This window comes from Arachis hypogaea, chromosome 20, assembly GCF_003086295.3.
Source record: "Arachis hypogaea cultivar Tifrunner chromosome 20, arahy.Tifrunner.gnm2.J5K5, whole genome shotgun sequence".
NCBI classification, from domain to species: domain Eukaryota; kingdom Viridiplantae; phylum Streptophyta; class Magnoliopsida; order Fabales; family Fabaceae; genus Arachis; species Arachis hypogaea.
The window spans coordinates 12,490,177-12,562,265 of record NC_092055.1 but is presented as its reverse complement, the minus strand read 5'-3'; the positions used below and the strand labels follow the sequence as shown (position 1 = coordinate 12,562,265).

The following is a 72,089-nucleotide window of genomic DNA, read 5'->3' as shown; positions in this document are numbered from 1 at the left end:
GAAATTCGAGCCTATATTAGTCCAACACTTCTTTATGAAGTTCATGTTGTAACCGTCACATCCTGGAGCCTTGGACGATTCACAATCCCACACTGTGTCTTTAACCTCCTTGGGTGATGGTAGCAACTCTAAAGCAAGAGAATCTTCCTCGCTGATCCTTTCCACCAGACCATCTCTAAAGCCCACCTCAAGAGACCTTTCTTGATGATATAAGTCTTTATAAAACTCCCTGATGGCAATTTTAATCCTAGCTTGATTCCTTACCAATCTTCCATTAATAACTAAAGTATCAATCCTATTATTTCTCCGTCTCGCAGAAGCTAAGTTGTGGAAGTATCTCGTATTTTTATCCATGTCCCTCGCATGCCTCGACCTTGACATCTGCTTCCAATGTAATTCTTTCCTCACATACCATTTCCTGCAACAAGTAACTAGCGCCTTTCTTCTTGCTTCCACTGTCCCATCATAACTCCCATTACTGACAATGTCATCAATCTTCTGAATCTCTTCCTCAAACTTCAAAATTTTCTTGTCCATATCACAAAAGTTGTCTCTATTCCATTTTTCCAAAGGAACCGTCAACGCCTTCAGTTTATCAGTGAATTGTACCTCTCCCAGCTCTTTCCATTCCTCCTTAACCATCCTTAAGAATCCTTCATGAGTAAACCACGAATCCAGACTTCGGAACGGCTTCGGTCCGTTTCTTAGCCTTTTCTCTTCCACTATGATAGGGCAGTGATCCGACAAACCCCGTGAACCGCTTCCCAAACGAGTCTCCGGAAATGCCTCCAGCCATTCCAAACTAACCAAAGCTCTGTCAATACAGCTGCATGACTGTCCTCTGAACCATGTAAACTTACAGTCAGAAATTGGCAGGTCTAGCAAACCCATGTCGTGTATCCAATTCTTATATTCTTGTGCCGACAAAGGTAAGCTTTCTAAGCCTCGCCTTTCTTCCACTTATCCAATCTCGTTAAAGTCCCCCAGAAAACAACATGCATCTGGACATAAACCAGCTATGTAACTCAGCTCCTCCCACACAACACGTTTTTCATCTCTAGTGTGAGCACCATAAACCAAGAAAAAAGCACAATTAATAGAGTTCTCTGCCAGTATCCCTTCAACACATAGCCATCGCTCACCTTTATAGCAATTTCCCATTTTAAAGAAACCATCATCCCACATTAATAACAACCCACCAGATGCACCATCAGACTCCACATACTCCCACCCCGCACAACCGTTCCCCCAAATTTTCAAAACATCAAACCTTGTCACTAACTGTCTTTTAGTCTCTACCAAAACTAACATATCCAACCTATGTTTCCTCTTAAGTTCTTTCACCATTCTCAACTTCCCATCACCCCTTAACCCCCTAATATTCCATGATCTAATAATCATTTTAAATTATTATTATTATTGCACACCTTTTTGGTATTTTTGGGTCTGCTCCATCTTGCTTTAGCCTTCTGTTTTGCCAATATTCTTTTTTGAGAAATCTCTTTGTTCTGTTCTTGAAGGATAGTCATAATGTCATCTTCTTCATTAAGCAGCATTGCTCCGGATTCTTTCGCTAGCTCCCATGTCTTTCGGTTTTCCAGCAGTTGTTCATCCAAAGTTACATACTCATTACTGTTGTCCTCATCATCGTTGGCGTGTCCTTGTTCCCCTTTATGGTTGTCTCTGTCAAAGTATTCCTCCTCCACATTTTGAACCGACAGATTTCTGTCTCTAACCGAGTTAATTCCCACACTTGCCTTCGCTAAATTTGCATTACCACCACCAATTGTTTGATGATAGGCGTCATTACTGTGTCCGTCCTCTTCATCGGCCCCTTGAATCTCCTCCAAAAGTGTCACTGTCCCCTCCACCCTGTCAGCCCAGTTTTCCATCCCAGATCTTTTGCCACGATCGATTTAGCTCCTGTTACAGATTTCCTCTCCCCAGCGATGCCGGCCATACTCGGCGTACAACCAGCAAGCAACGGGGTGCCATCAACCTCGGTCAGCCTCCGCCTCAAGCTTATTCCACCGACGGACGCAGCGCAACCTTCTTCTTCATCGCGCATGGAACCGTCGCACTGCTCCAAGTCGTCCTCCTCCAACCTGCACACGTGACTGCGTGCTTCATCACCTGCAGCATCCAAGACGCGGCCAGCTCTACCTTCTCCCTTTTCGCGATGGCGTCCATGGAGCTCGACCACGCTAGCTCTCCCTAACGGCGCAGATGGATCGCCAGGCGCAGATCCCATCCCTTGGAGCAACCTGACCCGACCCACAGCAGCATGGTCCAGCCCATGATTGCATGAACCGGTGCCCATCATGCTATCTGTTGGTGACTTTGGGCCTCATTGGCCCAACACACTATTTTTGTGTTGAATGGCATTGTGGTCTACTCTACACCAGTCCACCCTGTCTACAACGTGCACGGTTCGGCTACAATCGTGCTCCACAACTTTCCTTGCAGGTCCATGATTCTTCCATAGCAGCATTGGAGACGTGCCAGATCCGGTCCTTATCACCGGATCCCTATCCACCCGACCCGGCCGGCCTTGGACCAGCCCAGAACAAGTCATCACACCTCCCTCCTGTCCATGCGCTACAAGACTTGGGCCCCCTTAGCCCAAACAACAATTGATATGAACCGCACTATTTTTGGCCCAATTGTCTTCCCTCACCTCTTTATTAGTTTTTATCCCTCTCACCAGCCGATTAAGCTTACACTTATAATTCCATGGTATGGTTAGCTCGGAATCTGCCTCATAACTCTCTTCATATCCCCCAAAATCTGCTATTCCTTCAATACCCACATTAATTGGCTGATGCATTACCAAATTTGTTTGATTGAGCCTTAAATTATCATAACTCCATTCGTTCAAAATAGCTTCAGAATTTACCATTCTATCCTCATCTTCAACCTCCTTTCTTCGCCCCTCTGTCACCACTACCGCTGCCTGATCTCCATCATCTAAAAATTTTGTTAATATTGGCGATGTTACAGCTACATCATCAGAGACCGTAGATCTTCCGTTATCTCGGTGATCGCCACTTTCAACTTCCTGCACCACATTTTCCGAGCAACATTGCAAGCTATAAACTTCCTTCCCCACCTCCCTTACCAATACGTCAAATCCACTGGTACCTAAAGTGATATGGATCCATTCGTTGATCATATCCATAACACAAGTATCAATCAGAATACGTCCAACACTAAATGAGGTACACGATTCTGTGACCTTATCACACGCAACCACCTCCCCCCATTGTCCTCCTATCATCTTAAATGTATCCACTGACCAAATATGTAGCGAAATCCCATAACATTCTAGCCATACTCTTCGAGACTCACTTCTCTCGAATTCGTCCCACCTCCATACATTATGAAATATCTGAAGTAGGCTATTCATTTTGAACGTGTAGGTCTCTTCAACATTCAATAGACTGTCAAAAATTAATAGCACTTTATAAGCTCCCATTTTGCGCACTTGCGTAACTTGCGGTAGGTTTTTCGCCACCATTTACTTTAAGGCCTTGAAGTCAATAGCCGTCGTCGTACCGCCTATTAGGCTTTTCTGTAGCCAGTCCAGGTTTTCTTTCGCCACAATTCCTTCCATCTTCTTCGTCCACTCGTTCCCATGTGGGTCCTGGACCTTTTTATCCATCGTCACATCTTTAGAGCCTCTAGCTGGGGGTAACTGCGCAATCTCACGATCACGTTCCGACTGGCGAGGATTCTCATTTTGCATGTCACTCCGTTCCTGTACATTTCTCGTGGCCTTAACATCCGACACTCTTCTGTATTTTGCTTCTCCAACAAACACAACCTTACCTCTCAACCTCATACGATTCATCTTTGTTATGGCCTTCAAAGCCCCTCCCTTTGTAGTGTATCGTATGAATGCAAAGATGTATATACTACCACTTTTTTGCTTTCGTGATAAGTATATGTCATTTATGCGTCTAGTCCAACAGAATAACTGAAAAAGTTCCCTCTTCAAGACGTCCTCCAGGAGATTATCTACAAAGATCGAGAACGACTCATTCTCTAGTCGACGATACTCTTCTCGGTTCCAAGCTCTAGGGTCCTTGATCTGATTTCTAATACTCCCCCTCTCAGTGTTTTCCACCCACACACTCTTTCTCTCTCTCTCTCTCATCTCTCTCTAAAAGTTAAAAATATCCTTATCGAGAATGAGACTGTCCAAGGAGAAGTCGAAGAAAAATTTTGAATTCAAGAAGTTGGGTGCAAATAGTTTTTTTAGCAAAATTTGGTGAGTAAATGACGTGTCATGGAGTGATTGAGCTGAATAGTCTATAAATTGACGGACTATATATAAAGGAATCAAGGTTGGAAATTCTATCTAGAAGTACACTCTCACAAACTCTTACATCTCAATAATTCTTTTAGACATTTGTTTTAAGTTAGTTTTGGTAGGATTTCTTCTATTTCCTTCAACTTTACCAATTTTGTATTCACGTTCATGTAATTTAGTTTCTTTGCAAAGCTGATTTTGTTTTTCTTAACTTTAAATTCTTTATTTTTATCTTTGATACTTTCGAATTTCTGTAAAGATTCTTTATTTTAACTTTTGTAATATTTTAAAATTCTGTGAAGTATTTTTTATGTTAAATTTACTTTTTTCAAGTAAAGATATCTCATTTCTTGCAAAAGATTCTTTTTTTTATCATTCACAACGTAACAACTTTGATGCACATAAGACTGGTATCTTCAGAGAGAAATAGGTTTTGCTTTTAAATATTAAATTTCGAACCATTGGATTATTTACAATCATCAAAGTTATTTTGGCATTTAAATTTATTAATAATCCACGTAACAAAGATAAAAATGGATAAATAGGGAAACATATTATATAATTTAATTTTTCCATTATTTTAAAATACAAGTTCTGATCTGTAAGGTTTCAATTTTCAATAAACTGAATTTTTTGCATATTTTGCAAATTATTCTGCAAAACTCAGAACCACGACTCATCATGATTTAGTGAGGCGGGTCCAGATGAAAAACAAAAATAAATGGTAAAATGGGTAATAAATGAGTCAAATTTGATTTTACAAGGTTAATAAATTTTTCTAGTCAAATTTGACTAATTAGTAGAGACATGTTCACACTTATTTTCAGTATGTTTTTTTTTTCATTAGAGACTTTTTGAGCCGAAATTTGCTTTTTAGCGATAATTTTGTGCGCACAAAAAAATCAGCTTCTTGAAGACCGTAGAATCAGTAATAAATATTTCAGCCACTCATTCTTGATTTATTCTTTTAAGAATAAGTCTTAGTCGTTCATTATTTTACTACACGATAAAATTTAATTCGAGATGAACCTCAACAGAGTATTCCACAAATACCTCCTAGAGACTCGAAATTCTCTTTCTTTTCTCCCAAGCAACACGGTCCACTCTCCTTCTAGAGTGATTGAGTTTTCTCTCTCTTTTTATCCTACCCATTGTATTTTTAACTCCGAATAATTAAATGTGGTTAATTGCAAAAAAAATATCACATAATGAGTCATGACTTGGCTCTTTGATTTCACGTCATTCCACCCTTGATTCTTTAACCTTGACAACGAAATTTTCAGCATCTTTTATCACCATAATTGCATGTTTATTTTAGCCTTTTATTTAAGTAAGCTTACAGTAAAAAATTTGACAAGTTGAGCGAGAATTGAGAGAAAAAGAGTCGAGTTTTAGAGAGAGAAAAAGAGAGCCTTTTAGTCATATTCATATATTTTTCAATAATTATTCATTGTTCTTCCATAGTTTTTGGTGGGTTCTTCAAGGATTCAAGTCTTTCAAGTCCATTTTCTTATTCTTTTTTTATTCTCTTGTTTTTCTATACAAAGTCCAGCAAAGGTAACCATCATTCTTCACCCTTTCTTTTTCAATTTTGAATCTGAAACTAAGAAGGTATGTAAGTATGTTGCTCTCTTCCATGTTTAAAAATCACTCTTGAAAGTGTTAAGGAGACATGTCTAAAGCACTCAAAATTTAAGCTCAAAGTGGATGAAAATTTATCATTTTTCTGACACCCAATTTGGCCAAGAAGACTTAAAATCCAATATTAATTGTCCTCTTACTTTTGTTTAGGTGATTCTTGGTGTTTAAAGACTGATTTGCACAAGAGATAAGGGTTATGTTAGTTAGAATATCTTCATGCTTGATTTGGTGTTCATATGAGTCATTTTATGATGATTTTGTGCATAAAAAATTATTCTAAAAATTGTATGATGCGCAGCTATTTTTGGCTTGATATATGTGAAATATGAATCTTTGATGCCTATGTTTTTGTATTAAAGGGCCAAAAAGTTACAACACTTGGAGTTTAAATTTCAAGCATTAAAAGTCACTAAAAAATAGAGAAAAACATGAAAATATATGTCCCTGAAAATTCATCCATGAATTTGTCTAAAAAGCGTCGAATAAAAACGTTGACTAGAAATTAAGTTTTAGTCTTACGAAATTAATTAGTATGATACAACACAAGTGATAATTTGACCATTAAAGAGTAGTAGAGGGCTAAAAATATAATTAAAATAATTTAGACGTAAAATTTTTATCTTAGTAGTCTTATGGGTAAAATTATAATTATATAAAAGAGTTGGATCAAAATTATAATTAAAATAAAAATTACGGGCCTAAATAAAAGTTTAACAAGAGTTAGCGTTAAAAGTGGAAGTGTGGTAATTAAATAAGTAAGAAAAGTAATCTAAAGGCGAAGTAGACCTTTTGTGTTGTTAAGAGTAAAATTGATATTAATTAAAAATGTTAGGGATAAATTAGTAAAAGTAGAATCATAAGGTCAACTGGGTAATTTTAGCACTAAATAAGACTAATAAGTATTTACTTAAAACACTTAGGAGCATAATAGTAATTATGGGATAAAGTAAGACATAAAAATGGGGGCAAATGACCAAAATAAATCAATTGGGATTCATTTTTACCGAATTACAACTTTTGGAGATTGCATACGCAAATGCATCTTTTATATTACTATAGAAATCGCGACAGAGGTCCCACAGATTAGGCATGCACCGCTACAAATATGTTAATGAAGAAACCGCTACATCTTTCCAGCGATTTCTTCAATGTTAGGCAATTACAACGCGACAACGGTGTAGCGGTTTATGCTTGAGTATAAATACGCTGCACCCAAATTCTTAGGGTGTATTTGGCAAACACGTTGGAGATGATAAAAATGTGTTTATGTTCTTTGAACGATGATTTTTAATGTTTGGTAATTTTTTTCCTCTAAACGCAGATGTGATTTTGCTCCTAAAAGCACATTCACTTGAACCAAGAAATTGTAGCTTCTGCATTCACTTAACGTGATTTACATTTGTTGTTGTTGGTCATTATTGGTTTTAGTAGTTTTTTCCATAAGAATTTCAGATCTGTTTCAAGTCTCTTTAAATATTTTAAGTTTTTATTAGTTTTAGTATTTTCTTTCGTATTTTGATTTTTTATTTTTTATTAAATTTTTATTATAATTTTGTTATAATATGAATTATTAATCTTGTTTAAAAGGACAAAGTTAATAAAAAACTGATCATACATAACAATAAAGTCATAAGTAATAAAATTTTACCGTCTAAAATAATACTAAATAAAAGAATACTTAGAGTACTAAAACAATTATAAAATGTTTTTTGCTTGACATTGGAAAAAATTAGAACCTAAAACAATAATAAAAATAACATTATTGAAAATACTTAAAAAAATTATTAAAATATATCATTTTATATGTTATTTTTAATTTAATAAATAAATATTAATTTTTATTATAAAAAGAGTATTTTTACAAAATTGTTAATTTTATGTTATTTTTAATTTAATAAATAAATATTCATTTTTATTATAATAGTAAAAAATTATAACATACTAAAATAGAGTACTATAAAAAATACTATCTAAAAAAAATTAAATATACTTAAAAAAATAATATTATAATTTAATATTATATTTTTTTAGTAATTAACTAATTATCTATTTAAAAGTGATTTTAACTAATATTATCCAGACAATATTTATTTTATCAAAATCAATTTCAGTACAGAATTGCCAAACATAAATTATGTTGGTATAGACTCAATTTTACCCAAATCAATTCTACAAAATCACATTCATTCAATCTCCAGTTTGACAAACGTAAATCCAACCACACACTTAGTAATTCCAAATGTCCAAATTCTTTCTAAGCCTTGAGAAACTTTCCCTCTCAATCCACAATTTCCTCTCTCTCTAAAACGTTTAACTACTCAAGCATAAACCACTACACTCCTATAGCGGTTTATGCCTTTTTTTTATATTCGTGAAGAAATCGCTGGAGGGGTGTCACGGTTTCTTCTTTATTGTGTTTGAACGTAAACCACTATACCCCTCTAGCAGTTTACGTGTATACTAAATCCGTTGATCTCCTGTCGCGGTTTCCATAATAATGTAAAAGTTGCATTTGCGTGTGTAATCTTTAAATGTTGTATTCTAGTAAAATTGCATGGCAAATGATTTATTTTGGTAACTTGCTCTAAAAATGGTTAATTAACTTACAAAAGGATAGAAATGTCTTTTTAAAAAATATGAGGGTATAATAGTAAATTAATAACCGTAGGGGTAAAAACGTCACCATAAAACCTAAGGAGAAAAGCTAAAGAGAAAGTTAGCGTAGAAATGATGAAATGAAAAATTTATAAAGTATTAAGAACAAAGTGATAATTTTGTGACAAAAGACTTAAGAGATTCAGAGAAATAGACCGAGCATAAGATTTAAAAGACTAAGAAAAGAGAAGTACCTTAAAAAGAGAATTTATTAGCGTTTGGATGATATGTGGAACCTGCAACTGGAGGCGTGGTGTTTTGGGACACTCCGTGTACTTGTACATACTACCTTTCAGACCGCCCATTCTCTCATTCCTTGCTCAACCTTGACATAGTGTATGACATGCTACTATCCGAGCTCCACCCTGATTGAGGCACTACAAGAAAACAAGTTTTTTGCTACGCTTTTAAAGTGTGGCGAAAAGTAAAAAAAAGCGTAGCGATAGCTCTTTGCCACGCTTTTTGAACTATCGACTGCAAAGGTGCCAGTTGCTCTATCGTCACGCTCTTGGTGACCTATCGCCACGCATTATTTTTGCCACGGCTTTTAAAAGGTGCCAATAGCGAGACATATGGCTAGCTTTTAAAACGTGCCACTATTGTAAGATGCATTTATGCTTTTAAAGCGTGGCCGTTGATGCCTACTATATATTATGGCCACTCTTTTAAAGCGTGCCAATAGCAAGAGATACGGCTACGCTTTTAAAGCGTGCCAATATCGTGAGATGCAGCTATGCTTTTAAAGCATGGTTGTTGATGCCTACTGTACATTATGCGCACTCTTTTAAAGCGTGCCAATAGATGGAGATACGGCTACATTTTTAAAACTTACCTCACGCAGCTATGCTTTTAAAGCATGGCTATTGATGCCTACTGTACGTTATGGGCACTCTTTTAAAGCGTGCCAATAGATGGAGATACGGCTACATTTTTAAAACTTACCAATAGCGAGACATACGGCTACACTTTTAAAACGTGGCTGTTGATGACTACTATAAAATATGGCCACTCTTTTAAAGTGTGGCTATAAGTTAGTTCAGTAACCTATTGTTCTTTATTAATAAATAAACCCTACAAAATTCATAGATAATTTTAAAATAAAAACAATGACCAGTAATTTTAAATCAACTAAACCTTGCTTCATAAACTTGTCACCAAAAAAAGTGTGTTTGATCACATGACATGTCTAACAAAATACCAAAAATAAAAGTCATAACAACTACCCATGAATTATTAATACATGGATTAAAATTCCAACATGGGTTTACATTATCTACTTCCTTTACACTTCATTACAAAATATGAAACTTCATTATTACTGATCATCCATTGTGAGCGAAATTATTTTCACCACTGCCCTATATAATTTTAAATATTATTGTGTGAGTGCATCTTATATCAAACCAAAAAATGAGAAGGCATATATTACATATTAACAATGCTGGTAGCTGACACCAAGTGCATAGTAGGCACATGCAGCACAAAGTTTTATGAATCAAAACAATAAGATATATAACAATTCATTCATCCACAAACTCAAAAGGACAAAACCGCCATCCCAAGTCCCAACATCATAAAACAAAGGCAGCAAAAGCAAAATGCATATAACAAACTAGACAGCACAACAATAAAGGATCTGCAGAGCTTATAGAAACACACAACTCTACTGTATACTAAAATATTTATATAACATGAGATTGTGTGTACATATTCTAGTGACTGGACGAATAAATCAAATGAACAAGCTTAATGGATGATAAATTTTTACATCTAAATTGCATGTTTTTCCATTATTAGTACAAAGAAAGACCGCATCCTAAAATAATGTCAAATGTAGCTGTCTGATAGAGTTTAGACAGTTCAAAGAATCCTGGGTTATAAAATATAATAAATAGCATTCTTTGTGGAGTTATTCACTTTATTATGAGTAATTGTGAGAAACTCTATTTTGCCTTAACTTAAATCAACTTTGAATTAATAAATTCAGATTCCGTTTCAACACCCACCTAAATCCCAACTCCCACCTTACTCCAATTCAACACTATCAGCCCCACCTATAATCTTTTATCTCACTATCAAATATCCAAAATCAACAACAACAATAACAATAAGTCAACAACTTTGAATTAATATATCAAATATCCAAAACAAAGAACAATCAACAATACACAACTTGAAACTTCAACAACCAACACTAGCATATTCAGCTAGCAACAGTAGTAACAAGACAGTGACCACTTCTTTTTTTTCTTTTTATCAGTATCTCTTTATGACAATAATATAAAAAAGATAGTTACTTACATCATCTTTGGGTGGAATGTGAGTTGATTCGGAGGAGCGAGGAGTATTTCTTGGTCTGCTACTTGAGGCATTCAAATGAGAATTTTGGGTAGCTTGCACTAAGGCTGCTACCTCTTCGTCACTCATTCCAGGGTTGATTTAATGCACCAATACCGTTCATAAATCACATGCATCGTCCATCTTCTTCTCTAATTATGAAACCTTCTCGTTGTATTCAACTTTGACTTGTCAAATCTCTTCATCCTTTTTAAGAGAGCTTTTTGTAATCAAAACCCTATAATAAAGAACTTGACCTGGTTGGTCCTTTCCTAGCACTCCTAAAAATGCATCCTCATCATTTTTCCCTGCTTCTATGCGGGTTTGAAGCTCAGCCTATCAAAAGTGACAACCAATAAAATACAAAGTCGCATTAACTCAATATAAATAGAAATCACTTTAGGAAACATGGCCCACTTTTAAAGCATGCCAAAAGAGTTGTAGGAAACGGCCACACTTTTAAAACGCCACTTTAACAAAACTCCGTCGCTACACTTTAAAAGCGTGCCTATTTCTCTCTATGGCTACGCTTTTTAAGTGTGGCAAAAAAAGTGTAGCCAAATCTCGAATCAGTTGCTACCCTCATAAAAGCGTGGCCATAGACCCCTGCCACGCTTTTTAAGCATGGCAAGAAAAAAATGGCCAAATCTCTAATCAATCGCCACCCTTATAAAAGCATGGCCATTGACCATTTTTTACCACGCTTTTAAAGCGTGGCAAGAAAAAAGTGTGGCCATAGACCTTTTTTCTTGTATTGAGGCCAACACCCGCCCCTCCATATCTTATGAATATGGCGGAGCCCATACTAGATTCCCCAATGATATATGAGCTGATCTATGAGCCAGAATACTCATCATGGTTAGATCTTGCTTCGGAGATGGTGATCCCAGATGTACCTATATCCGTCACTCCACTACCGTCCTCTGCAGTCGAGCCATTCAACAACCTTTGAGGAGAGGTCGACGGACTAGCAGTTCTCGAAGGCTTTGGATCATCATCATCCTCGACGAAGGAGGACTCTCTGATGTGGATCGACCTAATGATGGTAGACCTATACTCTAGTTCATCCGAGTCAGGAGAAGCAGAAGTCGTTGAGGAGGCAAGCAGCAACATTACTGGCGTGTAAAATTAAAGTGACTCATTCTACTTCAGCACAACGTTCCATGTTCTTTTAGCTATCAGTGATCTGTGACCAGTTTGTCCTCACTTTGTATAAACTTTTTAGATAGCTAGCATCTTTTTATAAAGTTAGACGGATCCCAAAGTAGGGTGGCTCTTGTAGAACTAGGGCTTGTTAATATAAGTAATAGAGCCTGTAAATATTTGTATGTAATATAAATAAGCAATTGTTGCACTCTATGATGTATTTAACTAAGCCTACGAGCAAGTACATAATGTTACTATACTTTTGTATATTTATATGTTACATGTTTTGATTGCCTAACTTATATCTGGTTAATACACGATCTAAATAAGTAATACATATTATATGCTTAATATATCTAGTCTAGAGAGTCCCTAAAGTAAGCCGAATAATAGCGTTAGATACTAGCATTAGTCATGACGTGTTAGGAGTTGAATCATTACAAGTTCCAAAGCAAAAAATACACGTAATAAAAAGTTTAAGCAATTTTAAATAAAGGACCAATAAAACACACATAAAAAGTGAATTTTATGGTACTTATAATGAATATGGTAATTATACTAATATTCTAAAACAATATAATTAAAATTAAGGTCACACTTTTTTATTATTTGACAACACTTTATTTTTTTTTAATTTGAGAACATATATTTTTTCTTGTAGCTACCGTAATCACCATAAAATACACCATAATTTAATTATTTTTTAAAAATAATTATCCAAAATAAAAATAACACATATTATAACATAAAAGTGAATCTTAGTATTATAATGTTTAAAATTAGAAGATGAATAAATAAAATTACATTTAAATAATAACTGAACTTATTAAACTAATTGATAATTATTTAATTATTTAATTATTTAATTCAATTTTTAATATATAAGTTCTAATTTATAATTATTTCTTACAACAAATCTTATAAATATCATAATGACTTTTAATTTTATCATAAAGTAATGTTAATTTTTAATTTTAGCTTGTTCATTAAGTAAATTTTTATGAAATCAGGATATTAAATTTTATTGAAAATTTTTCTGTTTAAGCAACCTTATTACACCGCTAACATTTTCCTTTGTATCCTCACTTCACCCATGTCTGGCTTTTCATACATAGATATATGACTCGAAATTTTATTATATTAGTAATTTTTTATGGCACATTATTCATTTCACTTACCCCATCTATGTTACCCTGTTCGTGAGTTGCTTGAGATGTTGAAGATAGCCTTTTTTTTTTTTTTTTTTTTTTTGTGATACAGGATTCCTCCTATCTTCGGACTATAATGTGTGATTGATAGAGGGATGATATGCAAAGATATTTTGACAGCCAAGTCAGTAGTTATCTTTAAAGAAAGAGTTAGTGAAAAAATGTATTGTGTGTATTTGGAGGAGTAGAATGTTCCTCTTTATATATTATAAAGAAAAATTTTAAGTGTATCAAAAACATTCAAGTTGCACTTATTTTAACCGTTGATTATATATTAATTAAAATCAACAGTTAAAATAATTGAAATACCAGTATTTTTGGTACACTTAAAACTCTTCGTTATACTATATAAAGATGGTGACTTATTGTATCTCTTAAGTGGTTAGAATATCAGTGATTTTAAATTCAAAAATTCATTATTGAGCTGTCAGAAACTTTTGGGCCTTGGGCCAATATGAAGCTAGGGGTTTCTTGTTGGATATGTAACATTCTAAAAAAAAAGTACCCCATTTAACCTACTCTATTTCACCCAATAATATTTGTTTAAATACGTGTACAATAATACCAAAAAAAAAAAAAACGGATACAATAAGTTAATAACTAATAATTTGTTTAAATTTTATTAGTTATAACTTATTTTAACTAAAATAGCTAATAATTTGTTTAAATCTAAGCATACTTTGTCAGTAACAACCTCTTTAAATTAGTGCATGATTGTTTCCAAAGTTGGCATGTGTAAAATTTAGTACATTATTAGTTTTAGTTCCTTATGAATTCCACCAAAGCATTATGTGACAAACCATTAACAAATCATGATAAGATAAACAAATTCAATCCTTAAAAAAAGGGGGGAAAACACAATGTTCAAGTACGTGTAGTGTCTTCTTTGCAGAAAAGTTTATTTCTCTGTAGGAAATTTTATTCCAATTAATATCTATCGTGGGAATTTAAATTTGCATTGCATGCTAGAATGGCAGAGTTTGCAAAGGAGAATTTGTTCGACAATGTTAAGCAACTAGATAATAACACCTACCGAGTTTGCTTCAAAGCTCCACCCAGGATTGTTTCAGATGGCATTTGGGGTGGCCAAAAAAATGGCAGGAAACCGATGAAATCCTTTCTGCCATTGTTTGAGTTGCAAGTGCTTATAATTTTTGTCGTGACACAAATCTGCCACTTTTTTTTCAAGCGATTGCGACTCCCTTTTCTTGTTTCCCAAATCATGGTATGTACCTCCATCTACGGCATAAACAACTGAACTTACATTTTTATTTATTTATTTATTTTTATACGCGCTTAAAAAGTGAGACTATATACATCTAGCTAGCTAACATATATTTGGGTTATTCTGATATGCCTATGTTTTGATGGTTGCATGACTATAATATTTTAAAAAGTATTGTTAAAATTAAAGAAATCTTTAAAATAATTATTTTTAAAATTAAAAAAAATATATAACATTAATTTTAACAATATTTTTTAACCATTGTAGTTACCATAAACATATTAGAATTCACCTATATATTTATCTCAAATTAACACATGCTCCATGCATCTATATACCTCAACCAATACAAGTATTGATATAAGAAACATAACATCAAATTAAAAATATTATTTATATATTAAAATTAGTTACTAAAATTATTTATTATGTATTTGTATATAAATATATATATTATTTAAGTAAAAATGTTATTTATACACCAAAATCAGTCACTAATATATTTATGTATAAATACATGTATAATTTAATTTATTTTAATATGTATTTATATTTTAACATGTATTTTATACTGATGACTAATTTTAGTGGCTAATTTTGATGTACACGTAACATGGTCCTTATTTAAGTGATAATTTTCAATATGTATTTTTATATTTTAACTAATTTTAGTGACTGATTTTAGTGTACACTTGGAATAGTTGACGTCAAATTATATAAATAGTAATACTTGAGAGACAATAAAAAATTGGGAGCTACTCAAATGAAGATGCAAAAAACATCTTTTTATGAAGATGCTTTGTATAAAAGTGTGATTTATTGATTTGGCCACACTTCAAATAAAAACAACACTTTTATAACATATCAAAATCTAACCCTACACTCCATCATCTAAGGGTCAAAAAGAAAAATCATCACATGAAGACAATTATAATATCTTCATGAGAGTACCCACCTAAAAAATTAGCCCTAGCAGCTTAAATTTATCTTATTTAACTAAATAATGAAGAGAAAGTTTGAGGCCATCACTTTTATTAAAATTTGGCTAGCACTTAGCCAACAAAAGAAAAATGAGTAATCTAACATTATTAGATGTAATCTCACACCATTAAAAACACTAATAATAACTAATTAATTGTTACAAATCACAAACCTTCTAACACTCTTCAATAATAAATACTAAATAAGATAAATTTAAACTGTTTGAACTAATTTTTTTTATTACCAAACATTTCCGAACCGAAATATAATGTATCCCAATTTTCTACAATTCATTATAAATCATAATTGGCGATTTAGCCATGCATATCTGATACATTAAAATTGTAAAACACAAGTCATAATGGTTACTATTCGTTAAGTCTGTTGTATGTACATAATAATATACATTCCATATGCAGGCTGGCATTATTATAGGAATTTCAATTCAAGAAGAGCCAACACGTGATTTGATGGCGAAGTTGTTTCCATTTGGAAGTCACGACGTTATTTCTACAATATCATCAATTGGTTTTGTTCTTTTCATCTTCATAAACGGAGTTGAAATGGATTTCTCCATGATAACAAGGACAGGGAAAAAGGCATGGACACTGGCGACAATTGGATTAGTACTACCAACAATGATTGGTTACCCACTTCTACAATACATCCTCACTAAAAAACCAGATCTTAATTCAATGAGAACAGATCTCATGGTTTCATCCGCATTGCACAATCTGGTTTCATTTGCAGTCATTTACAAAACCCTCAACGGGCTCCAAATGCAAAACTCGGAACTCGGAAGATTGGCATTGTCCACAGCATTGTCAAGTGACATACTAAGCACCACGATGGCATGCGTCATCAAGGCTGGAATGGCAAATGGGACAAAGGCTAAGATGTTAAACTCGCTCTACTTGATCGCCTTTGTTACCCTTATTCCGTTGGTTTTTCGACCAATAATGTTTTGGGTCATAAAAAACACGCCAGAAGGAAGGCCAGTGAGCAATGGTGTTGTTTACCTCATCATCTTAATGGTCTTTGGTTTGGGATGGATTTCGATCAATATAAATCAAGATTTTCTACTTGGAGCTTTCATATTAGGCTTAGCTGTGCCCGAAGGGCCTCCTTTAGGATCAACATTGGTCAAGAAGCTTCGATTTTTTGGCAACTGGTTCTTTCTGCCAATCTTTGTGGCCACATGCACTATGAAGGCTGATTTTTCATTTAATCACCGACCAAATGTGGTTATAGCTACATCTCTTGTGGCACTACTAACCCACGTTGTGAAAACACTCGCAATCTTTTTACCTGCCTTGTGGTGCAAACTTCCCGTGAGCGATGCTTTGTCTCTCGCCCTTATTTTGAATAGCAAAGGAGAAATGGAAGTTGGATTGTCCAGCTCCCAGTTTGATAATAAGGTAATCATTTCTTTTCTTTTTCCTTATTAAACTTTTCTTTCAAAAAATGTGTACTAATAGTTTACCGATTTAATTTTTAGGCAAACAATATTAATTACTAATAGAAATTTAGAAAAATGTCAAATTAATTAATCTAAGCAAAATGTGAAGTGGAAAAAAGCTTGATGAATATATTTTACTATTATTAATTTATTGAGGAGTGTTAAAAAGGCCACCAAATTTTGTAATTTGTAACTATCAATTAATTATTATTAATATTTTTAACGAGAAATTAGTCAAATTTTAATAAAAGTGCTGCTTCCTAAACTTTTTCTTAAATATATGTTTATGCATACAGATGATTGGTGGGCACACATATGGAACAATGATGATAAGCATAATGGTGACAGCAAGCATTGTTCAATGGTCTGTAAAGTCCCTGTATGATCCTTCAAGAAAATATGCTGGCTACCAAAAAAGAAACCTGATGGACATGAAACCCGATTCTGAATTGAGAGTACTCACCTGCATTCACAAAAAGAGCCACATAGTACCCATAACCAACGTCATTGACCTCTTTTTTCCATCACTAGAAAACCCAATGACGGTTGACGTCTTGCATCTAATAGAGCTCGTTGGTCGCTCCTTACCCGTCTTTGTCTCCCACCGTCACCAAAGGGTTAAATCAAGCCACAAGGCATACTCAGATGACGTCATCATCGCTTTCGACGTATATGAGCATGATAATGCAGGTGCCGTCATAGTCAACACTTATACTTCAATATCCCTACCAACCCTCATGCATGAAGACGTTTGCAACCTCGCGTTGGACAAAGTGGCATCCATGGTGATCCTTCCGTTTCATCAAAGATGGTCCATTGATGGCGCAATCGAATGCGATGACAAGAACATGAGGGCCTTAAATAACAAGGTCCTAGACATTGCTCCATGCACAGTTGGAATCCTAGTCAGCAGAGGTCAACACTCCATAAAAGAGTCACATACTCGATTGGCGGTTATTTATTTGGGTGGAACAGATGATGGAGAAGCCTTGTGCATAGCAAGACGAGCAATCAAGAACCCGAGGGTGCGCTTAGTTGTGTACAGACTTGTCCACACACACTATACGCCGCACTGTAACGACGACTTGGAAGATTTTATGGTCACGTGCAATGCCGTTGGAAATGTGTGCTGTACGGATGTTACAGTAGAGGAAGGATCCAAGACAGCATGTTTCTTGCGTGACATAGTGAATGAGCACGACTTGTTCATAGTTGGTAGAAGGCACGAGCTTGAGTTGCCTCAATTAGAGGGACTTACAAGTTGGAGCGAATTTCTAGAGTTAGGTGTCATCGGTGATTTTCTTGCCTCACCAGATTTCGGTAGTCGTGCATCTATTTTAGTCGTGCAACAACAAGTCTCCAAGACCTAAAAATAGGTCCAACATTATTCTACTACTTATACATCATCCATAACTAGATGCTTGTCATCTCAGGACCTTATTTGGACTCTATAGAATTACTACATGTTACATTACTTAAATCAGTTGGTAATACTAGCAAGACAATAACTTAGAATTATTTTATTTAACTTAGTATTTATAATTTTATGTACTAATATTTGTAAGAGTTTAATTTTAATGCATTGATTTACATAATCGTATAATCACATTCGTTCTTTTGGATGGCAATTCACGTAATCAATGTGAAAGGTAATTATATTTATTGATGTGGCATTATGTAATTGGATGCACGTGTAAAATTACTTTATGCTGACATGCATTAAAATTAAATTATATTTATAATTATACACTTACTATATATTATATTACTTACCTAACCGATAATTAATGAATGTAAAATAAAATAAGCGATAATAAAAAATGCAAATAAGATAATACTAGATTAATTATTTAAACGATTTTTTATTATTTTTTGAACATTATTTTTTTTATAGACACATTTGTCATCCAGAGATACTATTGATTGGCTTTAGCAATGCTTCAAATATCATCTTCTAAAATACTTTTAAACCACAGTTTTTTATATGGTTGCTTTTGAAACTAAATTTTTCATCATTTTGAAGTAACAGGAAAGACCGTATTTCATACTCCATATTATTAAACACTAAAACACCAATTTTTTTCTGTTACCAAATTTTTATATTAAGTGACGAAAAGCAATTTCATTCCATCCTCTAAATGATTCTAGCTCTTCTCATATCTTACGAAATTCCTGGTAATCAAAATTAAAGAACTCAAGTCCCAGACGATAGCATTTCAACTTTTAAAAAACCTATTTTTAATTTATTTGGGATTTATTTTATTAAGGTAGGTAGGGATAATTATATTCCATTTTTTTTAGTGAAAATTAATTAAGTTCAATTTATTACAAATTGAGTTTAACTAATATTATCTTTAATTTGTTATTTGAATTTAGTTGATGAGAAAATATAAATTAAACACAAACCAAATATCCAAAATTTTCCAAAATACCTATTATCCTAGCCTCTTTCACTAAGTAAAGAATGAAAAAAACAAAGAAAAGAAAGAGATAGAGATCAGTTAAGGTTCAAGAAACGGAAAAAAAGAAGAGAGAGAAGAGTTGGTTCCAAGTAGAAATGTGGGAGAAGAAGAAAGAAGGGAAGAAGCAAAGGGAGATCAGAGAAGGACATGGAGAAAGGAAGAAGAGGAAGAGGGCGACAGTGCCCAGAGCAGCTATTGCTGTTGCTGCCACTCCTAAGCTACACTTCCAACACCTACCGTTCTGCATAGTACAAAAAATTTAGTTTTAGTCGCAAACATTTAGTAGCAAAATATTAATGTTACTATTCTTTATTTAGGGTCTATTAGGAAAGTTTCAAAAATAATTTGTTTGAGATTTTGACTTATGAAAAATAATAGCATTAATGTTTTGTGTAATTTTTAAAACTAAATTGCATCTTTTTAAGAAATTACTTAAAAGAATTTATAGAAAAGTTAAAAAAAATGACTTCTCTCATAATGAAAAACTTTTTATTACATTTCTTTTAAAATAAATACTTTTAGAATTAAAAACTCAAACACAAAATAACTTATTTATAAGCTATTTTTAATATAGTTATTTATTGTTTAAGCTATTTTTTTAAAAAAAGTTTAATTAAACTGTTTACTCAAACTGGACCTTAGTCTATTTTTTTGTGAAAAAATATATTTTTATTTTTATTATATATTATGATGATAATTATAATTGTTACAACTAAAATTTACTGTTTCACAATATATATGAAAATTATGACTGAGTATTGACACAAAATTGTTACTATATATCTTAATGAGTTTAATTTTCATGTGTTTGCGAATATTTTTCTAATTGAATTTGATGTTTAAAACTATTATTTTTAGGATTATAAATCACTAACTTTATCGCGTCTTTTATTTTACTTGATGTTGTGATATATTTTCTTTGAGTATTTTAGAATTAAGTTATATGCATTATTGGCCTAAAGAAATGGAAAAGGCATGGACAAAGAGAAAAAAAAAAAAAAGAGAATAAGAGCGTACATAGGTCGAATCAGACCGAATTTAATAATTAGACCCAAATTTAATCTAATAATTTACTGGGTATATTTTGACTTAATCCTGACTGGCTAACTTGACCTAAAATAAACAGGATTAAATTAGGTCGATTTGATATAATATTAGTATATAAAAATTTATAAATTTTATATAATAAATTAATAAAAAATTACTTTTAAAAATTAAATTTAACATATGTTATATCATATTTATAATAAAATAAATTATCTTAAAATAAAAATAATACTATTTAGTATAAAAAATTTAATTAAAATATAAAAGTATAATATTCCTTGCAAATTATATTTTAAGATATATTTTAATTATAGAATACAATTTTGAGCTGTGTTAAGTAACCTAAAGTATGACCAGAATCTTACCTAAAAATAATATCGAGTAAAAATGATAAATTCAAATTTGACAAAATATGAATCGAATTCGGACAAAGTTTTAAGTCAGAGTCTTAAACACCCCTAGAGCAGAATATACAAAGGAATTCAAAGCCGACCTGAAGTGCAGAAGTACATATACACAACATCATGCATACGCGCCTATCACGTATGTGCACCAACTCAGGCATAATCACGATATCTACATATACACCACTTCTCGCGTATAAAATAGTGAATTCATTTTTCTCACTTACTCACGTGCACATGAACTTTGGGCCCTAGCCAGCTGCACCAAATATACTACGTAACACCCTTAATAACCGAATACTATGGTAGGACTCTTAGTTTCGTTTTAATACTAAAAAAAAAAAAAAAAAACAGAATACTATGTGATTCATTACCCAAACTTTGGCCCACAACAACAACAATCTCGGAACCTAGTATAGCTGGAAGAGAAAACCCCTCTAAAATAACCGCTCCACTCAAGTTACCACTATCCCAATAAACTCAGGTAACAACCAGCATGGACTCCGTCAAACCAATAACAAACTTGATACGAATAACGGAGTACACAACAAACAATCAGATATATATACCAGCACGTAACTAGTCAAGAGGTACGCAATTCATTCTAGTCTTATTCTGAACTCTCTCACATTCATACTTACTTGAGCGTTGGAGTCCCTTTTCAGGTACCCAACGCCGCCTCCCCAGAAGAAGACGACGTTCCACCCTTTTTACTCCAAGGAAAGCTGGTTCAAGTACCGCCAGAACGAGCTATACCTCGGAGTCAACTTTCACACAGGAACATTTGGCGCCCACCGTGGGGCCGATATTTTTCTAACCCCACAACTTCCTATTTTGGATACTGTCATACTCTTTTTTGCAGGTTGCGACGCATGGCGGACGAGCACAGCCACGCTCCCTCAGGCCGAAATCCTGGCAATCAACGAGGTCCTGAAGGCCGAAAACCAAAGAATGGCCGAGCTCCTGCGATAAATGGAGCACGACCGAAGCAAAGAAGAACACAAAAGTGCCGAAAACAAGGACAATAATGATTAGCACACCTCTGAAACTAAACACACCATCCCTAAAACCACTAAAACGGCCACCAAAAAGAGAACCAACCCCTTCGCTAAAGAAGTCATAAGTTTCGAAATGCCCCAAAATTTCACCTTACCGTCAACCCTAAAACCCTACAACAGAATAGGAGATCCGAATGTCCACGTCACCAAGTTCCAGGCCATGATGTTCATGAATAAGGATTCCGACCCAATCTTATGCCGTACTTTCCCAACTTTCCTAGATGGAGCCTCCCTGATTTGGTTTTCCAACCTCCCTGAAGGCTCCATTTCTAACTTCGACGAACTAGCAGACCAGTTCGTCAACCACTTCGCCGCATCCAAAATATACGTCCATAACTCCGATTACCTAAGCACCATCAAACAAGGACCAAACGAAAGCCTCAAAGACTATATGACCAGGTTTGCCGAAGAAACCAACGAGATACCTAACCTAAACCCTGAAGTCCACCTCCATGCCTTAAAGAGCGGCCTCCGACCAGGAAAATTCCAAGAATCCATAGTCATTGCAAAACCAAAAACCCTAGCCGAGTTCCGCGAAAAAGCAACAACCCAGATCGAGGTGGAAGAATTTTGAGCACTACGAAGAGCAGATAAACCTACCCCAATCAGGGAGGAGGAAAGGCGGAACAGACAATCAAACAGCAGGACGGATCAAAGAACGTTCAGACTAACACCCAACTTCGACAACGACACCCCCCTCAATGCCAAAAGGGAGGACATCATAAATGACATATTGCACTCAAAACTTATCAAGCCTCCAAACAGGGCCGGTACATATCAAGACCAGCGTCACGTGGATAGGTCAAAATACTGCGCCTTCCACCAAAAGTACGGCCACACTACAGACGACTGCGTAATAGCCAGAGATGTCTTCGAAAAGCTCGCCCGCCAAGGGCTGCTGGACAAATACATTGACAGCCGAGGAAGGAAGCGAAGCACAGACGAGCTCGGCCAACAATCCAAAATATCCGACAATTCCCGAGATAAGGGGAAAAAGGTAGATAACGATATCAATCTGCCTTGCAGAATAATAAACTGTATTTCTGGCGGTTTTACAGGCGGCGGTTGCACAAACTCGGCAAGAAAGAGATCATACCGAGCTATGATGACGATGACAAAATCAACTCCATCCCAACCTGTCAACAGAGACAAACCAGAAATCTCATTCACCCCCGAAGACTATGAGGCAAATGATCAAAACCTAGACGACCCCGTCGTCATTACCGCGCAGGTCGGTGAACCATTAGTAAAGAAAATCCTCATGGACCCCGGAAGCAACGCAGACGTGCTGTTCTAGTCAACATTCCAAAAGATGAAGCTAAGCGACAAGAATCTCCAACCCTCGTTCGGAGAACTGGTAGGTTTCTCAGGTGAGCGCGTCTCAATCCGAGGTTATATCTGGTTACAAACTACTTTCGGAGAATATCCCAACAGTAAAACAATAGATATACAATACCTCGTCGTAGACTGTAAAAGCCCGTATAACATCATTTTGGGCAGACCTTCTTTAAATGCATTCAATGCTATTGTCTCTACTGTGCATTTGTGTGTCAAGTTCCTTTCACAGGATAACAAAGTTGTCACCATTCATGGAGACCAAAGGGAAGCCAGGCAGTGCTATAATGCCAGCTTGAAGAACGAATAACCAAAACAGCCAGACCAATAATACGTCCAAGCGGTATATAACTCGGAGCAACTACCACCCCTGGCCTAGTTGGACCCGAGGACTAACCATCAACAGCGACCAATGCCAACAGATGATCTTACTAAAGTTCAACTGACAAGCGACACAGACAAATACATATACCTCGGCAACGCGCTAAGAGACGCCGAACGAGGACAGGTGGCCGAGCTATTAAGACGAAATGTCGACCTGTTCACTTGGACACCAGCAAATATGCCAGGAATAGATCCCAATGTCATCTGCCACAAGTTGGCCATCAATCCATCAGCCCGACCTATAGCCCAGAAAAAGAGGAACCTCGGCGCCGACAAAAGAACGGCTTCCCTCGTGGAAACTACAAAACTACTAAAGGCCGGATTCATCAAAGAGCTCAGATACTCCACCTGGCTAGCCAATGTGGTAATGGTAAGAAAAAGTAATGGTAATTGGAGGATGTGTATGGACTATACAGACCTTAACAAGGCCTGCCCAAAGGATGCATACCCCCTCCCATGCATTGATAAACTTGTTGATAATTCTTTTGGTTTCCAATGCCTAAGTTTTATGGATGTCTATTCTAGTTACAATCAAATCTTAATGCATGAGGCTGATCAAGACAAAACTGCTTTTATCACTGACAATGGTAATTTCTATTATAAGGTTATGCCATTCGGACTCAAAAATGCAGGTGCAACCTACCAACGGCTCATGAACAAAATTTTCGCAAAACAAATCGGACGGAATATAGAAGTCTATGTCAACGATATGGTGGCAAAATCAATACACACGGAAAACCACGTCGAAGACCTAACAGAGATATTCCAATAACTTCAGAAATACAATATGAGGCTAAACCCAGAAAAATGCGCTTTTGGGGTACATAGTGAAAAATTCCTCGGTTTCATGCTCACTTGCCGAGGCATTGAAGCAAACCCCGATAAGTGCCAGGCGATCTTAAACATGCGAAGTCCAAGGATGGTCAAAGAGGTCCAACAACTGACTGGTCGACTAGCAGCATTAGCCAGGTTCCTGCCTCGTATAGCCCACCGAGCACACCACTTTTTCAAAAACTTAAGGAAACAAGAGGAGTTCCAATGGACCGACGAGTGTGAAACGACTTTTACAGAACTAAACCATACTTTCAGCTCCCCCAATCCTCCAAACCCCAGAAGTAGGTAAACCACTTTATCTATACTTATCTATTACTAACCATGCTATCAGTTCTGTATTGGTAACAGAAACAAAGAAGCAACAACACCCAGTATACTTCGTTAGTAAATCACTCCAGAATGCCAAAACTCGCTACCCAAAGTTGGAAAAACTAGCCCTAGCTCTAGTTACAACAGCCAGGTGCCTGCGACACTACTTCCAAAGCCACACCATCATGGTTAGAACGAAGCAACCCTTAAGACAAATACTGTCGAAACCTGAACTAGCTAGGAGACTAATCAAATGGTCAATCGAATTGTCAGAATACGACATCCAATACCAATCCAGAGGAGCCATCAAGTCACAAGCACTAGCCGACTTCATTGCAGAACTTACTACGGAAGAACAAGCTCCCGAAGATATCATGTGGACACTATACATTGACGCAGCCTCAAATAGCAAAGGCTCTGGAGCAGGAATACTCCTCGAAGGAGATCACGGAACACAATTCAAACAATCATTACAATTCACTTTTCACGCAAGCAACAATCAAGTAAAGTATGAAGCTTTAATAGCAGGACTGCGGCTGGCTCACACCTTGGGTATCACACAAATAAACGTCAAATGTGATTCTCTCCTGGTGGTACAACAGGTAACATGCAACTTCCAGGTAAAAGACCCACTATTAGAAAAGTACAACAAAACAGTCAACAACCTCATTAGTACCTTTCAAAAATTTAATATTTCCCATATACCTCCCAAAGAAAATGACAAAGCAGACATCCTTTCAAAATTAGCAACAACAAGAAGCCAAACAACAACACCTATATTATCTCAACTAACACTAGATGAGCCTAGCATTATGCTAACAACTATTTCGAGTATCTTGCAGGAAGACGACTGGAGATCACCCTTCATAACTTTCTTGAAAACATGTATTATCCCAAACAGCATCCAAAACCATCGAAAATTCAAAAGAAGAGCAAGTTTCTACACCATGCTCGGAACAGAACTATACAAAAGAGGATTTACAAGACCCCTTCTACGATGTCTAAACTCGGCAGAAGCCAAATTGGCAGTAGATGAAGTGCATGAAGGAGTCTGTGGAACATACATCGGCGGCCGAGGCCTAGCCGCCAAAATACTACGAGCAGGCTACTACTGGCCGACGCTAAAACAAGATTGCATGGGTAAAGTCAAACACTGTGACCAGTGTCAACACCACGCACCAATCACCCACAACCCGGCCGAGCAGTTACATAAATCCGAGATATGTTGGCCGTTTAACAAATAGGGGCTCGATATCCTCGGCCGATTTCTACCCGCTCCAGGTCAGGTTAAATTCTTAATTGTCGCCATAGAGGCTACACCATTGGTAAAAATCACTTCCGAAAAAATGAGTTCTTTCGTATGGAAAAATATACTATGCCGCTTTGGTATTCCTCAATTCATTATAACCGACAACGGTAGACAGTTTATAGATCAAAAATTCACAAACTTCTTATAAAATTTCAAGATAATCCAACAATTTTTCTCTGTTGAACATCGACAAACTAACGGTTTAGCTGAGCCTGCCAATAAGATAATTTTGCAGGGCCTCAGAAAGAAGCTCGACGACTCAAAAGGAGAATGGGCCGAGCTTATTCCTGAAGCACTGTGGAGCTATAACACAACAGAACAATCATCAACAAGGAAAACCCCCTTCAAGCTCGTCTATGGAAGCGATGCCATGATACCTATCGAAGTATCTCTACCAAACATCAGAACAACAAACACAAATGAAACCGACAAGGTTGAAGCCAGGAAAGCCAAGCTGGACCTCATAGAGGAGGAACGAAACAAATCAGCATTAGACCAACTAGCATCCAAGCGAGCTATAGCTCGGAAATACAATCGAAAACTCAAACCGAGGAATTTCACAGAAGGAGACCTCGTACTCAGAAAGGTCGAAGACGTACGAAAACCACAGGGGCATGGTAAACTAAGTGCCAATTGGGAAGGTTCGTACCGAATCCAACAAGTTATCGGCAAAGGAGCCTACAAGATACAAAAGCTCAATGGAACCACCCTACCAAACACTTGGAATGTATCATCTTTGAAAATGTACTTTAGCTAATGTATATGTCGGACACGGTGATGCACTCTTTTTCCTACTGCCAGATTTTATCCCTAAAGAGGGTTTTGTTGGAGAGGTTTTAATGAGGCACACCACCCCGCATTTTCACAACTTATTCTACTACAATAAAACACAACTAGCTATCCCTAGTATTCAAATTACATCAACAGCTTCAAAACAAACAATACTAATTATGCAATACATTCAAACATATCTAACGAAATGCGACTAACATCAATCCCTTGCAAAACCAATTCTAACATCATCAAACTTGGTTGATCAAACACGTACATCTTAGAGCGAACAAAGTCCAAATGACTACAAGTCGAAGTAACGCTAATAACATATACCTCGCGCATAAATTTTTCCGCGCACAAAGTCAACACACAAACGAGGTGCATATCTCACACGAATAACAAAACTCTCAAAACTATACTTCAACTCCTAATCATTCAATTCTCACAAGCAAACAAAAACACACATGAAAACATCTTCCAAACAGCGCAAACTTGTAATAGCAACATCAAATCCTCAATACCACAATATTTGGCTAAATGCCAGAAGTTCACCACAAACAGTCAAAAGAAAATAAGTCAAACAAGTTTTAAGAACTATCTATTACAAATTTAAACATCAGGGTTCTCCCTCTCACCCTCGACACCATCCTCATCCTCAATCAATTCATCCCCAACCACAACCTTACAAGGGTCCATCTTCGAAAGATCAGCAGCAGGAGCAAGAAGCTTGGCCTGCTCGACAGCCCTGTCAAATCCAGCTGAGAACATCTCCAAGCCATGATCCTCTTTCTCAGTTTCAGCCTGCTTTTTCTCCACTCCAAGAGCCACCAGTCTCGCCTCCAGACCCACGTTCTTCTCCTTCAATTCTGTCTCAGCCTTCTCACACGTCGTCAATTTCTCTTGCAGTGTATTAATCAAGTCAAGAGCATCACAAAGCTTGCTCAACTTCTCCACATTTTCTTGCATCAGCTAAGCCATGGAAGCCTTATCAAAGGAGTCCTGAGCATGTTTCAGCTCCTGGGACCGACCTATACACATCAGACGTATTCCCACCACCTGAAATCCACACAGACAGTATCACTCAAACGAAGCAAGCAACCAAAAACGGAACTATAATAAAAACAATACTTAACAATACCTGCAGAAACTGAGCAACGCCAACATCACCAACATCATGAACAATCTTCACATCAGAGGGATTCTGGGCATGCTCATCAGCAACAGCAGAATAGGAGAAGTGCTCTCCCCATACAGACGTCAAATCCTCACTTCCCCTATAACCATCCAAAGCCCTCTGATTATCAGCAAATCGTTTCACCTGTTCCAAATCGACGCTTTTCTCACCGAGTATATCCTCGGCCCCATCCATTTCTCTCTCTTTCTTTTCCACCTTCTTCCTTTTATACCTAATTTTCTTCACCGGGGAACCCTGGTTCACCTCGGCCCCCACCTCAGCAGCAGCCTGACTACTCGAGCCTTGCCTCTCAACATTCTTTGACCGAAAGAATGCGCGCAAGCTAGTAGAAGTCACCTTTGGAGCTTTTTCCACTGCAAAAGTACAAGGTACTAAGAGCACACGACAAAACAAAATATCAAAGCAAACAAGAGAAGACCAACAACTATTTACCTATATACTCAAACAAAGCATCTTTATCAGATTCAAGATCAAGCATATCCACAACAGAAAGCAGAGAAGAAGACGATACATGATTCACTAAAAACTCAACAACCATTTCGTTTTTATACTCCATCACATCCATCCCCAGAATTTGCCTAGGCCTCGAAACCCAAAACAAAGTGAATTTTTCTAACAAACAATGATCAACATACCAGGGAAAATCATTCTCAACCACACCAACTTTCAAAAACATGGATTTAAAACCTTTGAACGAAGAACGATAAAGGCTGAAAATAGCCCGTCCAGGAGCACTAGCAAGGTTTAGCTAACACCCCCTCTTCACACCTTTGCATTAAAACAGAGCAAAAAATACTTCTAGAGACGGTTCCATTTCTAAAACACCCATCAAAATCTCAAAAGCCCTAATAAACGCCCACGAGTTTGGATGCCATTGTGATGGGGCACATTTCAATTGCATCAAAACTCCCCACTCGAATTCGGAAAACGGAAACCTAACCCCTAACTCCACAAACACAGCATTGTACATGTAAAAGTACTCGAAACCCTCACCCCGATGAAAAATCCGATCATCCGCATTGCATGGCATGAACTTAAGGTTTATCTCACTACCCTCCCTAACCCAAGACGACGACGAACCCAACTGGGATACGCTAAGCTCATCATCAAAACTAGAAACCCAACCCTTCACCGAGTCGGCAACCCACCCGTATGGATTCAAAGGATCCCAAACAAAAACCTCTTCCACAACCTTATTAGCATCCTCGACTAGTTCCTTCTTCCTCTTACCCTTAACCCTCTTATCAACCACTACACCCTTCCCTTTATCCATCAGCAAATTTACAGCAGAACTAGGAGAAGAGAAACGAAAACAAAAAGCAACAGTCACTAACCTTTTTTTCTCATTTTGAAAACAACGCAGGGAAGACGTAGACCAAAAACGGTAAGCCAAGAGTCCAGAAAATTAACCAGCCCACTAAGCCACATCTTCAGATAAACAATCAAAACCCCCAACCAAATTCCAACCGTTGATCACGATTACCAACTTCAACATCAACGACTCTGATCTCCAACCATTCCCATTCCCAACACACAATTATAACGCACGTTTCCCGGAATTCTCTCTCCTATACAATTAATTTACCGCCTAAAATTTCAACCTTGACAAATTTTTCAAAAAACCCCCACAAGCAAACAAGTCGACCTTGGGGCTACCACTATACTCGGTCCCGAGCTATAAATAAGCTCGACCTGTTATAGCTCGGCCTTGAAAAATAAGTCAAGCTTGGGGGCTATGATCCGTTACCCAAACCTTGGCCCACAACAACAACAATCTCGAAACCTAGTATAGCTGGAAGAGAAAACCCCTCTAAAATAACCGCTCCACTCAAGCTACCACTATCCTAATAAACTCGGGTAACAACCAGCATGGACTCCGTCAAACCAATAACAAACTTGATACGAATAACGGAGTACACAACAAACAATCAGATATATATACCAGCACGTAACTAGTCAAGAGGTACGCAATTCATTCTAGTCTTATTCTGAACTCTCTCACATTCATACTTACTTGAGCGTTGGAGTCCCTTTTCAGGTACCCAACACTGCCTTCCTAGAAGAAGACGACGTTCCACCCTTTTTACTCCAAAGAAAGTTAGTTCAAGTACCACCAGAACAAGCTATACCTCGGAGTCAACTTTCACACAAGAACACTATGTTTAAATCATAATATCACTGTTGGTATAAATTTTTCTTTTCCTCATTTAAAAATGATTATATGGTTGAAATTAAATTATGTACAATCATATTAAAAATAAATCATACAGGTATACCTATACATAAATACAGTCATGTCAATATTAATATATTTTATTTACAAGAGTTCTTTATAAAAGTAATATAAATATATATAGGCGAATTCTACTTAATCCTTTCTAAAATAATATGTAAAATTATTTCCTATAATGTGTTACATTTTAATTAGATATTTACTTTTAATTTGAGTTACTATTTTAACCATAATTAAATTATATTATAATTAAATTTTTAAAGAGATAAATATATAATTTATTAAAAGATTAGAAACTAATTCTTTTAATTTTTCAAATCACATTAATGGTAGCCCTAATCCTAAATTTTTCTTTCTCGTTGGCTCCCCTGCTCTGCGTCGTTGCGTCTCTTTGCTCTGGTGTGTCTCTCGTCGTTCTTGCTTGCTCCGGTGCGTCTCTAACACTGCGCGGTCACGTCTGTGGCTCCCCTGCTCTACGTCGTTGAGTCTCTTTGCTCTGGTGCATCTCTCGTCGTCGCATCCTCGTCCGTCGCTGCTATCACCCCTGGCCAAAATTTGCTTCGCCTTGCTTGGATAGGTTGGTTTTCTCTCTTCTCTACATTCTTGAAACTCCCTATCAGTTTTTTTTTTTTTTTTTTGTTACTCAATTGGCTTATAATTTGATTACAATCAACGAGGCGGTGCTGCTTGAGAGGCGCGACGAGAATGAAAGAATAGAGGGATCGAAAGGCTGAAAGCCATTACAGAGGGTTAGGATACATCTTCTAAAAATGATTTGAAAAAAAAACCATTTTTAATACTTTAAAAAATTGTATAATTACCCATTTTAAAAACTAATTTAATTATAAAATAGTCTAACCATAATTAACCTAATAACCAATTAAAAAATAACACATCACATAGAATAAGTTACTTATTACTTTACAAAGGAAATGATAGAATTCACCACATACATATATATATAGTGAGAGAAGACTACTAATAAGACTATAAAGAATCTCCTACTTTCTCAAGCTCAAAAGTCTCTCTTCTTATCCATTCTCTGAAAAACTTGAGACCCTAACACTAACAGAGTGAGAACCAAAGGTCCTCAATAAAAAATGAGAATGCTGCAAAAGTAATAAAAAATAAATACAAATAGTAAACGCGCATCTCAAAATTTTTTATTTTTATAAAAACTTACGTTCTTTATTTCTTTATTTCTAATTATTTACCTTACTTTATACAAACACATATCCTAAATATTTTGTTGTATTCACTAAAGAAACACCTAAAGGTTATCTTAAGAATATTTTATGTAAATTAAAATTAACATTTTAATATTTAAAATAATAAACAAGATGAATATTTCTTGATTCTAGCTACAATAAAGTTAAAAATTTTATTTTTGAACAGAATTGAATTGGATGCCACTTAGACGAAGTTTGAATAATAATAATAAGAGTAAATCTCCACATACAAATGATTTTTCATACAAGTCATTTATAAACACGCCGTTTCACATTTTTTTTTTGTGCATCTTTTTCTTCTTCTTTCTCCGTGCTTTCTCTTCCTCTTCCTCTTCCTCTTCCTCTTTCTCTTCTTCTTTCTCCGTGTCTCTTTTTCTTCTCTTCCTCCCTCTTTTTTTATTGAAATTTCTTCTCTTCTTTTTGTTTTCTCTTTCTCCTTCATCAAAATCACCAGAAAAAACGAAGAAACATTATTCAAGGTACGTTTCTTGCCTTCTCTTTCTCCTTCTTCTTCTTCTGAAATCGTTTTTGAAGAAGAAGAAGCAGCAGAAGATGAGGAGAAAAAAGAGAAAGAGTTCTGAATTATGCATAAAGTGTACTTCAACGAATTTTGGGTGTATTTTTGTAATCCTTTGGGTGTATTGATTTCAAGAAGAAATATACTGTTTCTCCCTATATTGGGTCTATATTGGGTGTATTTCTTAAATCCTTTGGGTGTATTTCTGTAATCCTTTGGATGTATTTCTGTAATCGTTTGGGTGTATTTTTGTAATCGTTCAGGTGTATTTCTGAAGTTCCATCATCTTTAAAACAATTTCAAAACTTGATTTCAGAAACCATGAAAATCCAAAAAAACAGAAGGAGATCGAAGACAAAGAGAGAACGTTTTTCCATACAAATCATACAAGTCATTTATATTCACGCCGTTTTCACGCTTCTTCTTCTTCTTCTTCTTCTTCGTAAAAAAGGAAACAAAGATGAAACACGCGAAGATGGTTTAGTAACGCGCGTGTTAGGCTCAACTTGTAAGACTTGTAAACAAAAATGACTTGTATGTGTAACACTCCTCTAATAATAATATTGTTATTGTTATTATAAACATTTAGCTGTTGAGGTGGTTTTCCTCAAGCCAGTTAACAGTAAAGTCCATCTCACTATTTATTAAGTGATGGTACAAAATACAAATTACTAAGTTGGCAGCCCTGCGTTAAATATAAAATCAAGCACAGTAAAGCTACCTTACATTTTGCTCACAGAAAAATTTTACTTGCAACTAAGTTTAAGGATCATTGTAATTTGTGATGTCTATCTGCTAAGCCTACGCTCTTTTCCTTTGAAGGCTAGTAATATATCTGAGTTTCAGTATCAAAATGGATAAATGATATAGACTCGTCTTCCATGTGACTAGTAAGATACCAAAGACATTTTTTAATTGATTCCAAATGCCATCGGGAATTGTCTTCCGAAAAGAAGGGTTGAATCTTTTGGTTAATCTCCGTCCAACTGCATCCTGGATTCTTCTTCAGTCCAAGCTTTTTCATTTTTGATCTCACCATCCGCATTTCATCCCACTTTTGAACAGATGCATACATATTTGACAGGATAATATAGGTTGATGGATCATCAGGATTCTTGTCAATTAGCATTCTTGCAATTTTAACCCCCAAATCAAGATTTCTGTGCAAACGACATGCAGAAAATAATGTGCTTAACAACCCAACATCATCCGTGATTGAAGGATTTCTTTGCAGAATCTCATAGGCTTCATTTAATCTTCCAGCACGTCCAAGAAGATCAATTAAGCATGAATAATGCTCAACTCTTGGCATAATGCCATAAACATTGATCATTTCGTTGAAATAATAGCATCCTTCATCCACCAACCCTGCATGGCTACAAGCAGATAATATGGCAAGAAAAGTAACTCTGTCAGGTTTCACATTCCACTGAAGCATGTCAGCAAAGAGTTTTAAAGCTTCATGGGCCCGGCCATGGGACCCATAAGCTGTAATCATCGAAGTCCAAGACACCAAATCTCTCTCCGGTAAAATTCTAAAAATACCAAATGCTTCATCAACAGCACCACACTTTGCATACATATCAAGAAGAGCCCCCATAACTACTTCATTGTCTTCTAAGTTGCTCTCAATAATCAATTTGTGAACCTCTTTACCCTTTTCTAGAGCTGCTAGTTGTGAACAAGCAGCTAAAACACTAGTAAAAGTAATAGCATCTGCTTCTACATGAGCTTGTCTCATGTCACTAAACACGTCATAGGCTTCAAAAAATTTCCCTGCCGTCATATATCCAGAAATCATGACGTTCCAAGAAACGGCATTTGTCTTCGGTATTAACTTAAAGATGGCTTCAGCTGACCCAACCTTTCCACATTTGAAGTATAAATCCATTAGGGAGGTATTAATAAAAATATCAGGTTGTATGTTGTTTCGTATTATATATCCATGCACGAATTTCCCCTCTAGTAATCGAGCTGATCGTGAACAAACCATTACTATGCTACTTAAAGTAGTCAAAGTTGGCTTGATTCCCTCATTGTACATCCTCCTAAAATGTTGAATACATGAAATGATGTCACCTTTCAAACCATATCCTGCAATCAAGGAATTCCAAGCAACCACGGTCCTTTTGGGCATTTGCTCAAAAACCTCTATGGCATTTTCTAGGTCACCGCATTTTCCATACATGTCAACAAGAGCAGAACTAATGAAACTATCTAGCTGAAACCCACTATTAATTAACTCCTTGTGAATTTCCCTTCCCCTCTTCAAATCCAAAAGTCTAGCACATGAGGAAATAGCTGTTGTGATTGTAACTGAATCAGGCTCAAAACCAAATCCTCTCATTATGCTAAAATAACGTAGGGCCACTTCGAATTTTCCATTTTGGTAATAACAAGAAATCACTGTATTCCAGCTTGCCACATCCTTTTCAGGCATTTCCTCAAAAATCTTTATAGCATACTCAAGTGCATTGCATTTAGCATACATACCGACAAGAGAGCTTCCAACTACAATGTCTGTCATTAAACCAGCTTTTACCAAACAGGTATGAATCATTTTCCCTAAGATGACTCTTCTCAACCCGCCACAAGCCTTGAGAACACTCGGGTAAGTATAACTATCAGGTTTAAGGTAAGGGTAATGCAAGAACTTCTCAAAAAGCTCTAGAGCTTCCACATACATGTAATTCTTAGAGTAACCAGCCATTAGGCCATTCCACAAAGAAATCTCACTTGGATTTTCAATGGTATCAAAAGCATGCTTTGCAAAATCATATAAATGACAAGAAACATACAGGCTAATCAGGTTCCTGCAAAAGGAAACATCACTTTGCAACCCCAAAGTCACAACCTTCTGATGGATGAGTTTCCCTTGCTTAAGTGACTTGGAAGTCACACTGGCTTTCAAAAGGGATAGAAGTTTTCTTGCATCCATTCAGCAATGGCTACAGAGATACAACAAAGAAACTATAATTAATCTTACCACATTAAGGGAGAAACAAAAATCAGAAATATAATCTACAAAACAAGAGGGTGTAAAAAATAAACACACCTAGGGAAGAGGTTGTTGGGATGCCCGTATTATTCAATATAATAAGAAAATTAGCTTTATTTAATTGTATACTATAAGTTTTAATATTTTTTACAGTAAAAAAAAATTGACAAGCAATAAAAGAAATATAAATGTTAAGAATCATTACACTTGAGAATCAGAGTTGTTGATATCAATAAATATAATTAACTATATAAGGAAGGATGTGGAGCCAAGTGCAAAACATACATTGTAAGCAAATTACTAAGTTACAATACAGTGGTGGTAGCATATATACCACTCAATGCAGAATTCTCAGTGGCAACCTGGAAATACGATATGATTTGAAGGATGTTGCTTCATCTCCATAAACAAAAGCAAACTGTGAAGCTAACCCTACCACTTAGACAAAAAACACCTATAATTATATGCATAAATAAATAAATAAAGACAAATACATATATAAATTCAGTTTGTGACAATCTATGAGGTAAAATTACGGATCCATTTTCATTTTTTCCAAAAGATAAAAAATAAAAGAACTTTCAAAGGACTTAGACAGCGTGCCTCACACTTTCATTATTTCTACCATGTCGATATGCAGATATGATGCAGAATATATGTTAGTAATTGTTGATTGTTTTGTTCAAATTGGTAAATAGATTAAAATAAAATGAGCAATAATGTTTTTATTGGCAAGTGAGACATAAATGAAATTGAAGCACATAAGAGTATTACTACTCCGACAGTCAAAACAAGAAACATATACAGGAATGATGTCTTTGGAGATACGCAAACTTGCCTCTACTCATTCATTCATCTACAAAATCACTGAAGAAGAACATATCTGGAGGCAGAAAATTAACAGCAGCAACAAGAATAACTAACACAATAAATTTGACATAAAGATGATAAATGAGCAACATGAACAGGAAATTAAATTTCTTGAACAGATGAACTCACCGAAAGAAAGTAGCAGCAACAGACGAGACTAATAATCAAATATCAATAACTAATAACATAGCTAGAACAAATAAGAAGGTTAAGCTAGAAAATTGAATAAGACGAGATTGAATGGCGTATACCTCGCATCATGTTAGGACCACGCACCCAATCTGAGCTTCCACTCCCGCAGCCAGCATTCCTTTTGACCCTAATTATCATATTCAAATAATCAGGATAACAAATTATAAATTTCGAACAAATGAATAGCATTAAAATCAAATTAAAATGTGCAAAAACCCTAAATGCTTAGCAGAGATATAGGAGCGATGAAGCACATGGAAGTGAGAGAAGGCGAAGCTGAGGAGATGCAAGAACCAGAGAAGAGGCAATTAAGCAAGAGGCACGATGCGATGAAGCAGAGGCCAGTGGCACGACAGAGAGACGGTGAAGCAGAGCTGCAGTGTTGACGCCAGCAACGGCAGACGTATGCAGCGGCGGTGGAAGAAGATGCAACAAAGTGGGCGACGAAGCAACGCGAACGGAAACAACGGAGCAGAAGACTACCAGCGACGAGCAGGGGACAATGAGACAAGAGAGCGTTGCCGTCGAGGGGGAGCAGATTGCGACTGGTCAGGAACAAGGGGAGGAGGAGGGGAGGAAAGATTAGATAAATTAAAATTTTTAGATTTGTCCTTAATTTTTGTCTTAATTTTACACGTGTATTTAATCATGTCACATTTAATCATGTCACATGAGTACACATGAGTAAAAATAATTACTTTTTATAAATATTCATAAAAAAATAAAGAGAAAAGGACAAATAGGTCCCTGACCTTTTGCCCCGCGAACATTTTCGTTCCTGACCATTGAAAAATACTTTTAAGTCCCTGACCTTCACAAAACTTGCACGGATTAGTCCCTCCGTCCAAATGCCTCCGTTAGGGACTGATCTGTCCAAATGCTTCTGTCAGGGACTGATCCGTCCAAATTTTCTGAAGGTCAGGGACTTAAAAGTATTTTTCAATAGTCAGGAACAAAAATGTCCGCGGAGCAAAAGATCAGGGACTTATTTATCCTTTTCTCAAAAATAAATATAGTTGCATAATAATTGTGGCTAATGAATTATAACCAAGGTTCTGAAAACCGGACCGGATATCAAACCGTTTTAGTCACTGGTTCATTGGTTTACTGGTCCAACCGGTCTAACCGTAATTCAACTGAAAAAACCGTTCCATAATAAAATAATAAATAAATTATATATAAACATCCTAAATATCTTTCAAATTTAAAACCCTACCTAAAATATCACCAACTAAATGTAATTAATTATCAAAATATGCAATAACTTGCTGCAAATTTGTTGACAATTAACATAATTATACTTCCATTAAAAATAGCTGGATTGAATTACAATGCACAAGTTGAAGATAGAGAATATTGTCTTAATGTATCTAAGTCAAAAAGTAAAACAAAAAATGATAGTATTGCACAATAAACACACAACAGAGCCCGAAACAAACACGCAACACAACAGAGGCTGAAACAAAAACACAACAAAACCTGAAACAAAAAGAATCCAACACGGAGGAGGGGTAGCAAGTCGGCAGAGATCAAGAACAGGGACAGTGCAACCAAACAATGAAAACAGAATTTTGTTTATATAACAAAACAATCAAAACATGAATCATACAATCACTAATTGCAAATTTTTTCTTCATAAGAACAGAACAATGAAAACATGAAGCATATAATAAATCAAAAGATCACCAATTGCAAATCTTTTAATAAGAACAGAAGTTAGAACAGTGAAAAATGAAGAAAGATTGGTAGTTTTCAACCCAATTTTAACAAAGCTCATCACAATGATTAACAACAAAAAAAAAAGCAATGAAGGAACAGTGAATCAATAAAATAGGCAGTGCAAATTCAAGAAACTTTAATAAAATTTAACTACAGAAACAGACAGTAAAGCAGTAATAGAGTTATCAATTTAAAATTTATCATCAAATACATTTAGTGAGCAAAACCAATCAACCAAGTACTGACTGGGCATTCGAAAAAAAAAATCAAAAGAACAGTTAAATCACAGCAAAAACACAAGAATAAGAACATTTAAAACAAAGCAACCCAAAAAAAAATCTAAAAATCACCATTGCTGAAAACAATGATTTGATCCGTGTATGCTCAAAGAATTAAAAGCTAAGCTTACAGGAAAGTGAAGAATACCAAAACCAAAGAACCTTCAATCACAGCTTAAATCAAGAACAGAAAATCACAATAAAAACAGAAAAAAATTAAAAGTAACAGAAGAACAACAGAACAACAACACAAGAACAATTAGCAAATTAACAAATTCAAAATAACAGTTAAAATTTCCTAATTACTTAGATCCAATTATTCTAATTTCACATGCAATCAACTTACTAAGTTTCTAAAAGCTAGAAATTATAAAACCAACCAGAAATATGGTTAAAGCATTTCATCAAACATGTTCAGTGCCGTAAAATTAAAACAAAATAAGAAAATTCAAAGCTTAATATCAATGTGATAGATAAGAGAACATAACTATTGTAACTTCAATTCAGTCTATGAAATAATCCAAACCACTGCCAAATCTAATAGTTACTTATTGTAATAGAAATCAGAAGTTGCAGAGTTTGAAGCAGAGTATTGGTGTTGTGTGAGTGTATTGTCTGGTGGCGGGTTTAGGGAACTCACGGCGGCGACAAAAGAGAGCAGTTCGACGGCTAGGTGGAGCGCGCGGGTTGGTCGCAGTGTTTGAAGCAGATCAACGTGGCTTCCAGACGAACACGAATGCGAACTCGAACGGTGAACGGGGAGTGAACGCGAACAGTGAACGCCGAGCGAACGTGAACGGCGAAGAACGCTAACGAAGACGACAGCTGAACGAAGACGCGAACGTGAACGGCAAACAAACGGCGACGGAAGCGCGGCTGAGCAGACAAAGACGACGGACGCCGAGCTCGAGGAAGCAGCCGCGATCGGTGACAGCGAACAGGGGTTGAAGACTTGGATCACGAGGGAAGCTAGATAGACGGACGGATGGCGAACTTTGAGTGCGACGGACGCGGCAGTATGCCACTCCTTGCGGCGGTGGTGTAGGCTTACAGTGCTAGGGTTTTTTGGCTGGGGTTGTGTGATTTGATTTCTTTCTGAATGGACGAAAGAAAGGGGGAAAGGGAGAAAGAAACGGAGGAGCTTCCGTTTTTGTGTAAACCGGGCGGGTTCCGGTTCGGTCCAACCGGACGGTTCTTGTCCGGTTCAACGGTTTTTTACCGGTTTTCTGAACAACGGTTTTACATGGCTAACCCGACTGCTAATGTTGTCGGTTTGCGGTTGAACCGGCTGACTGGCAGGTCCAATTTTCAGAACATTGGTTATAACTCAAATAGCATAGTCTCCTCATACTCATATAAAAGGTCGCAGATTCAAATCTTCTTATCTTTAGTTAAAAAAAAAAAAACTGCATAATAATTATGTAAAACATTTTATACTTGTATAAGAATGAATATCAATCTAATCAAATATGATAAAATATAAAAATAAAGAAATTGAAGAAACCGATTTTTTCTTTTGAACAGTAGTATTTATAAATCATATCATCTGATTTATATTGTTTAACATTTTTAAAAAAATCACAAATTGGACCATTCAATATATATTTTTTAAAAATAAACATTTTTTAAAACCGAAATCGAATCTTTTAATTTTTATTTTCAAAAATTAAAAAAATACAAACCGTACTCTCTGGTTTATAATTTGTTTTTACTCCTCAAATAAATTGACCCTCCAATTTGATCAATATCAATTTTTAAAAAAAAAAGTGTCATATAAAAAAAATCTAAATTTTTAATAACAATATATTACACACATATTTAATTAATATAAAAAATTAGCCATAATTTTTTTAAAAAATATTTTCATAAAAAAATTAAATTGTATGAAATTTAAAATAAAAATAAACAAATTTAATTTTTTTATTTTATTAAAAATTAATTTATCTAATATTTAAAAAAATAAAATGTCAAAAATTAAAAATTAGACACAAACTTACAAAAATATAATTTAGTCTAAAAATGTAAATTAAAGAGTTGACAATTTGATGAGCAAAATTTTATTGTAAGATAGAAAAATAACAAGAGAATAAACTAAAAACAAATGAAATATGTAAATTACAATGCTTCCTTCTCAAAAATATTCTTCTTGTTTCTTCAATGATTTACGTAATCATCCGATTTTAGTAAAACAATTTTTGGGATTTTTTTTTTTTTTTTTTTGTGATTGGCATCACAAAAATTATGTATCATGGTTCTCATTACTTTAGCAGGCTGAATTGATGTGAAATTTTACAAAATCACAATTCGATAAGTGCACCGAGTCGTATTAAGTAATATTACGGAAGTGGATTATCGTTTCACGAAAATTAATGGACTAAGGTAAATTGATTATTCTAGTCAGACAATCAAAAACTAAAATTTCAGAGGCAATTGTCATAAAAATAGTGAATCAAATAAAAACAAGTTATAAATGGTTGAGAATTTAAAATTATTAAAAGAGTTAATGTTTTAAAGATACTAAAACTTTAGGAATAATGCTTTTCACTTTCTATTTTGATCCTGCAAAATGCATCTATGGCAAATCATAAATAACCAAATCTCAATCTCTTGATAATTCAGTTTCTCTTTTCTTAATAAACTATCAATTTCTTGATCAATTGATTATAATAAGAGATGAGGTACGTTTATTAGTTTAAAAACCACAAAATTCTTTAAGAGCTAAACCTAATTGATTCGATGTTACTTATCAATTCTAATTTTAAAACTTAAAGAACTATGAAAAGAAATTTTCAAGCTTAATTCCAATAATCAACTTTTTTAAGATGATAAGAGAATTTAAGTCAAATTAGATTTATTTTTCAATACATTTAAATTTTTGTGATGAAAAACGAAAAATCTTTTTTATGAAAACATTAATGCATTAATCAAAAGTAAAAAAGCTATAACATTAATCTATTAGAATCAACAGAACTTCTAATATTAGTCGAGGAGATTAGTGACTTATAATATACTTGAAAATAAAAAAAAAAATAATGAATTGAAAACAGCTGAGAGAAGGATTCGCGTATGTGTTCTTTTCCTTTAAATACTAATCCTATAAACTAATTCAGAATTCAATTAATTTAAAAAAAATTAAATCAAATCTATTCTAATTAATTAAGTCTTCTCATAGAATTTTTCCTTTAAGATAAGTCTTTCATGATCTTCTTAACAATTGGCAATTAATGCTTAATTTTATGGGCTTATACTAAGCTATGATTATCCAATTAAGTGTTTGAAGCATTGAAAGATTAGTGAAAGACTAGTAAATGATCCAAAGCCCTGGAAGATAGCCCAATGTTATGCGTTATACACATAGCTCATGCGTTATACGCGTGGATCTCCAATTGGAAAGACTTGGCCTCTATACGCATGGGTTTTGGCTGGCCATTGGAGTTGTAATTTATTGGTGCGTTATACACAGTATTCCATGCGTATAACGCATGGAAATACGCATGGTTTTCCCTCAACATCTAGGGGCTTCAATTTGTGCTTGCTTGATCCATGTTTGGCCCCTTTTCTCGTTGCTTATGCTTGTTTTTTTTGTTTGCTTCTCTTCTTTTTTATTCTTGTTTGGTTGCTTTGTAATTCTATATATTTTTTTTTTTTGTCTAAAAACTGATAAAAATTTTCATATATTTTTTATTCTTACTTCACTTATAGCTATTTTTGTCTTTTTTTAGACGTTTTATATTTTTTTAACTTATCTGCATTGCGGCACAAAAACCACTCTTTAAAGCACTCTATTTTTATCTTTATCTTTTCTTGTACACTCGCATTCTACCACCAGGACTCCTTGTCTATTGGTCATATCCCTTTAGGTTCGCCAAAACTTTCTTTTGCTGTTTTTCTAATAACTTCCGCCATCTCCCTCCACATCTCTTTCGCGCTTCCATCCCCTTTTCATTCTGCCTCTTCTCTTATCCGTCTTAGAAAAATTCTTTGTTCCTCACCTTTCATCCACCACCACCTCGTCCTTGGGTTATTCGTATGATGTATTTTTCTCAACTTTTGTTTAACACGAAAATTCATGACGAACATCATATGTTGTATTGTTAAACTCTCTCTCGAAATAATTTTACAATTAATGCAAAATTTCCGGTCGACTCTCCTTAACAAGAAGAAGTCGATTTGAGAGCTTGTCATGCCACTCCTATAGGTTATAAGATGTTCTACTCTTTTTTTAAAATATGTATTTGCGATCAGAAGGTCAAAGGTTGAGAAAAAGTCCAAAATAGTTTTACTCTCGATATTGACCACCCTAAAACCATGGCCTCCATGAATACTTTCATACTCAATCACTTCTCTTTCAACATGGTCATTTAATCTCCTCGTAAGAAAATCTTATCTTTCGAATGTATGTCTTAGACCAAACTCTCTAGATCCTCCCAAAGCCTTATCTTGTGTTGCTCGTCCGAACCCACTTACGATACATAAACATTAATCATATGAAAAGTACCTCATTCCACCATAAATTTGATAGAGATGATCCAATCACGCATCTTCTTGACATCCACTACGTCCTTTTTTCAATACTTATCCACGATAATACCTACCCAATTCCTATTCTTCACCTTTTCTGTATACCAAAGTTTGAATCTGGAGGTATCCAACTCTCTAACCTTCGCGCCGACCCATTTTGCTTCTTATAGACGCATGATGTTAATCTTCCTTCTTGTCACAGTATCTACCACCTTCATGAATTTTTCTGTTAAATAGTGTCTATATTTTATGTTCCAAATATTAATTTTCATATAATTTCAAAAAAATATTTTTTTTAATATTCCAAAAAAAAAAATATATATATATATATATAAGCACTAAAATGCGACAAATCAGCAATTTAAATATTAGAACGCTACTTATTATAAAATAATATAATGAGTTAATATATATTAATTATAGTCATTAATTGTAGCTATTAAATTAATATATTTTATATTTATAATTATTTTTTTATATATATAAATATATATTATTAGATTACTACATTCTAACTCCAATGATTATTTCCTTACACGTTATAATATATTTAATTCACATATATTTCTGCATTATTATAATTAAATAGCTACGATTATTTCCTTATATATGATTATATTTAGTGTTATTATTTTCTTATATATATATATATATTAGCTATTAAATTAATATCAATATAGATGCTATTATTTTATTTCTTAAATATAGTAACTCTTGCATTATTATATTTAAGTCGTGATTATCTTTATAAATATTAGAATATTTTTATTTCCTTGTATACATTACTATATGGTTATATTTAAGCTGTGATGGTTATTATTTCCTCATATATATAATATTTTTTAATTATTATACATTAATTTTTATTAATATTAAAATTATTTTTTTATTAATATTAAAAAATACATATTTCACAAAAAGTTATGACTAAATCAGGGATCTTTGTAAATTATCACTAAACACATGGTTTTATATGCTAATTGATTCTGTCTAATAAAAAAAATAAACTAATTAATATCGGTTTAAAAGTGTATAATTAAACAAATAAGTTTGATTATGCGTAATTAGTATATAATCTAATTAATATATAATTTTTTAATTAATAATGCATTTATACAAATTGTAGTATAATAGGAATACCAATAATTATGTAGAATATATATATTTTTAATTAAAAATAGAGAGACTCGAACCTATAATCTCTTAGATAAGTATAAAAAGATTATTCCATTTAAACTATATAATTCGTTGGCAATTATATAGAATATTATTATTACTAAAGTATTATCAATTATAGTTGTGTGTATTCATATAATAATAATAATGACATAATAGTAATAATGATAGAATTGATCTACTTTAAAATAAAAAAATTAATCAATGCTATTAAATTAATTATACCTGTGATTATTTCTTTTTATATATAAATATATTCTTGGATTACTAAATTTTAGCCTCGATAATTATTTTCTTATACGTTAATAATTTTTTTAGTGTAACTATTAATATTTTAAAATTGAGTTTGCGTATTGATAATTTAAGGCTTCGTTTGATTGATGTATATGATGAGACATAGATACAAAGATATAGATATTAAAGATAGGGTAAAAAATCTAAACAAGCCAAAGGGATTTTAATTTGACACAAATAAGCCAAAACAAATTCTGTTTCAGCAATCAACCAAATGACATTTCTATGTAGTTCGAACCAAATAGGTTCGAACTCACCTACCCTCCACATAATTCGAACCAAATAGGTTCGAATTACAGCTATACGTCAAGCCTAAATAAATCGAACCAAATTGGTTCGAACCATAACTTAATAATTCGAACCTAATAGGTTCGAATTACAATGAGCATATTTCGAACCATAGCGGTTCGAATCAGTGAGGATGAGAGCTCTATATATATGGTCTGAACGTGAGTTACTATCATTAGAGGTGGTTTACATGGCTAGTGAGGAGAGTTTCGCAGTGTTGGTTCACCACAGAGGAACCATTAAGAAGAAAACTCGTTCTGGTGTGAAGTTCACTGATAAGGATCCTCTCTGCATTATCGTAACGCCTACGACAAGGTATGAGGACCTTGTTAGCTCTGTACTGCAGAAACTCGGGCTGGAAGGTGTGAAACGGGTTAAGAAGTTTTTTTATCGATTTCCAATCACGGTGCTCCAGAACACCGTAACGTACGATTGTTTCACGATCGGGAGTGATGAGAACTTGCAGGTCATGTTTCATTGTCGCCGGCAGTTTCCAGAGGTTAGGACACCAGAACTGTTGGCAAAGTTGGTTGACGCGGTGTCCAGCTCAGGGGGTTCGAACCGGAATACCACCACTTTAGCCATGGTAGCCGGTTCTAGCTCCAGGCCTGCCGTTGCATCTTCCTCCGTCCCTGCGTACGAGCCACCCGTCCAACCTGTCGCCTCCCCTTCGTTCGCTGTTGACCTCATCGGCAGTGTAGGCGACGAGGTCAGTGAAGGTGGGTATCTGCCGACATCTTTACAGTGTGCTGCACCGGCTGGGGTTGGAGATGGATTCTTGGATGATCCAGAGGACGATGACATCGAGCCGGATATGATTGCTGATGATAGTGGGGATGATGTTGGAGCAAGTGAGCCTGCTGGGGTGGTCGGTGGTTCTAGCTCCGGCACGCAGCAGTACCCTCCGCATTTTTCCTCTTTGGACTTGGATGCCATGAGGCAGGAGGGGGTTGCTGGGCAGCCGGCTGGATTTGGCGCTAGAGATGCTGAAGGGTATGCAGGTCTGACAGAGTTTCAGGTTGGTCAGCAATTTCCGGATAAAGAACAGGCCCTGTTAAGTGTCAAGACTTATAGCATACGGCGAGGGGTACAGTACAAGGTGGTGGAGTCCGACTATCGCCGGTATGTGGGCAAGTGTTCTGAGTTCGGCAATGGGTGCACATGGTTGATTCGGCTCAGTCTCCGACAGCGCAAGGGGATTTGAGAGGTCAAACGGTACAACGGACCGCATACTTGTCTCGCCACCTCGATCTCCAGCGACCACAGGAGTTTGGATTACCATGTGATATCGGCATTCGTTATGCCAATGGTTAGGGCTGATGCATCCGTCAGCATCAACGTGCTCCTAAATGCCACCGCCGCACACTTTGGGTTTAGGCCGACTTACAGGAGGGTCTGGTTGGCGAAGCAGAAGGCTGTTTCCCTCATCTATGGTGACTGGGATGAGTCGTACAACGAGCTCCCAAGGTGGGTGTTAGGAGTCCGGTTGACGATGCCGGGTACTGTTGCTGTGCTGAGGACGAGCCCTGTTCGTGTCGGTGGACAGGTGGACGAGTCTCGAGCTTATTTTCACAGACTATTCTGGACCTTTCCCTCATGCATCGAGGCATTCCGTCATTGCAAGCCCCTAGTTAGTATTGACGGAACCCATCTGTATGGCAAGTATGTGGAAACGTTGCTTGTCGCAATTGCACAGGACGGGAACTCCAACATACTCCCCGTCGCGTTCGCATTAGTCGAGGGTGAGAATGCTGAGTCGTGGTCTTTCTTTCTCTCCCACCTGCGTGAGCATGTGACACCGTAGCCGGGTCTGCTGGTTATCTCGGACAGGCATAACGGCATCAAGGCCGCCCTTGAGGCTCCTGACGGAGGCTGGTTACCTCCATCTGCATACCGGGCATTCTGCATTCGACATGTTGCGGCAAATTTTGCCCTCACCTTCAAGTGCAAAGACACAAGGAGGCTACTCGTGAATGCGGCGTACGCTAAGACCGAGGTTGAGTTCCAGTACTGGTTTGATATTCTTAGGTCAAAAGACCCGGCGATGTGTGACTGGGCTAACCGGATTGAGTATTCCTTGTGGACCCAGCATTGTGATGAGGGGCATAGATTCGGACACATGACGACGATTATATCTGAGTGTGTGAACTCGATCCTCAAGGGCGTCAGAAACCTTCCTGTGTGCTCCCTAGTGAAGGCAACATACGGAAGGTTGGCCGAGTTATTTGTTCGCAAAGGGAGGGAGGCTGAGGCGCAGATGGGAACCGGACAACAATTTAGTCAGCACTTGGTGAAGTGTATAGAGGCCAACTTGAAGACGGCTAGGTGCTTCACGGTTACCGTGTACGACAGGGATAACTCCAAGTTCACCGTCGCAGAGACAACTCCGACTGGTTCTTTCTCACTGGGTACCTACAGAGTCTCGCTTGCATCTCGCACATGTGACTGCGGATACTTCCAGGCACTTCATTTCTCGTGTCCCCACGCACTGGCATGCTGTGCCTACTCACGGCTTACATGGGAGCCTTATGTCCACCAGGTGTATCGTCTTAGTTCGGTCTTCAGTGTCTATCAGATGGATTTTACACCTCCCATTCCGGAGGGTTTCTGGCCACCATATGACGGGCCGACTGTCATCCCTGACCCCAATAAGAGGCGTGCGAGAGAGGGTCGTCCCAGGTCCACTCGGATACAGACCAATATGGACGAGGCTAATCCGAACCGGCCAAAGAGATGTGGGCTTTGTCGGCAGCCCGGCCACACACGTCGGAGTTGCCCACAGCTCGGAGGCGCAGAGCACACACGGGGACATGATTAGCTGTATTTGCGGCTTTGGTTCTTTTGTTATTTCAATTTAGCTTTTAGATTCCGCAATTATCGGTTTTCTTACTTGTGGTTGGTGACGCATAAAATTTGTTAACGTCACTGCGATGTACCTCGAATGGATTTTTACTTAATGAATATGTTCTGCCACCGCAGTTTTAAACGAAATGTTTCTCTAAGGCACACCGGCAAAAAAAATGTAGGACTCTTATTAAGAGATGATGCGGAAACTATGTTCGTAACTTAAGTTCCTTCCTGTGACGAATTCATAGTAATTCGAACCATCCTATTTCGAATTACTTGGTAAAGTTATGCTCATTGTAATTCGAACCTATTAGGTTCGAATTATTAAGTTATGGTTCGAACCAATTTGGTTCAATTTATTTAGGCTTGGTGTATAGCTGTAATTCGAACTTATTTGGTTCAAATTATGTGGTTCGAACTATATAGAAATGCCACTTGGTGGATTGCTGAAACAGAATTTGCTTTGGCTTATTTGTGTCAAATTGATCTCCCTTTGGCTTGTTTAGATTTTTTACCCTTAAAGATATGAACATAAAATATTTATGTCTATGTATTGTGTTTGGTAAAAATAAAGAACAAGACACACATATTTAAAATAGACTAAATTACCTTTTATTCCACCACAAAATTTTACCGCCATATCACTGTATACCCATTACCCCAAACATTGCATATCATTATCATTAAATTTTTATTTCTTCTAATATTTTTTATTTCTTTTAATATCATCTTAAATTATCATTCAAATATTAAATATATAATTTTTTTTGAAAATAAAATAAAAAAACTAAAGCTCAAAATTTATCAAAGATTTATCAAAATTTAAATAAATAAAAATAATTAATTGTACAAATTTTTTTTTGAAGAAAATAGAAGGATAAATTTGGTTGTAGAATCTAGAAGAGGAAGAGAAAAAAGAAAGGTTTGTGAAGATAAGAGGATAAATTTTAAAAATTCAATAAGGTAAAAGAGTAAAAAAATCAGTGTCTCACAAGTTGTGTCTCAGTATCTCACTAAATTGGAGGTACACAAATTTAGTGTCTTCGTATCTATTCGTGTCTTCCCGTGTCCTTTAAAAATCTGTGTCTCACCAAACTAAACAGCAGACATGTGTCACAATGTCTATGTCTATGCACGTGATAATGTTAAAATTATAATTTTAAATTATTTTATTAAAATTAATTTGAATTATAATAATTTGATTAATAAAAAAATAACATATTATGCGTTTAAAATTTTTTTCTAATCTGGTGTTAAATGTATCAATTCTAATGTAATTATTAATTATTTTTATTAATTTATTTTTTTTTAATAAGCTAGACATATATACTCACCAACAAATATTTATATGTTATTTTACTATCAAGTAAAAATATGTAAAAATTAGCTCAAAATAAATAACAATAAATTAGTAGAGAATTCGAATGCACAAATTTTTTTAATAAACAGTAAATAATTTAAAATCACTAAAAAATAATTCAACACTTCCCTTTGATACCTGCAAAATATGTACCTGAAACAACATTATGATAATTTTAATATTCTCAAAATGTAAATGTGGAATAAGAATGTATTACCAATTAGCACTTAGAATTTGTTTAATATTTTTAATTGATAGTAATAAATTTTAATAAATTTGACTAAGAAATTTAGAAATTATCCTTTTATTATAAGCTCTCAAAAACTTCTCTATATACCACATTTATTGTACAGTTATCTTCCAAGTGTCTGTGATCTTGCAACAGTACTCGCAAACCATCTTTACTCTTGATAATGTAACATAGAATTGACCACCTATTTGGTTTAAGGTTGTTGTGGGCTTGGTTGTAACAGGTAACAATTATTAAATTGATAGTTGTATTGGACTTAAAAGCTCTTCCATAAATAATTATTAAGGAACCCAAAGTGAAAAAGCACCCAAATAGTTTAGTTAAGTGCATAACACAGCACAGCAGAACATATAGAATTATTTTGTGTAATATCTATTTAGTTTATTTTTTATTTTTATCGTAGGTTATATTTATTTTTAAAATATTTATTTAATATATCATGTGTTAATACTAAGAGTATTTTCTAAAAAAGATATATTTGTAAAATTAGATATAATATAATTACAAATATAACATAAATAAATTAAATAAATCAATGTCTTTGTTAAAATTTTTAAATTGAAGAATAATTATGTATTCAGCTGCTTGGTGATGATCACGTAGATGATTGAGTAAATGAGTTACAAATTAATCTCATAGTGTGCACTTTATTTTTTTTTTTTCATTTCTAAATAAAAGCAAAAATTAAGAGATATGAGTAGTAATATGTAATGAAAAAAATAAAAGATTTTTCATAAAAAAGATAATTGTTACAGAAAAAATCTCATTATAAAATATTAAAATTTTACATATTGCAAATCATGAAAATTAACCACAATATACTGGACACTTCTCCTTGTTTTTGATCATAATATAAATTCTTCTTTTTCGATCAAGAGTCCAGTAACATCTTTTTAAAAAAATTGAATTAAATGTACTAAATTAAGGGCAAATGAATGAATAATATAAGAAATTACAGCTTTTTACGTGTATAAATTAAAGAAAATTTACTAATTTAATTTATATTAAACGATAAAAATAACAGTAAATTAATATAAGAATATACCTTTAGAAAAAGTCACAATACAATTTCAAACATTTTAATAAATAAACTGTTAAAACTTTGCTATCGATAAAATGATGCTATTATACAATTTTTTGGCAAAAATTAAAATTAGAAAAAAAAAACAGTTTTGTATGAGTTAATATCTACCTACTACATACCAAATAAATAGAATTATTCATTTATTTGTTTCAATATAACAACATGAGCAAGAAAATTGAAATGATTACCAAGAATTTTACGATCATCAACCGTATTTACTATACGTAACTCCTTCTTAAAAGTTATTCTGCATACGTGCGCAGTCGGAAGATACTACTTGATTCTTCAATCGCAAAATTTGAGAAGATATAAACCTTTTTCTCGATCAGTTCATTCTCAAACATATTTGATAAAAAACTTCTTGATTAAATAATGAATTTTATCACACTGCAAAACAAATTAAATATAAAAGCTATTATCACTTATAAAGCTATTAAATCGCACTGTTTTTGACTCATATAAGAGTTTACTTATCAAATATTAAAATACGAACAAAAAATATTTATAAACCTAGCATCACTTGAAAGAATTATGAAAATAATCAACTAACCTTATCATCCATTAGAACCATTTCTTTGTAAGCCATCTTAATTTTATCAAATTTAGATAGAACTTTTTATAATCTTATAATTCTTACCTTTATTTTCCATACTTTCTCATCACATAATCTACCATAAGTGATATTATTGATAGAATTATAGCTAATAGCCGTTAGATATGAAAAACAAAAAATAGAATAAAAACTATATCTGAATTATGAATTTTCTAAATGATAAACATGAAAAAAATTTACTATTATATATATATATATATATATATATATATATATATATATATATATATATATAGACACGCTAATTATATACTCCAATATTTTTTTATAGAGATAATTGTCACAATTATATCAAAATTATACCATCATGTTTTATATTAGGTTTAATTACTCTATTGATCCTATAGTTTTGCGAAATTTTTAATTAGGTCCCTATACTTTTTTTTCTTTTAATTGAGTCCCTGCACTAATTTTTTTTTTCAATTAGGTCCCTCTTAGCAATAATTGACTTAATTTTATAGGGACCCAACTAAAAAAGAAAAAAATTGGTGTAGAAACCCAAATAAAAGGAAAAAAAAGTGTAAGGACCTAATTAAAAAAAAATTGTGCAAGGACTCAATTAAAAGGAAAAAAAGTACACAAACCTAATTAAAAATTTTGCGAAACTATAGAGACCAATAGAGTAATTAAACCTTTATATTATTCTTTGTGATTAATTATATACATTAATTATATGATTATTATTCATTATTTGGTTCTCCCATTTTGCCAACTTCTCCCATTTAGCTCTTTTGAAGGAATATATTACTATTAATTGTGAATATTTGCTACAATTAAAATAAATTTAATTATTACTCTAAATAAATAAAATAAATAACAATTAAAATTAATTTTTAGTCTTTTATATTCAATATTTACTGTAAATATAAAGCGTACAATAACTAATGAATAAAAATATAAGTAGAAAATAAAGCATCTCAATTAAAATTAAACTTATTAAATAATTGAAAATAAATAATATTTGATAATTATTTTAGTATTTAATTAAAATTTATTCCTTTGTAATGAGATTGATCAATGACTTTTTAATTATTTTTATCGTATATTCCCTAATAAATTTTAATGAATAATATCTAAAATAAGTAAATCAAATAACAATGACTGAAAAGATATTTTTAACAAATTAAATGTGAGAAATAGAAATTAAAAAATTGATAAAAAATAATAATTATAGGTAAAAATAGTGTTTTTATTTTGGAGGAAAAAAAACATACGAGGAATTGTTTAATAACCCGTATTATATACGTGATAATAAATTGTTCAATAACTCGTATCATGCACGTGATAAGGTTAAAATTATAATTTTAAATTATTTTATTAAAATTAATTTAAATTGTAATAATTTAATTAATAAAAAAATAACATGTTATATGTTCGTTTTTTCTTAATCTGGTGTTAAGTGTATCAATTCTAATATAGTTATTAATCGTTTTTGATAATCTACTTTTTTTCTCTAAATTTATGATTGAAATAACAATTAAAAATATTAATAATTAAACAAATCACTATATTATATATTTATTTACGTTTTATTACTAAAATAAAAAACGTACTATTTTTTTATTAAATAATTTTTTTATTTATACTATTCGTATATATTGATTGTTTAGTCAATAATTTTTTTATTTGTAGGATATATTTATTTATTTTGTTTAAATAATTTTAAATCTTTTTTTATTTAAGTATATATAAATTAACTCACATATATTAATTATTTTTTGATTTTTTGATTATGAATATTTTTCTTTGAGCCTACAATCATTCAATAATTTTATTATTCCATTAATATCATCACACGTGTAATAATCTTCATAAACCATAGTAATTTTTTTATTTATGTATATGTATATATTAATTTTTTAGTTAATAGTTTTCTTATTCTCAGAATATATTTATTCTGTTAAATAATTCTAAATATTTTTTTACTTAGTTTATACATATATATTAATTATATGCAAAAATATTTAAGTCCCATATATTAATTATTTTCTGATTATTTCTTTTTGAACCTACAATCATTTAATAATTTTTTTATTTTTTATTATTAATATTATCATATGTGTAATTTTTATAAATTACAGTAGTTTCTTTATTTATGTATACGTATATATTAATTTTGTTAAATAATTCAAAATATTTCTTTATTTATGCATACCTAGATATTCATTATAAATAAAAATATTTAATTTATATATATTAATTATTTTTTGTTATGATTATTTCCTATATATATGATTATTTTTTATTTTACAATTGTGTAATAATTTTTTATTTTTTATATCCATGTATATTCTCCAATCTCCATTCATACGCATGATTAATATTTTTTTTAAATAGTGATGTTTTAATTTTTCTTTACTTTTATGTATCTTCATATGTTAGTAAGAAAAGCAAAATCACGTATTGTGCCTCTTTTTCTTTTACCACGTCTTAATCTTAATTAATCAATCTTGTATTCACACAATATAATTAAACTTTTAATCACTCTAACCTATTGATGAATTACACTTCTCTTAATAATTGCATTACTGATCTAAAATACAAAAAAAAAAAAAAAGATTATACATTTATCCAAGAAAGAAAATAAAGTTAAAAATTGAAAAAAAAAAGAAATTTTATATTAAAAAATTTAAAAATAACATATCCAAGAAGAATAGTCGTACTATATAAATTGAGATAACAATTTAAATTTCTCTAAAACTAATTTAATCAAATACCAATATTAGAAATAAATTACTTAAATAATATTTAATCTATTATAGTCCTTAGACACGTATAAATTAGAATCATTCCCGTAACGACAACCAACTGAAACAACATCATAGGTTCGAACATTTAAAATTCGTGCAAATTCAGACAATCCCCTTATTAAATAAGCTTCATCATCCGCTATCCATGCAATGTGAAAGGTATAAAATTATCACACCGAAAAACTAAACTAAACTTTATTCCCCTCAATGGCATTGCATTGATACAAAAGAAGGCCGATAATTTTTGAAAAAAATTCACAATATGTTATCAAATTATTTTAAATACAAAAAGCTTAAAATAAAAAAATTTGAATATATTACCAATCGTTGAAATTGCATCTTCGAGTTTGACATGAATTTACCAAAATTAAACTTAAATTGAGAAAATTCAATCTCATTATGTGCTCTACTTCCAAGATTTTCGAGTAGACGTAAAAAGCATGGAGGGTATAGAACTTGAACTTGGCTTACAAAACTTTGTGGAAACAATTCTTGAATAAAAAATTGAGCTCTTCTCAAGAAACTAACTTTGCCCACATTTTATTAAGTTGGTCATAATATGTGAGTAGATCCAACCATCATTCTGTAAAACAGAGTTTACTGCCTCTTCGTTGGACGCTTACATCCATGTAATTAGAATCCAAATCAGTGAATACAACTTAAGATTGTATTTGATGGATGTGGTGCATTGTAAATGATTGCGACAAAAGACAATCACATTGGAACATTAGATGAAAAGAATAAATTGGCGTAAGAACAATCATTAAATTATCAAAAGAAAAATATAATATAACGAGTATATAAAAAATGCTATAAAAATTATTAATAGTACCTTAAAAGGATCAACTTCGATGAAAAACGAAAAATACATTCTTATTCTATGAATTAGTCAATAAAGAATAATAAATTAAAAAATGAGTTAGACTCTCATATTTAGACTCACGAACCACGAAAAATACTACATATAACCTTTACTAGAATAGAAATAATTATATAAATTAGTTATTATTAAGTTAATTTTTTATTATTTACATTATACATCATATATTTGTCGTGATTGAATAAGCCATTATCATATCATATATATTTTTATCATGATTAGAATCATAGATTTTTGTTTTAATTTTTTAAGGTAGATATCAATATCAACTTCTCGGAAATTACGATTAATTTAAAATTATATTACAATCATTAAAAATTAAAATTATTGACAATTAACATAATTATGTATTAAATACTAATTTGATGTATAATGATCGACAATTAATATAATTATGTAGAAAATAAAATATAGCAACTAAAATTAAATTTGTTAACTAATTAAAGCTAGATAGACAATATTTGATAATTATTTTAGTATTTAATTATTGATATCTATTATTATTATTATTATTATTATTATTATTATTATTATTATTATTATTATTATTATTATTATTATTATTATTATTATTATTATTATTATTATTAATGAGTTACCATTAATGTAACAATTTGTCACTAATAAAATTATTGCATAATAAATGAGAATTAGAATGGTATCAATATAACTAAAATGATTAAAAATATTTTCGATTGATAATTAGTTTAATAATACATTAAATATTAATTTTATATAATTATAATAAATATATATTTTTAAATTAGTATAATTATGCATTATTCATTAAATGCTAATTGTAATATCATTATAATATTGTAATATAATTATAATAATGATATTTTTCTAAAATAAATTTAGAAGAGAGAATAGTGCTTTCACTTTGGAAGAAAAATAAATTCATGAGAAATTGACACCTCACTTTCATTAGTTGATAATGTATTAAATATTGATTTTATATAATTATAATAAAGATATTTTTCTAAATTACTATAACCATGCATTATTCATTAAATGCTAATTATAATATATTGTAATATAATTATAATAAAGATATTTTTCTAAAATAAATTTAGAAGAAAGAATAGTGCTTTCATTTTGGAGGGAAAATGAATTTATGAGGAATTGACACGTTACTTTCATTAGTTGAAAAAAATCCGGTTTTAGTATATTAAGTAGATGGATAGATAGATAGATAGATAGATAGATTCACAACAATTTCACATAATTTTAATTAAAATAATTGTCATATCTTAAATTATTCTATAGAAATATTTATTACAATGTCAATAAAATTTTTTAAGACAACTAATAATATTTTTAAAATTTTAGTTTTGTGTATTAATAATTTAAAATATATACTATTTTTTGTTATTAGCAGTATTTTTTAACTTAATTATTAGAATTTTTTAGTTATATTGGGTCTAATAAAAATAAATTTATAAACCGAACAAAAATTTTATACTAAAAATTTAGAAATAATATATCCAAATTTAATGGATATAACAAATAAACTGAGATAACCATTTAAATTTCTGTAAAACTAATCTAACAAAATTCTAATATTAGAATTAAACTATTTAAATAATATTTAAGTTGTTTAAATTTAGACCTTAGACATATATAGATTAGAGTAATTTTCGTAACGACAACCAACTGAAATAATGTCATCAGTTTTAATATTTAAAATTCGTATAAATCCAGACCATGCATTCTCTTGTTAAAAAATTTAAAAGAAAAAAAATTAAACATGATATCAATCTTTCAAATTGAATCTCAAGACAGACACAATTCTTTAAAAATTGAACTTAAATTAAGAAAACTCATCTCATTATATGTCTATTTTAAAAATTTTCTGACAAACGTAGAAAACATAAAAGGATAGAATTTGATTATGGCATATAAAGATCCAATTGCTCAATAAAAAATCGAATTCCTCCTAAAAAAAATTAACTTTATTCATATTCCATTAAATTGGGTATAATATATAAATAGATCCAACCATCTTTCAGTAAAATAGAATTCATTGCACTTTCGTTGAGCTTACATCTATGTAATTAGAACCGAGATCAGTAAATATAACTTGATATTTGATGAATGTGGAGCATTATAAACGATTGCTGCAAAGGACAATCGTGTGTAAGTTTAGATGAAAGAACAATTATCAAATTATTAAAAGAATAAGTAGAGAATGACTATATCAATAAAGATCATAAAAAAAGTACAACTTGTTTCTTAAAATAATCAATTTCGATGAAAAATAAAGAATACATTTTTATTCTATAAAATAGTAAAAAAATAACAAATTAAAAAATTAAACAAAATATTTTAACGGTAAAACCTAAACTTATAAACAATGAAAGTAACACTATATATAATATTTAATCGAAAAAATTAATTATAAAAATTGATACCAATATATTTGTTATTAATACACATGTATATAAAAAATTTATTAACGCAAATATTATATAAAAAAAATATTTAGTAACCAAAATAATTTAGTCCAAAAAAACCAAAGGTTTCTTTTCTTACATTATTAATTAATTTGAATAAATTATATTGAGAATTAAACAACTTCAATCGAGTATAATTTATAGCAATAAATATAAATTCCTACACGCTTATTCTAAAAATGCAATTCTCCAATCAATGTTAGTTATAAATGATTCAATATAATTTATAGTCTCACTGTTATACAATTAATGTTAATTAAAATTATTTAATGTAATTAGTTATTGTAAAATTCTGATTTAACAAAAATTAAATAAATAATTAATTAAATATGGATAGTAATGAGTGAAAATTTTAGCATCATAATTTGATAATTTAAATATGGTATTTTGACTCAGTGAATTTTTTTGAGTCGAAAAACATAATATTCTGCATAAAAATGTACACTAGAAATTTGACCGGCAGTACCGGATGAGATTTGTCTGGTGGTACTGCAGTTGAGGAAATTGATTATAAGTTAATAAGGTTAAGAAATTAGAATTTATAATTTGGAAAGATAGAAATATTTAAAATACAATTTAAAACTCTAAATTTAAAGATTTTGGCCCAAAATTGGACCAATAGGCTAAACTAAGTGAACCGGGCCCAAGTGGGCCCAAGCACATAATATAAACACCTCACTTCAGCACCAAACAAGTTGTTGCTCCCCCATTTTCCTTGAGTTCCACAAAGAAGAGAGAAGAGAAGTAAGAAAACCCTTGTCACTATTCACTTTGATCTTCTTTCGCCCATAATTTTTGATCCGAAGCTTCGATTAACAAGCCGTTTACGGCCACGCGTAGCTCTTCTCATCCTCTTCAATTCTATCTAAGCTTTGTCATAAGGAACTCTCAGTTTTTGCCCAGTTTTTCATTCCTTATAGATTCACATTTTTTGTTTTGGGATTGTTGAATTATTGTGATTTTGGTTGTTTATGGATGCTCTAGCATGGATTCCTAGTGGGTTGCATCCATATTTTGTGTGAGTTAAGGTAAGGAAGCTGAACTTCTTTCATTATCTCAAATTTCATGTATGAACCCTAGAATAAATGTTGAGATATATTGTTGTGACTAGATTATATGAAATAGAGAATGGTTGGGGCTAAATTTGGTGTGATGTGGAGGTTGATTGGCAAAATTTGGGTGACGGACCTTGGAGATTGAGTTAGGAAAGGCTTCAAGGGTTGGAACCACCGACATTCAAGGTACGGATTTGAGTTTCGAGTAGGTATTATGTAAAGTTATGTGAATGCCTAGGTTAGTTGACCCTAGGATAGGTGTGGATTGAATTTGGCTGTTGTTGTGGATAGTAAATGGTTGTATGTATGAGTGTGCTCGATTGAGAATTATTGTGATATTATAAAGTGAATGGTAATCTTTGGTTATGTTGATGATTGGTGAAACTTGGGCCGGAGGCCGTGAATGGGGCGAGAAGTCCCCAAGGGGTAAGTGCGTAATATATGACTAATGTACGTGAATTATTATGTTTGACGATGAGTTTGTTGATTGTGATATGATAATGATGCTGTGGTAATGCTGTATGTTGATGAATAATGATGCGAATGAAGTAAATGTATATGATTGAGGTTGAATAAATAATTGTTGAGATTGATGAGATTATAAGATTATATGTTGAGGAAATTGAGAATTTTGATAAGAGGTTAAATGGTTTGTATATAAGATAAGGTAATTGAAATTGGGTTTGCGGAATGAATTGAGGAATGAAATTGATTTAGGTGTGATGTCGGTGATATGTGTTTGATTGATAAGGTACATGAAGGGTAAGATTAGAAATTCGGTGTGTTGGTTTTGGTTTGGATTGAAGTTTTGGAAACACTAGAGAGCTTGTCACATTTTGTGAAAACTTATTTTTAATGAACTTTGACAGATCATAACTTGAGCCTCGACTTTTGAAATTAATTAGAATTTGTTTTAAATTAAAGATGATTTCAAGGGCTTTAAAATGATATAAAATTTGAGAAAAATAGATTTTTGTAGAGGAAGTTATGAATGTTTAAAGTTTGGGGTTTAAAACTAATTTCTGCAACTGTAAAATTTTCTAAGTCTGGGAGTGCATGCGTACGCATACCCCCCCCCCCCATATGCATACATGCCATTCTGTTTGGCACCTATGCGTATGCGTACATGTGTATGCGTACGCGAAATGGGCCAAATTGTATGTATGCGTACGCATACATGATGCATGCATACGCATACACCCTATTTTGCTGAAAAATGGTTTTTCTTCATTTTTCAAGGGTTCTCTAACTTTCTAAACTTCTCTAGTTACCATTTAAGGGTACTATCTATTAATTAGACTCCAAGGACTAATAGAGATATTTAGTAAATTAAATTGGTGAAGTTCCATATGAGTTTAGAAGATGGAGACGTAGGCCTAGTATGTAAATTGGGCAGGAATGGTTATGTGATTTGATGGAGAGTCAGATTGATGAATGAACTCGAGGGATTGAGAAATGAGGTTGATTGTAACGAGTTTGGGACTCGGAGATGAATGGGTTTAGATTGTAAGAATAGTGATCACTGAGGATATGATGAGGGTTCTGGCCTGGTAAGGATGGTGGTATAATCCCGCTTGCACAGTGCATAAATCGTTGGGCAGGGATGGTGGTTTTATCCTGCCTGCAGTGAGGATGGGGATTTTATCCCGCTCACGTATTGATGAATTGTTTAGTAAGGATGGTGGTGTGATCCCTCTTGCATATTGTTTTGTGTTGGGCAAGGACGGTGGTTTAGTCCCGCTTGCAGATTGAATTGTGAAATGCAACCCGAGCAAGGATGGTAGTGCAATCCCGCTTGTTCGCGGTGCCTAGTAAGGATGGTGGTTTAATCCCACTTACTGTGGAGGCAAGGAGGGTGGTTTAATCCTGCTTGCGTGTTCCGAGCAAAGATGGTGGTTTAATTCCGTTTGTTTATGGAACCTATGGATAAGGATGGTGGTTTAATCCTGCTTATCCGAGTCGGGTCTGGCAACATAACCGACACGTGAGCTCATGGCCAGTAGGACAGGCATGCATCATTTGCATCTATGTGATATTGATTGGGTGTGTTTATTGTATATGTGGTTTGCCTATGTGATTATCATTGTTTAACTGCTATCTGTTATAATTGCTGAATCTAGTTGTGCTTGAACTTCATTACTTGTGTTTGCTGTTACTGTTCTATTATGAGACCTTGTATATATGGAGGCTGAGATGATATGGGGAGAACTGAGACTGAAAGAAACATGATAAGTGAAAGGTGAGAGAACTAATAAGAGATAGTTTAAGAACTTGAGGTTTATTGGAGAGAGAAATGTCAAATGAAAATCAAAGGTGCATGATTGCAGTTAGTTAGTCTAGTATACCTTACTGTTTTCTGATTTAGTATATTTCTAGGCTTGGATTTCTGTTTGTTGAAGTATTGGGATTGCCTAGAGGATTCCTGTAGTCTTTACATCGTCTCTGCTTTGGAACTGTTACCCCCTGCTGAGAACCCCGTAAGGGATGATGTTCTCACCCGCTTCGGGAATTTTCATCTTACAGGTATTGGACGTGATGCACCTTGTTGAGCGTACAAAATTTGCTTTCAGGAAACGAAGATTGTCTTTTGAAAATTTTACTTTTGCTTAGATATTTTAAATATTATCCACTGCTGTATTTTATAACTTGTATATCCCTCTTAGAGGTTGATTTTGGAGAAATAGGATTTATGTTTATATTTTACTCTTGGGTTGTATTATATTAACTAGTCGGCCTTATCTTCGCAGGTCAAGGCTAGTGTTGTTATGTATAATTTTTGAATCATATATATACTTCGGTCATTTCTGCTTATGTATATTACCGGTTTCTGAGTGTGATGCGATTTTGTATATGTCCTTTCTTTACGGGCTCCTAGTATATCATATTCCTTCCTTTATATATGTATGTATTTTATTTTTTAGAAGTCGTAATACCTTACCACCGTTGATTTATGACCTAGACATAAAACTCTGTGTGGTAGGGTATTACATTTATAAATTATTAAATATCTTTTAATTTATTACACACTTTCTTTTACTATTTTTATTTTTAAATATCCAACTTGACGTGCATTCAGTTTATTTTGTAAAATCTCAAACTATATTTTTTTTCTACCTTTCTTTGGTGATCACTGATCAATCAACAATCTTTATTATTATTGTTGTTATTGTTGTAACTCAATATGTGAAATTCAACAACCATAACATCTAAAAATAATTAACTTAAGAATTTTTTAAATAAATAAAATAAATATTAAATTTACTAAAATACGTAATTTTAAAATTTTTTATCGTTTTTCATTTTTTATCTTATCTCGTTTACACTATAAACTAGATAAAGTACACACACGTCTTCACGTATCACGATTATAAACGCGTTGTGACACGTGTCTTATCTCGTTTACACTATAAACAAAATAAGGTTAAAAATGACTTGTTGAAATGTCAGAATCAGCCTATCTTCGGGACATCACTGTGAAAACCTGTGGTATATCTAGGACATAAGAAGTGGTGTGCAGCCGGCGATGTCCGTCGTATTACGACGTGCTGCATGGCACAAGGAATGGTACGTCCATGCAAGCACAGCGGATCCCCACGAAAGACCGCTGCACCTCCCAAAGTCTGCCAACAACGGCAACCACCTGATGTGCACTTGATTGTTGGACTTGTCGGTCATCAGGTATCCATCGATCAGCAACATGATATAGCACCTGGTGTACTGTTGTCGGTGGCTAGATCATCGGTGGGTGGCATCTGCCGGACTCGGTCCCTGAGCCAAGTCATCTTGATGTTGAACGCCTCCTTCCTCTGCGCACCCTGCTGCACTGGAAGGGGCGGTCTGGCTCCTAAGAGCTCCTCCACGTACTCCCATTTTGGCCGTTGGTACCAGGTCTGGAAGTCACGCAGGCACCCACTCACTGGCTCTTCGTCTGTGCGTAACCCAAGGTGGTACGTAATATCATGCAGGGTGATGGTGCACTCACCCCATGGCAGGTGGAAAGTGTGGGTCTTCGGATGCCACCGCTCCACAAATGCAGTGATCAGGGAGTTGTCAAAGACAAAGTCCCTGAGCTGCACCATGTCGCCAAACCCGGGTTCCCTCAAGTAAGGGACGATGGCATCCGGGGGTGCAAGTGTGTGACTAATCCACCTAGGTAATAAAAGCTGAGGCCTCTGTTTAAAGGTAAAAAAGTTACAAATGAGAGAATTCAAACTAACTTCTCTAGCATGTTCAGATCTATTCTAAAAAATATCATATGCAACTCAGATAAGCATCAAATAAATATCAGATAAAATAGCATTTATAATTCCTATTTGCGAACTAACATACTTCGCAAATTTTCGCTATGATTAAACTTAACTTCCGCTAACTAAGTTGTTAACAACCCAAGTTCAGTATAAATTAAGTTAACTACTTATAAATGTTTTAATCCATATTTATCAACTAAAATACTCTGTGTTACCTAAATATGATACCATCTATCCCGTCTATTCACTAATTAAAAGACAATCAATTATTAATTTGAGACACAAAAGATAGCACCAACCTCGAAGTCGACAGCTCCTACAGCGTTCAGCCGATTTATGTCAGGGTTACATACCATATTATTCTAGGAACTCAGAAATATCAAACAACTAGCCTAAGGATGTAGAGAAAGGAGAGAAATGTCGATCAGGAGTGGTCCCAGGCCACTGTCAATGAGTTGCTTTTATAGGCCTCATTCAACCTTATCTCATTTATAGTGTAAATGAGATAAGTATGGTCATATTTTATTTACAATGTAAACGAGATAAGACACATGTCATAACGCGTTTATAAACGTGATACGTGGAGACGTGTGTGTGCCTTATCTCGTTTACAGTGTAAACGAGATATATCCATATTTATCTCCTTTATACTGTAAACGAGATAAGATTAAAAATAAAAAAAACAGTAAAAATTTTTAAAATTACGTTTTTAAGTAAATTTAATATTTATTTTATTTATTTAAAAAAATCTCTAATCTAACATCCAAAATTCCAATTTTAAAATTTATTCCATGAGCAATATTTTATGGCATTTGAATCATAGTTGTAAAAATCGGACCGGATCAGCTGGTTCGACCGAAAAACTGATAAACCGGACTCTACACCGATCCGGTCCGAAATTAGGACCGTTTAAGACAGAGAACCGAAACAAACCGGTTGAACCCGTAATGAACTGGCTAAAACCGGCCAAATCCACAAAAAACTGGATCGAACCGAACCGGTTGGTCCCAACTGAAGGCGAAGCTACGATGCATCTGGGTTCTGCAAGTCTACCATGCTCTCCATAAGCTCCAGCGTGCCAAGTGTCAAAGCTGTGTGGTTTTTGGAAAATTTTCCAAAATGGCTCACAAAGGGTTTGAACTGCTCACTCCAAGGTTGTAAGAAGGACATTCTCACCACCAAGCTACATTACTTTTTCCAAATAAATTTCCAAATTATAATACATATAGTAATTTTCTATTTACTTATATTCAATAAATTTTAATTTTAAAGTCATTAATTTTTAAATCAATTATATTTTATTTAACTATAAATTTTATTAAAATATATATATATATATATTAAAAAGATAAAAAAATTATTAATCATAATTTATTTTTTCTTTTCATGATTATATGATATCTATTAATATTATTTTTTCAACAAATACTTGTAGTATATAATAATAGGTAAAGACTCACATACCGTTATCTTCATATGAAGTTGATAGTTGAAAATCGTTAGATGATATTTAGTTAAACTTGTCAAATTATCTAACTGTTTTTAAATATCAACTTCACATGAAAATTAACTGTATATAAGTTTTTACTTATAATAATATAATAATACAATAAATATAAATTAAGTAATGAAGTATTAAAATTTGAAAATGATAATTATTTTTATAAAAATAAAATAAAAATACTTATAATAAAGAAAAAATAATTAAATTTTACATAATTATTTAATTATACCGGGTTAACCGGTTCGACCAGTGACCCACCGATTGAACCAGTAATCTAGTAACCCAATAACCTCACCAGTTCGATTCCGATAACTATGATTTGAATTGATCGTTTTTGGTTAGATAGTGCCCATTATTGTTTGACATTTTTATATTTTTCATTTTTATTGTTTACTTTATCTAGAATCTCTTTGAACTATCAATCATTTTATTATTTTCTTTCATATTTTATTTTCTATTTTTTTTTATAGCAATCAATATATAAAAGTATGTTGTATAATGGAATTTGGAAAATATTTTTAACTTAACATTCATAACCTTACATATATAACATCTGTAATTTCACACTCATAATATCTATAATTTTATATGTATATCTATAATTTTAGACAATTTAATATATATAGTTAAATGAATTTTTATAATTAATATTATCCAATTTCAAATTATATATTGTATTGTATATTTTAAATTATCTCACATGTGTACTAATAGTTCATGATTTTAAATTAATTTAAACTTTTATTTAATATTTGTATGTATATTTGTTTATTGATTCTAATACGATCAGTTAATAATTTTATATAAATATTTATTTTATAATTTTTTTATTTTTTATTTTTTATTTTTATTTTATAATAATCTGTATATAAAAATATGAGTTATACAGTAAAAATTATTAAAATATTTCAAATTTAACATCTATAATTTTAAATATATAACATTCATAATTTTAAACATATAACATCTATAATCAATAAATTGAGACAGATTTTTTTATCATATCACAAACTAATCATTTTTGGATGTTTCTTATTTTCAATAAAAAGAAAATAATCGAATTTGAGATGTTTGGACTTTTTTTATAAAATGTGCTATCATGACTTCAAAACTTTATAGAGAGGATTCGAGATTTTTTTTGGTTGGAAAGAAAGATTGTATAATTGTAGATTTAATAAAATATTCATTTACAATTTGTTTGGATGAGATGAAATTGAAAAGAAAGAAAATGGGGAAAAAATATATGAAAAAATTAATTTTCCTTCGTTTAGATCAACGGTAAATTTGAAGGAAAAATAAAAAAGTATATATGGGGCTGACGTTAAAGTTTTCTCTTTAAAGTTGGGAAGAAAACTGAAATTGAAGGAAAATTATGTGTAAAATTCTAAATTTACCCTTTCAATTACAGAAATTAGAATCCTTAATTCAATCTTCCTGAAAAAATTAGAACATGTATCTTGTCTTCTCTCGTTTGGCCTTCTTCTTTAACAATGCTACCATAGCTTTCCATTTAAAAAATAATGATACATTTTTTTATGACATTTCAAAGATAATAGAAAAGGATAAATTCAAAAAAAATCTTTATTGTTAACAAAGATAATACGTTAAAATTCTGAAATATAATTGGGATCTTTTTTTATTAGAAAAATAATTTAAATACATTAGTATATTATAATTTATATATAAAATAGATAAGGGTATTAATGTAATTTTAATTAGTTATGATTTCTCTCTTCTTATTTTTCCTTCCATCTAAACAAAAGAAAAATTTTTTCTTATTTTCTTTCCATTCATTTTCTCTTCATCCAAATAACATAAAAAAAAAAATCAATTTTTTCTTTCATTTTCTTTCCTTTTATTTTCTTTCCTCCTATTTTCTTTTCTTTCCTTTTTTATCTTGCATCCAAACAAAGTGTTACTCTATCATATAAATAATCGTACATGTATTTAATTTAAAGCTCACACACTTGAATATATAAGATAATAAATATAAATAATAAAAATAAAAACGGTGTCTTTCATTATATTATTATTATTGTACACATATAAATTAACTTCCATTCAACAAAAAAAATAACTTCTAAAATGCAACAAATATAATATCTAAAAGTTATAAGTCTAATATCTAAAATTTTAATTCTAGAATTTAAGGTTCTAAAAATCGGATCGGATCGGACCGGCCAGTTTGATTGGATTAATTGTGTTAGTTAGCCAGTCTTATTAATGCCTATAACCAGCTTGTAAATAATCGGTGAAAAAATAGCCAAATCAGTGATTAATCGGTGAACCAGATAAACCAGCCAGTTTTTTTGAAGTCCAATTCTTTCATTTAACACCAAACGACGTCGTTTTGGTTTAATTAAAAAAAAAAAAAAAACAAAACGCACATTCCCAAATACCCCAATCCCCTCTCCCTTCTCTCTCACCCTCAGTCTCACCAAAATACCAAAAATTCCTAATTCAAAGGTGGCAGCTTTGGAGAGCAACAGAAGAATGAGCAGAGCGTTTGTCAGAGCACAGCAGCGGTGGAGGAAGGAGGCGATAGAGCTGTGTCTGAGGTTGATGTGCATGGTTTTCCGAGCTTCTCTTCTTCTCTCTTCTCTCTTCTCTCTCACTCTCAGTCTCACCAAAACGGCAAAATGCCCTGATCTATCTCACTCTTAGTCTCAGACGCTGCCACTCTTCTCTGTCCTCCCCATCATCGACCGCCTCTTTCTCGTTGTCAAAAACGCCTCTGTCTCCGAGACAACCCTCTCTGTCTGTGTCAAGCACCACTCTGTGCGAAGTGCAAACGTACCCGTGCCACCGTGGGCTCTTCCCCGTGAGTTCTTCAATCTTCGCGGTCCCTCAACATTTTCGTGGTCTTCTTTATTTTCACTGATTTCTTCGCTTTTTCACTTTAGTTTTTTATTTGTTTTCTCTGTTGTATGTGGAATGAGTACTGATTATTTGTTAATTTTATTTATTCTGATTTCTGAATTTCTTCACTTGTTTGTTGCTGATTTTTTTTATTCTCAGTTGATGATGCTATGATACATTGCTTCACTACATTGTTTATGTTGAAATTTTTTCTAGTTTTGAGTTGTTTATGACTTTATGATTTGATTTTAATTTTGAATTGTTTATGAGTTTATGCTGATTTTTTTGATTTAGTGATTCTGCTTCTTGTTTTTTCTAATTCTGAGTTGTTGATGTGCTGTGGTGGAGTATGGAATTTTTGAAAATTCTGAGCTGAATATGCTGATTTTTTTTAAATTTTGATTTGTTATTTTTGTCTATTTTAATTTTTGTTAGTTATAAAATTTGATGTTTGAAGTAATTTGTTAATTTTAACTATAGATAATTTATTATATAAAATTGTAAAATTTTAAATTTTATTAACCTAAAAATTATTAAATTTAAATATTTAAAATTATATATTAAATTTTTAATAATTTTATTATATATTTAGTTAAACCGATTAAATTTCGATTGAATTTCGATTAAACCCCAATTGAACCTTTAAATCATTAAACCAGTTACTCTATCGGTTCATTGACCAATCTGATTCTCGCAACCTTAGAAATTATATTGCAATATATTATGATTGTTCGTAACATTTAATATTCATTTACTGTAACATCTAAAAATTACTCATAACATATGAGACATACTACTTTTTCTAAAATCTATTCTATTATATTAAAATCATGGTTCTGAAAATCGGACCGGATCGACCGGTTCGACCGGATTAACTGGGAATCGGTCAGTTAGCCGGTCCGATTGACGTTTAAAACCAATCTGTAAAAAACCGGTGAAAAAATCGGCCGAACCGGTAATTAACCGGTGAACCGGATGAACCGGACGGGTTTTTTGAAGGTCCGGTTCTCCTTATTCAGCACAAAACGGCGTCGTTTTGGTTAGGGGAAAAAAAAAAAGAAAAAGTGAAAAACGCGCAGAAGACCCCAATCCCCTCTACCTTCTATCTCACTCTTGAGTCTCACCAAAATGGAAAAATCCCTAGCCCTATCAGAGCAAACAGCCGCCGCTACTCTGTCCTCGCCGTGAAGCCCGTCTCTATCCTCGCCGTCGCCGTGAAGACCCCAATCCCCTCTCACTTTCTGTGCGTAGTGCGAATGTACCCGTGCCGCCGTGGACTCTTTGCCGTCGCCGTGAGTTCTTCAATCTTCGCCGTCCCTCAACATCTTCTTTGTGCTCTTCTTTATTTTCACTGATTTCCTCCCTTTTCACTTTAGTTTTTGATTTGTTTCCTCTGTTGTGGCTGGAACGAGTTATTGCTTTTTTATTTTTTTGTTAATTTTATTTATTCTGATTTCTGAGTTGCTTCACTTGCTTGTTGCTGATTTTTTTTTATTCTCAGTTGATGGTGCTATGGTGCATTGCTTCACTACATTATTTATGTTGAATTTTTTCTGGTTTTGAGTTGTTTATGACTTTATGCTATGATTCTGATTCTGAGTTGTGTACGAGTTTATGCTGATTTTTCTGATTTGGTGATTCTGCTTGTTGATCTTCTTGCAGTCATCTCTCTCCATCGGGACCCCAGAACCCCGGTGACCCCATTCTCAACCAATGGGTTCAAGATGGCTGATCCGTCACTCAGGAAAAAATCCAAGATCTCATCGCATGCCTCTGTCGGAGACGTTGCTATACGCACGCCCTTGAGGTTTTACACTTCAAGTTCCAACGTTTACTTTTCTTTTAGGATATAATGAAGCCTATTTAATGGCACCCTTTCATCTAAAACACTGAATGCAGCTAGTTTCTAATTGGGATTTGTGTTCATCTTTTAGTGACCGACAATATAAGTTGTAATCGGATCATTTTTTTTGTTTCATTTATTTAGGCAAAGTTTGTGCAAGTTGAAAATGATGTTCTGTTCTATGTTACTTTGATGCTAGTTTATTTAGTTAGTTTATGGTATACGACAAGATACTATGGTGGTGTTTGTTTTATTAATCTATTCACATCTAATGGGATAAGGATAAGTTCAATTTGGTGTATTGTTATGGTAATCACCCTCTTGTGCCTCGAATATTTAGCTTTAAGACTTTTAAGAGTCTCATTTTGGTTCTTTGTGTTTGCTGTGGTATGTTAACAGGTGCCTCCTCACATAGCATTTTTGTATTTCTTGTTGTATGAAATGAGAAAGGAGTGGAATCTGTAATGCCACATACCTGTGTAAATAAATTGATGCAAAAAATTTTCATTTTTTTATCCAATTGCTTGTTTGAGAATTCATTTTAATTTATAAATTTTGATATTTGAATTTGATTATGAACTTTTAATGATAAATTATGTATAATTTATTATGTGAAATTGTGAAATTGTGAAATTTTATTAGTTTAAAAGTCATTAAATTTAAATATTTAAAATTATATATTGAACTTTTAATAATTTTATTGTATATTTAATTAAACCGGTTTAACCCCGGTTGGACCAGTAAATCATTAAACCAGTCAGTACACCGGTTCATTGACCGGTCCGGTTCTCGCAACCTTGATTAAAATTGGGTTTTTATACTTAATGATAAAACTAACGTGACATACTTCTAAGAGTGGCAGTTCGCCATCTCTTCGCACTTTGTCACTTTTCAACAGTTTTCTGGTAATTCGCCATCTTTTCAGCAATTTTTCGGCAGTTGGCCACTCTTGCAGCAATTCCGTCTACGGTTTTTTCCAGCAGTTCTGTCTACGTTCCTTTCTGGCAGTTTTGTCTCCGTTTTCTTGCGACAGTTCTGTCTGCGCTTCCTTCCGACATTTCTGTCTGCGCTTCCTTCTAACAATTTTGTTTGCGTTTTCTTCAAACAGTTTTGTCTGCACCTGTTCTATCCGTTTATACATTTTTTTATTTAGTTGTTTCAAATAAGTTTGAAATTCAAGTTGTCTCTTGAGTTAGAGGAGGGATGTTAGAGTATAATTAGGATCAATTAGCATTATTTAACATATCTGAATATTTATTATAGAATATTACAACTTTGTTATTTCGATTCTCTTAGCTCCTTTAAATTCTCTTTTATATTGTATCATTCTACACAACTTGAATACACACAACTTTTTTCTATTGCTCTCTCTCTCTCACCCCTTCTAATAATAATAAATACAATTTAATCTAATTTGAAGTTCATTGTTTTATAGTCTTATATATATATATTGTCTAATTATTATAAAAAATTTACTATTTTTTTATAGATTAGATTAGACATATTTATATTTAATTTATTTGTTTACTTAATTAGAATTAATTATATTAAAAGATTATATTAAGATTATGGTAGAATAAGTATATAGTTATTAATTAATTATATTAAAAGATTAAGATTATGATAGATTATCATTATTTTATACTTTTTGTTTTGATATTAATTCAAATATTTAGTTTTTTTATTATTTTTATTATTCTATTCTATGTGTTTATTCTCATAAATCTTGCTAAATTAAACAAGGTAAGCTGTATATCTTCTTTTTATTTCTCTTTTATATACACATAAAATTTATTAAATTATTTTTCTTTCGTCTAATAATTTTGTTTCTCTTCTATTTATATTTCTTTCCTTCAATATTTTATTGGTTCTTATTTTTCTAAATTTTACTTTAATTTATATATTTGTTCTTATTATACCTAATTTTTTTATTTATATGTAATATACATTCTTATATATGTTATAGAAATATGATTTGATTCCATTAACTTGCCAAATTTTTTTTGAAAAATCTAAATTTAAAGAACAAAAATATATTTATAGATATTTTACTTTTTTAACTAAAAAATGTAATATTTTTTGCCATTTTTGTTGAAATTCTAAGTTAAATATGAATATTGATTTTTTGAAATAGAATAAATATATTTTAAATTTTTTGCATCTAAAAATAATATTCTATTAATGTTAGAATTATTTAGATAGATAAATAATAGTGAATATAGAATTATTTAGGATGGATAGAACTAAGTACATCTTTTTATTGAAAATACGAAATTAAAAATATTATATTCAATTCTCAATAGTCAACCTCTCATTGAACCATTAAATATTTTTATATTTTGAATTTTAATGAATATATTTTCTTTTCAATGAAATAAAATATTTTTTTCGCCTTAAAAGAATATCACAATAAATCTGGAACACAAAATTCATTATCAATGTAATTATTCAATATTCTTGTAGAATAATTTTTTTACCGACCTTGTCCCACACGCACCCAACTCTATTTTTTTTATCTCTATCAATGGACTACCTGATAAAAAGACTAAGTGGTTCTCATTTGAGCGGTGCATTTTGTCTTTTTTTTTTTTAAATTTTTCCAGAGCAATGCACTAGAGTTAAAAAACTCTCTTCACAATCTATTTGTGAAAAATGACACTTAACTACTACCTCAATGCCTTGAATGGTATATATAGTCAAGCGCATACAATACATTACACGTAAACCGCTACTGCCATAGCGGTTTACGTCATAGTTGTCAGAATCGAACCGGTGATCGAACCGATGAGGTTACTGGATCATTGAGTCACTGGTTCAACCGGTGGATCACTGGTCGAACCGGTTAACTCGGTATAATTAAATAATTATATAAAATTTAATTTTTTTATTATTAGTATTTTTATTTTTGTTTTTATAAAAATAATTATCATTTTTAAATTTAATGCTTTATTAATTAGTTTATATTTATTTTATTATTATATTATTATAGGTGAAAAGTCACCTAAAATTATTTTTTTGTGAAATTGATATTTAAGAATCGTTAGATGATTTGACTAGTTTAACTAAATATAATCTAGCAATTTTTAACTATCAACTTCATATGAAGACAAAAAATAAAATAATATATTAAAAAAATAATATTAATAAATATCATATAATCATAAAAAGAAAAAATAAATTATGATTAATTAAATTTTTTGTTTATCTTTTTAATTTGTATATATTTAATAAAATTTATAGTTAAATAAAATATAATTGATTTAAAATGAGAGACTTTGAAATTAAAATAAATTGAATATAAGTGAAAAGAAAGAATGCTATATGTATTATAATTTGTATACTTATTGATGAGAATCACTCTAGCTTGGTGGTAAAAGCATGCTTGCTTTATGCTGGAGGAAGGGGTTCGAAAGCGGAGTTGCAGATTGCTGGACCATTGTATATTCACCTTCAACGTTGACCGAGTAGTTCGGACCGGTCCGGTTTTTACCGGTTCACATCGGGTTTGACCGGTTCGTACCGATTCTTTACTTTAAACGGTCACAAGCTTGAACCAAACCGGTATTGGGTTCGATTTATTGGTTTCTGGTCGAACCGGTCAATCCGGTCTGATTCTGACAACTATGGTTTACGTTCACGCTGCATTATACATAAACCGCTACTAGCAACGGTTTATGTGTTCCTCTAAACTGTTATAGTAGCAGTTTCTATAAAATTATGAAAAAATATATTTGCGTCTTAATATCTAAAAATGTGTAATTAGATAAATTCTTTCTCCACTTAATTTATTAAAAAAAATTACCCTCAAATAATTTTTTTTCGATTTTAGGATTATAAAATTGCATAATCACATTTTAAACAAGGAGTGAAAGGTTTTGGTTGGTTTAATTAAAGGCATTATTTTGAGAGTGATTTTGAATTTAATCTTTGATAAAAGAGGTGAAAAATCTT

At 33.0% G+C, this 72,089-nt stretch overlaps 4 protein-coding genes and 1 long non-coding RNA gene across 22 annotated transcripts; 4 read left to right on the top strand and 1 right to left on the bottom strand.

Annotated features, from left to right (window-relative positions):
- The first annotated feature begins 14,269 nt into the window (after positions 1 to 14,269).
- Positions 14,270 to 18,334, top strand: LOC140182949 (cation/H(+) antiporter 4-like). Its single transcript, XM_072230929.1, has 3 exons — positions 14,270 to 14,524; positions 15,925 to 16,923; positions 17,261 to 18,334. The coding sequence occupies exons 1-3, from the start codon at positions 14,270 to 14,272 to the stop codon at positions 18,332 to 18,334; spliced, it is 2,328 nt and encodes a 775-aa protein (XP_072087030.1).
- Positions 18,335 to 22,095: 3,761 nt separating this feature from the next.
- LOC140182948 (uncharacterized) lies at positions 22,096 to 23,232 on the top strand. Its single transcript, XM_072230928.1, has 2 exons — positions 22,096 to 22,334; positions 22,545 to 23,232. Exons 1-2 carry the CDS (start codon positions 22,096 to 22,098, stop codon positions 23,230 to 23,232), a joined length of 927 nt encoding a protein of 308 aa, XP_072087029.1.
- A 2,512-nt stretch (positions 23,233 to 25,744) lies between these two features.
- LOC140182947 (uncharacterized) lies at positions 25,745 to 26,863 on the top strand. Its single transcript, XM_072230927.1, has 2 exons — positions 25,745 to 25,937; positions 26,313 to 26,863. Exons 1-2 carry the CDS (start codon positions 25,745 to 25,747, stop codon positions 26,861 to 26,863), a joined length of 744 nt encoding a protein of 247 aa, XP_072087028.1.
- A 5,738-nt stretch (positions 26,864 to 32,601) lies between these two features.
- LOC112782582 (pentatricopeptide repeat-containing protein At5g27110) lies at positions 32,602 to 39,235 on the bottom strand. 18 transcript variants are annotated; one of them, XM_025825039.2, is made up of 6 exons: positions 38,752 to 39,213; positions 37,183 to 37,250; positions 36,369 to 36,659; positions 36,174 to 36,241; positions 35,387 to 35,484; positions 32,602 to 35,002 (listed from the first exon to the last, which is right to left on the bottom strand). In XM_025825039.2, the coding sequence occupies exon 6, from the start codon at positions 34,990 to 34,992 to the stop codon at positions 32,878 to 32,880; it is 2,115 nt and encodes a 704-aa protein (XP_025680824.1). In that variant the 5' UTR covers positions 34,993 to 35,002; positions 35,387 to 35,484; positions 36,174 to 36,241; positions 36,369 to 36,659; positions 37,183 to 37,250; positions 38,752 to 39,213; the 3' UTR covers positions 32,602 to 32,877. The 18 variants fall into 18 exon arrangements, with proteins under 18 accessions (XP_025680824.1, XP_072085631.1, XP_072085629.1 ...); XM_072229530.1 differs by lacking the exon at positions 37,183 to 37,250 and having other exon boundaries at positions 35,387 to 35,490; positions 38,752 to 39,230; XM_072229528.1 differs by lacking the exon at positions 37,183 to 37,250 and having other exon boundaries at positions 38,752 to 39,230.
- A 28,169-nt stretch (positions 39,236 to 67,404) lies between these two features.
- LOC112786811 (uncharacterized) lies at positions 67,405 to 68,430 on the top strand. Its single transcript, XR_003194335.3, has 2 exons — positions 67,405 to 67,587; positions 67,958 to 68,430. It is a non-coding gene; the product is annotated as an uncharacterized lncRNA (long non-coding RNA).
- Positions 68,431 to 72,089: the final 3,659 nt, after the last annotated feature.

Excerpts from the sequence above, each read along its gene's own strand:
- LOC112782582 (XM_072229531.1), bottom strand. The coding sequence starts at position 34,992 with ATGGATGCAAGAAAACTTCTATCCCTTTTGAAAGCCAGTGTGACTTCC.
- LOC140182949 (XM_072230929.1), top strand. The coding sequence starts at position 14,270 with ATGGCAGAGTTTGCAAAGGAGAATTTGTTCGACAATGTTAAGCAACTA. Across the intron at positions 14,525-15,924 it reads TTCTTGTTTCCCAAATCATG|GCTGGCATTATTATAGGAAT; the intron begins GTATGTACCTCC and ends TTCCATATGCAG. Across the intron at positions 16,924-17,260 it reads GCTCCCAGTTTGATAATAAG|ATGATTGGTGGGCACACATA; the intron begins GTAATCATTTCT and ends TTATGCATACAG.
- LOC140182947 (XM_072230927.1), top strand. The coding sequence starts at position 25,745 with ATGCTCGGAACAGAACTATACAAAAGAGGATTTACAAGACCCCTTCTA. Across the intron at positions 25,938-26,312 it reads GCTAAAACAAGATTGCATGG|CTGAGCCTGCCAATAAGATA; the intron begins GTAAAGTCAAAC and ends CTAACGGTTTAG.
- LOC140182948 (XM_072230928.1), top strand. The coding sequence starts at position 22,096 with ATGATGTTCATGAATAAGGATTCCGACCCAATCTTATGCCGTACTTTC. Across the intron at positions 22,335-22,544 it reads CTCAAAGACTATATGACCAG|GGAGGAGGAAAGGCGGAACA; the intron begins GTTTGCCGAAGA and ends TACCCCAATCAG.